The 70,191-nt window shown below is 35.1% G+C and overlaps 1 protein-coding gene and 1 pseudogene across 3 annotated transcripts; both read left to right on the forward strand.

Moving 5' to 3' along the window:
• Positions 1 to 15,131: 15,131 nt before the first annotated feature.
• LOC122024842 (protein SCAI homolog) lies at positions 15,132 to 20,959 on the forward strand. Of its 3 annotated transcripts, none has more exons than XR_006123512.1 (9): positions 15,132 to 15,804; positions 17,095 to 17,301; positions 17,479 to 17,721; positions 18,588 to 18,654; positions 18,725 to 18,913; positions 19,048 to 19,139; positions 19,848 to 20,021; positions 20,107 to 20,232; positions 20,483 to 20,959. XR_006123512.1 is itself a non-coding variant. In XM_042583563.1 (9 exons), exons 1-9 carry the CDS (start codon positions 15,274 to 15,276, stop codon positions 20,676 to 20,678), a joined length of 1,776 nt encoding a protein of 591 aa, XP_042439497.1. In that variant the 5' UTR covers positions 15,133 to 15,273; the 3' UTR covers positions 20,679 to 20,959. The 3 variants fall into 3 exon arrangements, 2 of the variants coding, with proteins under 2 accessions (XP_042439497.1, XP_042439496.1); XM_042583563.1 differs by having other exon boundaries at positions 15,133 to 15,744; positions 20,096 to 20,232; XM_042583562.1 differs by having other exon boundaries at positions 15,134 to 15,804; positions 20,096 to 20,232.
• Positions 20,960 to 24,694: 3,735 nt separating this feature from the next.
• Positions 24,695 to 51,333, forward strand: LOC122023314 (annotated as a pseudogene).
• Positions 51,334 to 70,191: the final 18,858 nt, after the last annotated feature.

Consider the following 70,191-nt stretch of genomic DNA (forward strand, 5'->3'; position numbering starts at 1 on the left):
AGTACTCCAACTTATTGGTAACCTTTTATTAAGTGTTGCATTTCTAATTATTACTGTTTTAAAAGGGAAGTGTATGTTGTTACACTGTCCCTGTTTTTATATTAGATCACCTCTTCCTGTGGTTCCGGAAGAGGCATTTAGTGGATTACCCATCAATAGGTCCGCAGGATCTTGGTCTTGGAGTAGGAGTCGTCGTAGGTTCCGAACTAAGTAAACTGTCTGTGTTTTTCTAGTATTTTCAATTTTTGATTATTTTACTTATTCTCCGCTGTGTATACTTTGTTTTTAAAATAAAAAAGAACTAGTTTTCAAAAATCACATGATTCACCCCTCTCTCACGTGTGATATATATATATATAGGTACAGAGTGTTAAATTTTCACTTTTTAACCTAAACCCTAAACTCTAAAAAAATAAAATTTCAAAAATAACACTAGGTGCCCATGGAGTGCTCATAGATAAGTGAGTAGGATAACAAAACCTCTCTCTATATATAAGATTTTGTGCGTTTTGGGGATTTTTACGAAAACTATGTCAAAAAGGATGTTAGGTTATCCATCTTTGTTGTTAATTTCTTTCAGTGAGTCTCACCTGTCAAGGATCGACCAATTGAGCCATAGCCTTGACTATTTTTAGGTTTTAGGCCACTTACCTATCTTAGCCCGCACAAGTCTTATATGGTCAAGGTTGATCTTCCTTGTACAATTACCATTCACAGCATCATTACTTTGATAAGAACCGAGAAAGATTGTAAAACCTTAGAGAAGAAGAAAGTAGAGCCTTTTTGAGACCTAGAAAAGAGTTTATTCTTTATAATGAAATATTGCCTATTAAAATTTCATAAGAGCTACACAAATAAGTAATAAACACTTGAATTTACATATAAAGTTTCAAAAGGAAAGGAGCTTATCTTTATTCAACAATATAAAATGTTTGTTTGACTATACAATAAGAAGATAATTCCAATGTAATTTATCCTTGTGTTCACAATAGAAGTATTAAGATAATTCATCATATATTTGCATTACAGTAAGTGTATAACTCAACAAACATTCGACTCACTTGAGATGGCTCAGTTTCAATAATGCCTCTGCCACCACATCATCTTTATTCTTCTTAAAATATGACTTCGCTTGCTGAACAAATACATAGAGACAAGTTTTCTATGTGAGTAATTATATGTGATATAGGAATAAAAAATAAAACATTAAACCAACATAAACCGTACCTTAATGATTTTGGATTTTTGTTTGACGAGTGTATACAAGAGTTTAGTTGATAAAGATGTGGCAGCTACATCAGTAGATGAGACAGGGGCTTCTTGTACTTTAACAGGAGGCTCAATATTTTCCTCTCCTTTGCCCTTGACCATCTCTGTCTCATGCTTATCTTGGAAAGTGACTTTTTAAATCCTTTTGGCCAAAGGGCACTCCCTTAATCTCTTTTGTAGGTGGGGGTGTGATTCTCTTTCTACCACTTCTCTTTGACCTTGTTATTGGCCGATTGGCAGGTAATGCCACAATATCCTAGGCAAGCAACTGATTTAGAAGATCTTTGATTTTTCTATCTTGCTCTGCTATAATTTGATCTTTTCCATCTATAATTTTATCATTCTCATCAATTATTTTGTCCTTGGAAGCTATTGAAGTTTCTGAATCACTAGCACATATTTTATTCTCAACAATTAACTGACTAATTCTGTCCTCCATCTGAATAATGAGCCGGTCCTTGCCCTCAACCACATACTCTAAATGAACAATTTTAGCCTCTCTTGCTTCACAATTTGTACAAGTCTCTTTCTCCTGAATACATTTGGTAGTAGATTGCTCAGGAACTTGTTTAGGAATTTCCTGAGCTTTGGTTGTCTGTTTAGGAAACTGCTCAGGAACTTGTTGGGGATTTTCCTGACCTTCGGCTGCCTATTCAGGAAATTGATCGGGAACTTGTTCAGTATTTTCCTCATAAACTGATTGTATAAACCCCTGAGCGATTTGTTGATCTATATGCTCTACAACATCTTCTAGGGAATCGTTTGAGAGCAGATGTGTCTTTATATCCGATGGACTTAAATCAACAATTAGTTTGGCAGCAGGTAATTCTATGATCCTAGACTTTATTGTCTCCATATGGGAACTTGACCACTTCCATCTGTATATTCTTGGAAGAGTATGTTGTCAGTAAGGATTCATTATTCTGACATGTTCACACATCCACATCTGCAATACAATACAAATGGTTAAATATGAAATTTTCTGTATAAATCTTATGAGTCTATCATTAAATTGAAGTACTTACAACGAGGAGATGTGTGAACCCTTTGAGCATGGGAGCTTGATTTCCCTCAAGGCCCTCTGGTTTTGACCTTTGTGAAAGCATCACACCAATGGTCCCCAGCTATGGGCTCATATAGTCATATACAGCCTTACACCAATTATACCTACTTAAATTAGCAAAATCATCTACACAATCTATTAGTGATTGTACTGGTAATCTAGATATACTGCTAGTAGTAATAAATAAAACAGAAACAAAGAAATATAATATTAAAAATTAGCAAAAGAGAGTATCAGATTCAGCAAATGAAGGTTGTTTGCTGAGGTTGATCATCTTGTTCTCTAACTCCTTTTGTGTACACTTCATATTACTGAAGTGTTGAAGAAATAGTGGCGTGGTGGCAGCATGCTGCTGCAAATTTACTTCATCGCCTTGGTCCGGGAGCCCTAGAATCAATGAAACATTTTTCCTTGTGAAGTTGATCTCCTTATTGTGAAAGATGAAACATCAGGTTTCAACGTCCCAATTGTCAAACATATTTTGCATAAGGCTTCAGATATTTGCAATTTCAGGCATGACTGTTGGTACAGCGGGACCGGCAAGAGGGGGTGAATTGCCTGCAACTAAAAAGTATACCCTCCTTAAGAACTTTCAACTCAAAAATACAGCAACAATAATAAACAGTAAATAAAATAAAAGAAAAGCAGGAAGACTCAACGATTAACTTAGTTACAACCAAGAAGCTTGTTAATCCAAGGCGGTGGAAAAAGCACACTAAGAAAGTCTCCTTTACTGTAGGCGGAGAAGCCTTTTTACACTGAGAAAGCTCACAAGCTGCTAGGAATTGATTACAGAGTTGAATGCTTGAATGAATGATTAGAACTGGACCAAAGCTATATTTATAGCCTTGGTCGGGGGCGCCCCGAAGGGTTCTAGGTGCCCTGGGGGGATAAAATTTTATCCCTCGACGAATAGATCGCGATTTAACCGCGATCATAATAAGAAGGCATCTCGGGCGCCCGGACCTCCGGGCGCCCGGGATGGATCCGGGCGCCCAGATTGTGAAGTCAACCAGGTTGACTTTTTGTCCGGGCCTTCTACTCTGTTTCAGCTCGCCTCAGTCCGGGTCTCTTCTGCTCCGGTTCCGTTTGCTTGGGTGATATCCGCTATCCAGAATAGGGCTCACCCGAACCCAACTTCCGGTCTTATCCTCGAGCAGCCTTCCTTCCGGGTTTCTCGTCCCTCGAACGCCGCGTACGTTCTTCTCGTCCACCGGTGTACTCCTCCGCGGTCACCTCGTCCCTCGGACGCACCGAGCTCGTCAGCTCTCTCCCCGTGCCGTCCTTCTCGCTAGCCGCGTCTTTCGCTCGATTTCCTGCGCTCCTAAGCTCCTGCACACTTAGACACAGGGATCAAATAACAAGCAGGACATAACCTTAACTTGGTTGATCACATCAAAACAATCACGGGGTCCAACAATCTCCCCCTTTTTGATGTGCATCAACCAAAGTTCAAGTTAGGGTATAAAAATAAATAGTAATTTTAAAGAAATTACTAACTAACAGTTTAATCATAAAAATTGCAATAAAAAGTTGCAATACAAAAAAAAAATTAAAATTTAAAATCTAACTCCCCCGTAACTTGTACCTCTCTCCCCCTTTGATCACAGCAAAAAAAAAATGGGGTTAAAAAGATTTCGAAGTTAAATATTAAAATTTTGAATTTTTAAGAAAAGATTTTGCAAAAAATTCTAAGTTAATTAAAAAAAAAATCCTAACTTTAGAGGAATTTTTTTTTAACTTAAAAAAAAAATTAAGTTTGAAAAAAAATGGAAAATATTTTTCGCAAGAGAATTTCTCTAAGTATAGATTTTTAAAATAATTTCTAGTAAAATTTTTTTTAACTTAGACAAAAATATTTTCTGAAAATTTTTCTAAGTGAAAATTTTATGCAAGGAATATTTCTCTAAGTCAGAAAGAACTTTTACAAGCATTATTTAATTCTGTTTTTTCAAGAAGTTAATTAAACATTTCATTTCTATATTTGGCTTCCAGGCAGTGGCGAGACACTAGACCTTCTTGGTTATTGGAGCAACAACCACTTTCTAGTTAAAGCCTCATAAAAAAATTTACTGTTTAATTTTCTTCTCTGAAAGCCTTTAACTTTTAAATTTAATCTAGCAATGATTTTGGAATCCAGAAAAGATTCCTTCCTACTTGATTAATCAGAAACTTAGGGGTATATAGTTTATAGGAACTTTCGTAAGTTGTCCTTAATGTTTTCTAATATACCAGTTTAATTTTCCATAAATCCTTAGTTTTGATTTTGGAAATTTATTTAAACATGCATGATTATCTTTCAATTTCTTAATTTCAATTTTTTAATTTTTAATTTTTCAATTTTAAATTATCATACATTTCTAGTGGGCATGCTTTTTGCTAAGTTCAATTTCAATTCAACATTTTCTTTTTCTAATATTGCTAGATCCTTCGTAAGCATTTTGATAAAATAAAGGACTGAGTAGGGGTGAGATAACGTACCTTATTTACCTTACTTGGTGATGCTCCCCCTTCATCGCAACTTTCTTCTTCTTCTGAGGATCCTCCCCCTTCATCTATGCTTATCTCTGAGTCCGAGTCATCTTCAAAGAGATGGTTGGCCATCAGTGCTATTCCTGAGAAGGCTTCGACTTCTGACTCGGAGGATGAAGAATCGTCCTACGTAGCCTTCAGACTCTTGCATGTAGAGGATGTCGGTTTCTGAGGCTTCTCTTTGTGTTTTTTCTTCAACTTGGGGCAATCATCCTTGATGTGCCCTTCCTCATTGTAGTTGTAGCATCAGACTGTCCTTCTGTTGCGTTGATGCTTCCTTGACGGCAATTTAAATTTATTAGTATTAACAAATTTATTTAACTTTCTTACCAGTAGCACCGCTTCGGTTTCGTCGATCAATGCTTCAGAATCGGGATCGTCCTTTTCGGCTTGTAGGGCAATATTGAGATTTGTCTTCTCCGTTTGTTTAGGCTCTGCGATTCAAGACTCGTGAAGTTCAAATGTAGAAAATAAGCTTTCTAAACTACTTACCTCAAAGTCCTTAAAGATGTAATATGCATCTACTAAGGATGCCCATTCAGGAGTTATGGGAAAGGCGTTGAGCACGTATTGGATGGAATCTTGGTTCGTTACTGATTCGCTGAGATTTGTTAGTTGCGTTATCAACTCCTTGATTCTCGCTTGGAGTTGTGCTACCTTCTCGCCGTTGTTCATCCGGAAATTTGTTAGTTGTGTCCGGGCTTGGAGTTGCGTTATCAGCTCTTTGCTTCTAAGGTGCCTTCGTGGAGCTTCAGGAATTTTTCCCAGAGGTCTTTCGCGGAGTCGTAGCTTTGGATCCGGCTTACCTCTTGGGGCGGCAGAACGCTGAGCAGGTGGAATTCTGCCTTTCTGTTGGCCATGTAATCGGCCTACTCCTTCTTCGTCCAATTGTACTCTTCTTTATCTTTTGGTGCTGCATATCCATATTTCATTATTAAAAGTATATCAAATTCAGTTTTAAAAAATACCTCCATTTTTTGCTTCCATGTGGCGAAGTCTCCGTCAAACTTCAGGGGATGAATGTTCGCGCCGGCTATTGTCTCGATCTTTGTGCTTCAGTTGGCGGTTAGTCCTTCTGAGGCTATCGAGCTCTGATACCACTTGTTGGTGCAGCGGGGCCGGTAAGAAGGGGTGAATTGCCTGCAACTAAAAAGTATACTCTCCTCAAGAACTTTCAACTCAAAAATACAGCAACAATAATAAACAACAAATAAAATAAAATAAAAGCAGGAAGACTCAGCGATTAACTTGGTTACAACCAAGAAGGTTGTTAATTCAAGGCATTGGAAAAAGCGCACTAAGAAAGTCTCCTTTACTGTAGGTGGAGAAGCCTTTTTACACTGAGAAAACTCACAAGCTGCTAGGAATTGATTATAGAGTTGAATGCTTGAATGAATGATTAGAACTGGACTAAGGCTATATTTATAGCCATGGTCGGGGTGCCCTGGGGGGATAAAATTTTATCCCCCAACGAATAGATCGCGGTTTGACCACGATCATGATAAGAAGGCATCCCGGGCGCCCGGACTGTGAAGTCAACCAGGTTGACTTTTCGTCCAGGCCTTCTGCTCTGTTTTAGCTCGCCTCGGTCCGGGTCTCTTCTACTCCGGTTCCGTTTGCTTGGGTGATCTCCGCTATCCGGAATAGGGCTCACCCGAACCCAACTTCCGGTCTTCTCCTCGAGCAGCCTTTCTTCCCGGTTTCTCGTCCCTCGAACGTCGCGTAAGTTCTTCTCGTCCACCGGTGTACTCTTCTACGGTCACCTCGTCTCTCAGACGCACCGAGCTCGTCAGCTCTCTCCCCGTGCCGTCCTTCTCGCTAGCCGCGTCTTCCGCTCGACTTCCTGCGCTCCTAAGCTCCTGCACACTTAGACACATGGATCAAATAACAAGCATGACCTAACTTTAACTTGGTTGATCACATCAAAATAACCACGGGGTCCAACAATGGCTATTGCCTAAGCAAATGGGCTTTCATTGATTAACTCCATCTGCCGGTCATTTATGTGTAGTGATGATAAAAAACTCTTGAAGTGAGAGTAATTACTTTTCCAATGCACTTTTTTACGATATGCACGAGAATCAGAAGTTCTCTGGCTCGCCATTTAATTCTGCCAAACAAATACATAAGACCTTAGTGATACTCAGTTGCCTTCATTGCAATGCAGTTAGTTTTCACCCATACTATGATACATTACACTCTTATTTTGTAACGGTAATATGATACATTGCAATGTCAATAATTTCTCCTAGGTAGTACAATGTGATTAGTAGCTGTTACAACATGAGTATTGATCACATTGTAGCAGTTAGGGTCAAGTAGCTGCTACAATAATGAGAAGCCAATAAGGACTGTAGGGTTTAACCATGTTGTATCAATCATTAGGATTTAACTACGTTGTAACAGCTACGCGATGGTAGCTGCTACAACAAAGATAAACTTTTTTTAAAACACTCTATTCTCTTAAACAAAATCTTTAATCCTCAGCCCTAAAATCATTAAACCCCATTGTAGCAGCTAGGGGACGAATCAAAACCCTAAAAATTCAAACCCCTAAACAAAATGAGAAGAATCAAAACTTTAAACCTAACACCATACTTACGATGGAGGTAAAGATTTGGATGAGAAATAAGTCGTCATGGTGAGATTGATTGACGAAGACACCGTGTGGGCACCGATTTACTATGATTGAAATTCTTTCGAAATATTTGTCAAATGACCAGTTTCGGAGTAAAACTTTGGCCGATGAGGGTAAAAAGGTAATTGCATAGTATATTTGTGCACAATAATTGTAAAATTATAATTGGTAAGAAAATGTTATTTGGAGATCAGCAGTAGCTACTAGGCATTGTAGTAGCTATTCTGGAGTAGCTGCTACAATGTGTAGCAGCTAATCTATAGCAACTGCTACACATTGTAGCAGCTACTCTTGAGAAGCTGCTACAACGTGTAGCAGCTTCTGATGATGAGCTACTTCAACGTGTTGCAGTAGCTGCTACAACGTGTAACAGCTTCTAACTATTTATACATTAACTGATACAACATGTAGAACCTCATTTAATTGATCTAAATAAAAAACTGAGATTGCTATAAAATATTAATCGTTGAAAATGCATAGTAACATCTTGTTGAGCGTAAACGAAGAAAGATCTAGTACAACATTGTAGCAGCTAACATTCCAAGTTAGCTGCTACAAGTTGTAGCAGCTACATGGACAGTTAGCTGCTACAAGGTGTAACAATTATTTGTCGAAGTAACTGCTAAACGTGTAGAGCAAAGCAAAGGCGCTGCAGCAACAAAAATAATTTTAAACAATTTTTTACCAAGTTGATATACAACTACAAAAATATTTTTAGGAGTAATATTTGCTAGAAACTGTAGCTACTAAAAAAACGACTTACTAAGTGGCTGCTACACGTTGTAGCAGCTACATGGATAGTTAACTGCTAAAAGGTGTAGCAGTTAATTGTCGAAATAACTGCTACAACTTATAGTAGCATTCGATGTCCAAGTAGACCTAACCACGGTTTGGAACTGATGGTTCGACAGTTCGGAAGCGCTGATTTGATGGTTCCAGGTAGGTCGACCCTTAACCTTAACCACCCAAGATGGTTACGGTTCACGATTCGGAACCGCCAGTTCATGGTTCGTCATGATTCACCACGGTTCAAGATTATTATGTTAAAAAAATTAAAATTTATAAATTAAAAATTACAAATTAAAATTTATTGGAAAAAAGGGCTTGCACTTATTTAAGTTTCCTACATATCCCCTTAGGGGAATCAAAGCCCACGTAGTTCTTTTACATTTTTATTTTTTTACATTGTCACTCACTTTCATTTCCTGTTCTTGTCGTATTTGTTCCTTCAATATCAAAATCTTCAACTTCGTCATTTGAAAGTTGCATTCCTTGGATTCTTTTCTCCACTCTGGTCCAATCTGTTGATTGCTACTCGGAATATCGTACTGGTTTCCCTGTACAAAAATTTTGTACAAGTCCCGAATAATTCCCTAACAACCTATTATGTTCTTTAGAAATTAAATTTGGAATCGCAAATAGAACTTAACATTATTGATTCCAAATTCAACTTATCTGTTCTTAGAGGTTTAGACTTGGATCGCAAATGATGCTTAACATTATTAATCCAAATCCACCTGTGTTACAAATTTGATTAAATCTTTATTTCAGAGATTGGCTTCCAGGTTAAACATGGCGAGGAACTAGACCTTCTTGGTTATGGGAGCATCCACCACTTCCTAGACAAAGGCTTTCAAAGAAATTCAATATTTAATCTCCTTATAGTAACCCTAGGTTTAACCATTAAGAATAATCGAATCACAAGATCGAAAAAAAAAAGAAACACAAAATCGAATCATAAATTCGAAACCTAGAATCGTTAGCCTCTTGTGTTTGGTATTTCAAAATTCATACAAAGAAAATTAGTATGATGCAGAATAAGACAATTAGTTATACCTTTCTTTGTAGCTTATAGACCTCACGATCTTCTATTGTATTCCTCTTCTTATCTCGGACGTCGTGTGGGCGACGATCTACCAAGACGAGAATCCACCCAAGCCTTCTTCTTCCTTTCAAGTTTCGGCCACCAACTTTCTCCAAGAGATGATAAAGTTCGGCCACCAAGTTTCCTCCAAGGGATGGTAGACAAGAGAACCTCCTTCTCTTCTTCTTCTCCTTCAAACAACCGGCCATCAATGGATCTCTACACCAATATGCCGCCGGCCACCAAGAGGGAAAACAAAGGAGAAGAGAGAAAGAGTAAGGGCCGGCCGCCACTAAGGAAGAGAGGAGAGGAATAGAAGATGTATATCCCTTGGGTGAGACACCCTCTCCTTCTCTTTTATATTCCTTGGTCTTGGCAAAAAAGGAAAGTTTTGTAACAAAAAATAAAACTTCCTTTCTTATCTATGACATGGCCGGCCACATGCTTATTCTCCAAGCAAGGAAAGATTTTAAACAAAATTAAAATCTCTCTTTCAAAATCCCTTTTGTGGATAGTTATAAAAGGAATGTTTTATAAATTAAAATATCTCTCTTTTAAATCCTTTTATGGATATCTATAAAAGATAATATTTAAAATACAACCATGATTTCATAAAAGAAAGTTTTATAACAAAAATTAAAATCTTTCTTTCACATTATAGATAACTACAAATAAGGAAAGATTTCAAATCTCTCTTTTATTCCTTTGTAGAAATTTATAAAAGGAAATATTTTAAAATTTAAAACTCTCTTTTAAAACCAACATAAAAGGAAAGTTTTTAACAAAATAAAAACTCCCTTTTATGACAGATCTAAATAAGAAAAGTTTTATATTAAAATCATCCCTTTAAATCCTTTTTATGAATCTCTATAAAAGGAAAGATTTTACAAAAAATAAAACTTCCTTCTTAATCATGGTATAGCCGACCCCTTGCTTGGGCACCAAGCAAGGCTTGGCCGGCCCTAGCTTGGGCTCCAAGCTTAGCTTGGCCTGCCCCTTGCTTGGTCACCAAGCAAGGCTAGGCCGACCTTAACTTGGGCCTTAAGAAGCTAGGTTTTGGGTGAATATAAGACTTTATATAAGAGGCTACAATAGGGACCGAGAGGAGGAATTGATTTTGGTTTCCCGATGAGCTTGAGCTTCCCGTGTTCGCCCCGAACACCCAACTCGAGTTTATCAATAATATCTCATTCCACTAAAGAGTTATTATTGTACTATCGCACCAATCCCATATTACTATATGGGCTCCTTCTTATCATGAGTGTGTTAGTCTCCCTGTGTTTAAGATATTGAATGCCCACTAATTAAATGAGTTACTGACAACTCACTTTAATTAATATCTAGCTCCAAGAGTAGTACCATTCAACCTTATTGTCATGCCGGACTAGGTCCACCTGCAGGGTTTACATGACAATCCTTATGAGCTCCTCAAGGGGACATCATCAACCTAGATTACTAGGACACAGTTTTTATTCTATAATCAACAACACACCATATAAATAATATCATTTCCCAACTTATCGGGCCTATTGATTTAACGAGCTAAATCACACCCTTTGATAAATTAAAGAAATAAATATTAAATATACGTGCTTGTTATTATATCATGATTAAGAGTACACACTTCCATAATAACAGAGATTTTCTTCTTTTATATAGTCAGTATAAAAAGAAACTATCTCAAATGGTCCTGCTCAATACACTCATAGTGTACTAGTGTAATTTATTAGTCAAGATAAACTAATACCTAATTACACTACAACCACTCCAATGGTTTGTTCTATTCCATCTTGGTTGTGAGCAACTGTTTATAATTTATAAGGAACTGATAACATGATCTTCTGTGTGTGACACCACACACCATGTTATCTACAATATAAATTAATTGAACAACTACATATAAATGTAGATATTTGATCAATGTGATTCTACAAAAAGCTAGACTTTTAGTATACATTCCAACAATAAGGAATCAAAGCCCACATAGTTCTTTTACATTGTCACTCACTTTCATTTCCCGTTCTTATCGTATTTGTTCCTTCAGTATCAAAATCTTCAACTTCGTCATTTGAAAGTTGCATTCCTTGGATTATTTTCTCTTCTCTGGTCCAATCGTCCAGTAATGCTTGGGCTTCTAATGAGTCGGGAGACAAAGTTGATCGTCGTTCATCTAATATGTTGTTGCGACACTGAACGTCTGCTCCATAGCAATAGTTAACACTAGACAAGCTAAAATTTCTTTGGCGATCATGGAGAGGATAGGAAAGCTTTGAGCCTTTTGTGACCACCACTTTAAGATATCGAAATTTTCGCTATCTGCTTCATTAAAATCAAAAGAAGTCGTAAAATAATTCTCAAGTTCCTGTGTGGAACTTGAGGATCCTCGTGGATGTTTTGTCCATTCTTTTAATAAAAGTTGTGCTTTTGTAAGTTTTAAATTACTACTAATAGTTTGTTGTATTTCAGAAATATTAATTTGTGTTCTATATTTTGCATAATATTAATTATAAATATCATATAAATAAATTCTAACATTATATATAATATTAACTGGATCAGGAGAAGAAGAATCTTTAATTGGAATTAAAGCGTCATAATATAAAGTTAACATTTCTTGTAAAACTTCTAATTTAAATCTAGGATCTAAAGCAAATGCAATTAAATTAATTTCAAGAATAAAATAAAAATATTTTTCCCATTTAGTTTCATAACTAAGATGCAAGGAGATAAAGATTCATTATTAATATGTTCATTTAAAACTAATACTATATTAGAAAAATTTTCTAAAACTAATTGAGCAGTGGGATAATAAACACCGAAAAGTTGTTCGGTTGCATCATTAAATACTTTTAAAATTTCACAAATACTACTACAAATATTTCATTGTTGTGGAAATAAATAAATATTATTATTAGTATTTTGTGCCAAAAATGAACATAATAATTTTTTATATTCAAATGAATCTTGTAATAATTGGTATGTTGAATTCCAACATGTTGGTACATCAAGTGAAAATTTTTTAGGTCTCATTCCATTAGTTTTACAAAACCTACCCCGTTATTTCATTATAAATGGATGAGACCATAAATAAGAAATTACAATTCTAATTGGTTTAATATATCTTTTTAAAATTTTTAATTCATCTTGAACACATAAATTTAAAACATAGCATACACAACGAATATGAAAAAATAAACCGCCAATAATAGACTGACAAATAAATTTTAGATCATCTATACAAGCGGTATTGGAACTAGCATTATCTAATGATATTGAAAATATTTTATGAGTTAAGCCATATTCTTCTAAAATTAAGCATAATAATTGTGCGATGTTATGAGCATTATGTGATTCATCAAAAACTCTATAAGCTAACAATCTTTTTTGGAGGTTCCAAGAGTTATCGATCCAATGACAAGTCACACCCATATACGAATGTGTTTGCTAATGACCACTTCAAATATCGGAACATAAAGAAACTTTATTATCTAATTTACTAAATTCATCAATTAAATTCTATTTTTCTTGTTTTAATAATTTTTTAATTGTACGAGTAAGTGTAGTTCTAGGAACATGTTTAGTACATGGATTAAGAGATTCTTTAAAAAAATCTTCAAATGTACATTTAGATCCAAAACTAAAAGAAAGATGTTCTACGGAAACAAATTTAGCTAATGATTCTCTTAATTTATTATCTGAATATAAAAATAAACCGGAATCGGTACTACTGTTAGTTGAAGAAAATCTTGATAATTGTGTTTGAGAACGGTCGAGTCCATATTCCGTCGGGTGCTTCATTTTCTACATGTCGTTTCAATGACCCATAGCCGCTGCCGACTTGGAATTTGTAGGAAACATTGCAGTGCTTACATTTTGCACGCATTTCTCTCGACGGAAGAGTGACATTTTCAAAATGTTTAGTGAAAATAGAAGACTTTAGAGGAGGAAGTTCCTGAACCTTAGAAGTAATTACATCGATACTTGTGTTTCGGGTGTCTGATTCGGAAGATACTCGATCTCATCATCGGTGGATTAAATGTTGGGGTCCTCCTGCAGATTCATTATTTTTTTTCCCTTTTGAGCTCGAGATGATGCATCTCCGCGATCTCTTTCCATTATAATTGAAAATTGGAAACGAAAGCGTGTACAAAATACGAAATTGAGATTAAGAGTAGAGAAGATGTGTGTGAAAATGATGAAAATAGCTCTCTATTTATAGAGTTTTGATAGTAACAGACACTAAATCATAGTCATGGATCAAAAAACGGTCAAATGATCCTAACCGTTGAAAAAATATACAACCCCCCCATAGCTAGGAACCGCCGGTTCAAGCCGTTTAAAAAAAAACAAAATGGTTGAACCGGCGGGCCGAACTAGAGGTTAACAGGTGGTCCGCCGGTTTTGCACCAAAAGAACCGGAATCGGCCCGACAACTTGCAGGGCCGGTTCCTGTTCGACCTGGCGAACCGGGTCAACGGGTAATCAGCCCGTTGACCTAGTTACGGGCTTGGGCCAGGTCCAGGCCAGACCCCGCCTGGGGTCGGGTCTATGTCCAAGTGGCTGCAGGCATTTGTAGCAGGCATCAGCCTTGCACGTCGTAGCATAAATCCTTCCTTTCTTCTACGACCACCATTCCAAGTTAGTTGCTACAAGTTGTAGCAGCTATATGGACAGTTAGCTGCGAAGTAGCTGCTGCAACGTTTAGAAACAAAGCAAAGGCACTGCATCAGTAAAAATAATTTCAAATAATTTTTTACCAAGTTGATATACATCAACTTAAATATTTTTAGGGGTAATATCTGCTAGAAAATGTAGCTGCTACAAAAATGACTTACCATGTGGCTGCTACACATTGTAGCAATTACATGGACAGTTAGCTGCTACAAGGTGTAACAATTAATTGTCGAAGTAGCTGCTGCAACGTGTAGCAGCTACCTTTCCAAGTGGCTACAGCCTGCAGGCGTTTGTAGCAGGCATCGTCCTTGCACGTTATAACATTAATCCTTCTAATATATGTTCGGATCACGGTGGGGAATAACAAATTAAAATGAAATGAATTACCATTGTGTATGAAATGGAAGGAATTAAAGGCGTCATCCTTACGATCGAGAATGGAGAGAGGTGGTAGCACAATAACAACTGTCAGACGTGGCGTTGTCGGTGAAGGAAGAGACGAGAGAGAGAGAGAGAGAGAGAGCGGCGAGCCAAGTAGCTTGCAGCGACGCCTTTACTTTACTTTCCCGGCAGGAGCGCGAGGTCCGACGGACGACGAAGAAGGAAAGGCGCGAGAGAGAGAGAGCGACGAGAGAAATTTCGCTCGATGATGTTTTGAAAAGAAGGTCAAAGGGGAGAGAGAATAAATGAAATATTTTTTTATAAAGAAATCGAGCTGACAACGCCACGTCTGCGAGTCACTCACGAGTCGCGCACAAAGCGTCGCTTAGTGTATATATATATCAAAATTAATTTAATAATATTTATTAAATTATATTATATTAATTTTACTTAAAGTTATTATAATAATATTAAAATAAAAAAAGTTTTTGAAATTTAAAAAATAAAAGAGAGCACTTTAAAATAATTTCTAATAAAAATGTTTTTTTTTAATAAAAGAAGGGAGTAGGTAAGTGAATCAGGAGAAAAATAAAATAAAATAAAGTATTGAAATTAATTAAAAATCATATTTATATTATGGGATTGTCCCCTGGGGCCTGGGCCCACCGTCCATTTATATTATGGATGGACTCCGGGGCATATGAAGGAGGAGTGGGCCACCACCTATTCGTTGCCTTTTTCGTGTCTTTTTTGACGACGCGCCGGCGCCGGTAAAAAGGTATCTTTTTTGATCCTCCTCCTTCTCTCCTATTTCGACCACCACTTCACCTCCTTCGCTCCGGCGCCGCTGCCATGGCTGACGACGACGGGATAGACGGGGCCTCCTCATCTGAAGCCCTTGCCGAGTTCCGGTCGCTGGTGGAGGCCGCCGACCGCAAGTTCGCCCGCGTCCGCGACCTGCCGCCTTCCGCCCGCGGCCCCCTCCACCTCCTCCACTGCCGCAAGTCCTTCAAGGCCTATACCCTCCTCTGGCACTTCCAGCAGCAGCGCCGCAGCGAGCTCGTCGCGGGCGGGCTGCAGCGCTGGGAGATCGGCGACGTCGCCTCCCGGATCGGGCAGCTCTACTACGGGCAGTACCAGAGGACCAGCGAGGTTCGCTTCCTCTTCGAGGCCTACGTGTTCTACGAGGCGATTGTGAGCAGGGGATATTTCGAGACGGCGAGGGCGCCAGCGACGGCGCCTGATCTTAGGTTGAGGTACAAGGAACTGAGGTTCCTGGTGCGGTTTCTCATCGTGGCACTGCTGTTGAACCGGAATGATGAGGTGAGGCAGCTCGCCGATCGGTTTAGGGCTCTGGTAGAAGAGTCAAAGGCTGCCTTCCCGGTACTTAAGTTGGGCTATTATGCTGTTTATTCTCCTTTCCATTGTATTCTTGTTTAAAATTTCATCCCAACTCCCAATTTTTAGTTGAGCGAGACAACTCCTGCTTATACATTCTTTTTTTAGACTAACTGGATTAGTGTTCATGGACAATTACTAATGTTTTCCTATCGAAATAGTCATCTAATATGATGGTTCAATGTCCTTTAATTCTCAGTCTCTGAAATCGAGTCTTCATATTGCTTCGCAAAAAGCTTGATTTGAATTCACAAATGGGAAATTTTCACATTCACATAACTCGTGATTGTTGGTATCTGTTATCCTCAATTAGTTTTTCTTTTTAGAAATAAAACTAATAGGCCAATTTAGAATCATTTTGACCAAAAATTGTCTTTTTCTGCACGCCTGACTTCTTTGTTCATGAGTTTATTCATGATCATTCAGGGAGAATGCTGTGGAAACATAACTCACTAAGGGTCTTGTTAGGGTGATGCAAATAACACATTATTGGTGCCTTTTAAGTTTCATGTGAAAGATTGTTTGGGTGAGGTTCTTGATAAAAACTAGCACTTACTCACATAGTTGCCTATTTCAGCTGGCTATTATTTTGATTCCTTAATCGCTTTGCTTGTTAGTTTCTTTTCCTGCCAGTTGATGGATGATCTTTGTTTGGTTCTTCTTGCTCTTTTAGGAATGTATTCATGGTCATGTTATGTAATTTCTAAAGTTGATCACCCCCTAGTGTTCAAGAAGTGAGAAACAAGAATTGATAAGGAAGAAGGCATAAATCGAGAACAGACAAGACTGAAGAAAGAAAGCACAGGTTTTACATTGTTCATCAAGGATTTGCTTATGTTCTTATTAGAGTTGTTGGAATAGCGAACCACATAGGATTACACACACTCGTTTTATAACAGGAGTCTAGGGCAGAAAAACAGGTCAGGCTAAATAAATGGAACTGGATTGTTGCCCTCACTCCCCTAGTGTGTGTGTCGCTCCACATTTTTCCTTTCAACCCTTGATGAGTCATAGAAAGAAGAAATAGAAATGGTATAATTTATGTACAACTAATCTTACAAGGTTGAATTTGTCTTCTTGTACATTTTAATTTTACTGGTTTTATTTGGAACATTATATTGGTTGTGAATCAAATATATAAATTAGGTTAATCAGGTGCAAGGTACATGGTGGAGATCTTGTCCTATGACAATACGACAATTTTTTTCTTAATGTTATTTTACCAGATACTTCTGTATATTCTCTCTTTTTTGAATGAATTTTTTTTACTCCCAGGCAATGAACTTCAAAGAATGGAAGCAAGTGACACAAGAAATTTCCAGATTTTCTAAAGCTGATGCATCTTCTAAAACTTCAAGGCCTTTGAGATACAACGTTTTATTTGATGCTCACCCAACGTCTTTCCCATATGTTGCAAGGTTTCACTCTACTAGGGTGTTGAGGTTGCAAGATGCTATATTGACATGCTACCACCGGAATGAGGTCGGTAGATTTTTATGCTTTCTTTGAATGACCATGGATTTTCTCTGTGAGAACTCACCTTCTTGTGTATTTGATTCTTGGATTGAATTGTTAGCATTATCATGACACTTGCAATGTGGTTATCAAGCTGTCCCAAAGTCTCTTAACTTATACGTGTAATTTGATTTATCCTTGCAGGTTAAGGTCGCAGAACTTACTCTGGACACTTTCAGGATTCTGCAATGCTTGGAATGGGAACCCAGTGGATCCTCCTACCAGCCTCCTATAAAGGAACCGTGTCAAAATGGTGCTTCCAGTGACCAGAGTGGAGCCTCAGGACTGATTGATATAAACCTAGCTGCTGATATGATGGATCCAGATCTACCTCCAAATCCCCGTAAAGCAGTTATTTATCGTCCTTCTGTCTCACATTTGATAGCGGTGAGTGTTTGATGGTATAGTGGCTTTGTGTGCTTTTTATACTCTCTTCACGCTTTATTGCATTAATTGTTTATCCAATAGGAATTAGTCCAGCATTGGAGTTCTTTTATTTTTGGTGTTCAGAGTTTTATAACCGTTACCATCTTCTCTTCTTGTATTACTATTTGTACAGATAATAAACAATTGAGTTGTTCTATGTTCAAAAAGAGAGGACATATACGTTACATATTTTTCCTATTGCATGTTTGTAGGAACTAGGAAGAATAGCCAGAGTTATTGCTCTTGCATTCATCATTGTTGTCAATATGTGTTACTTCCAACAGTTTAGTTTTGGCTGCATTGATATTGTCATCCATTGAACTCTATGCGACGATATATTGTTAGTAACATTTGGATTGTCATTTACAGATGATAACCTAGCCTCATAGTAAATATGGTTCAGGTCCATGCTAATAGGGTTCAGTTTATTGCGCAGTCGTCAAGGCCTAAGGCAACCCCTTAATACTGGTTAATTTAAATTCTTTTTCCTACATTTTAATTTTGTAATTATGCATAATATTATAGTAATATCATAAGAAATCTTGAATATAAAGAAACAATCGATAATGGGGTTTCAACACAATTGATTAATATTTAATGCCAAATCTGTGCTTATGGTTGAGAATTCTTGTGGTATGAAGAGATTACAGGAACTGGTTGATTGGAAATTTACTAGAGTGTTTTCAGTGCAATAGTGATCTTTGCAGCTTTTCAGAGTAATCCTTTCTGTATATATGGCAAATTTACATGTGTGCCATATATGTAACTACGTATGATTTCTCGCATTAGTCTGCCATTTTTTAGTCCATGAACCTTCTTATGTGCAGGTAATAGCTACAATATCTGAAGATATGAATCCAGACAGCATTTTGCTAATCTATCTTTCTGCTTCAGGTTTCTCTCTTGCGCTGCTGGTATTACGTTAATTAAACTTTTCATGTGATCACAAACAAACTATCTGCAGGAAAGCCAGATTTCAATGCTCCTATTCAAAAAGATATCTATGGAAAGTCAAGATCCTCAAAAGGCAACTATGCTCCACATTCTTCATGGGAAAGGGACAGCTCATTGTCTCAACCTGCTTCTGCCAATAAGACAAACTCAACCGACAATTTAAGGCACTATATATGTTTAGGTTCTCAGGGAGCAGGAGGTATGTTTCATCAAATCTCGCATTCGATTAATTCGGGGTTGCTATTTATTGCAATGCCGGAACTGTATCTTCCTTTAATGGAGGGCAAGACATAAGCTTGTAGGATAATCTAACTATTCCTCCTTATATACCAGGTTCAAACAACCTTTATCCTGAAGATTTGGTGCCATTTACACGAAAGCCACTTTTCCTAATTATTGACAGTGACAATAGCCAAGCATTTAAGGTAGACTCTTATGTGTTTTGACACATATTTTCGTATTCATATTTGATAATTTTGGCAATCATCTATTAGTGACTAGTAGTGGAAATAATTTAATTATCAACAAACAATCTGTTAAAATAAATCAGGTGTATTATATGACAAGATATGGACACAAAACTGACATTGAACTGGCACAATTATTCAAATTTGAGCAATTCAAGATAAACAAGGAGCCATGATATCTGACTATCTAGGGTAAGCTTAGTGGACATTTAGTTTACTGGATTGTGATAATTGAACTGAGAGCATTCGTAAGCATCTATCATTTCTCATGAAGTTTTCTCAAGTTTCCCTGTGCGTATGGTGACAGTATTAGCTATGATCAACTCAAGATTCAAAATTATAAACAGACACTTTTTTGTGCTTCTTCTTATGTGATACATCCTCTACTGATCTTCAAATTTGCTTAATTATGATGATGAGCCTTGGTTACGTAGCAACTTCTTTGCTAAAGGGCTGTCAATAATCATGAAATTCCCTCCTTTTCATGTCTAAGACTATTTGTACTTACCCTTCCGGATCTATGATTGGTGGAAGTCTTGCATTTGCCTCCCAACTTCTGATTCAATCACTCTAATAATTTGGAAGATGATTGCTAATAGGCTTTGTTTCATGTATTTGATTCCTGATCCAATCTCTTGCTCAATGCTTGTTGGCGAATCTGTGTAGATTGTTCATGGCGCAGAAAGAGGAGAAGCATCCATCTTGCTTCTTTCGCATGACAAACCAATGTCAGTATCTGATATTAATCCAACCTCGAGTGGAAGCCAGTTTACCCATTTCCTAACTGCTCCATTGCAGGCATTTTGCCACTTAGTTGGCCTTTCTCCAGATATTGAAGCTGTAAGTTATCTTGACGTTCATTCTTCATATCCACCACAAATCCTTTCTCTTGATAGACTTATATTCACTTTCAGGATTTATACAGCGGTGCCGAGAACCTGCTTTCCTCTGCTCTAGCTGAATGGGAAGTGTCACTCTGTACATCTAATTCCCTCGATCAGGTTTGGGCCCAAGTATTAACTGATCCATTTCTACGACGACTGATTATCAGGTATCTGCAATTTCTATTTTTCTGCCAATTTCCGACAACATTTCTTAATTACTATATTTAAACTCCTTTCTTTGCAACGAAAAAGAAACATGAGCTCTTTCAGTCTGGGAGATTCATTGTCTAAATGCGATGCTCAATATATAACGACTACAAGGGAATCTAAGATCATAAATTTCACCATATTTTTGCTGCTACAAACATGAGTATTAGCAAACTCCCTTTATATAATTTCTTGTCATTTTATCAACAGGTTCGTCTTTTGCCGCGCGGCTCTTTCTCTCTTTCATTCTTCAAGGGACAATGTCGTGCATCTACCCGAATGCCTTCCTAATCTTCCTGAGTCGGTCTCTCCAGAGTCTGCCATAGCTCAGATTCATATCCATCACCTCGCAGAAAGATTAGGCGTCTTAAACTATTTTCACTTCATTGATTCCATCAACAGATAACTAGAAGAACTAATCATCTGTAGATAGAACCATAGCGAATAGCACCAAATCATTTGTTGATTGTTTCGTGTCTATACCCGGCTTTACCAACTCTCTCGCAGAACTCTCGCAGAGCGAATCATCCACATGATTCTGTATAAGATTGCAAGCTATTTAGATAAGTTTTAAGGCAAGTTACGAACATTCTTGGCAGTGAATAAACTGTGGACTCATTTGTTGTATCAGAATAGTGGATAAGTTTGAAACTTTCTCAAACACAGAGCTTATTCCACTTGGTTTCATTGTTTGTGCCTGTTCTAATGAGTTAACGCTGAGAATTTCCTTTGGAAGGCTTGTTTTTCCTTTTGTCGCCAGAGACACATGTTGAACTTCCCTTCCTTGGATGTCGATATCTATAGAAAGAAAGAAAGTAGACTTAGATTATTTTAGGCAACAAATAATAATCATGCAAATCTCGGATTATTTCAAGAAAAGGAGAACAATCACATAAATTTCGGATTATTTTAAGAAAAAGATAACATGACAGTGTTGTTATTTGTTGGCCGAAAAGTCATAGTTGTTAACATATATAAAAGATTCAAATAGATTGCGCTAAACTTACCTTTTTTTCATGTGTCTATGAATTTAGGGCATTGTTAAAGAAGAAAGGTTGACACCTTCTATTTACTTCTTTTGAGAAAGTGGAGTATTTGAACCATTAATTGTGCATCAGTTTCCAGGCACTTGCTCAAAGAGAAGGTCAATCACACCATTTTAATCTTCACCTTGAAAAAGAAAACTTAAAAGTGGTGAAGAAAAATTAAGGAAAGTGATATTTTTCAATTGCAATATTTAGAATTTATATGCATAAATATAAATATATGTACATCAGCATTCTAGACAAGTAATTAGTAAATTATAATGACTTTTTTTATTATTGTAAATGGAAATTAAGCTTAGGAATTAATTTTCAATTGATTTTTAAAAATAAATGTGATGTTAAAGGTGACAATCGAACAAGACTACTTGGACAAGAGAAATTAAGGACAATGACATTTTTAGGCAACGGTGACAGAGAGGACTGCAGATTTAGCACGGCGTTGGAGGCACAGATAGAGGGGAGATAGAGCTTGATGCGGCCGTGGGAGAGGGCGATGGGGGAGATAGGGTGACAGAGGATGGAGAGTGGGGCCGAGGGGGAAGGAAGTGAATCAAAGTGGAGGGTGACTGAGCGGGCAGAGGAGGTGATGGGGTGGGCGATCGTGAGGATAGACTCGACTACGTTTTGAATTCACGGGTTAAACGATTGTTGGAAGATCCACACTTAACTTTAATCATTTAAGACGATTAAAATTTACGGTTCGTGTGTGGGCTCAAGATTATTATTATTATCTTTTAAAAATATTTAAAATTATAAAAATATTTAAAATATATATAAAAAAAGAAATGCACTTATTTAAACTGTTTAAGCATCCTTTAGGGTGTGTTTGGTTGAGGGTTATCCTTGATAACTTTAGTTATCCATCCAAGGTTATCAACAAAAATTCTATTTGGTTTAGGTAATCGATGATTCCCGAATAATGTTCCATGTCCGACACGTCAGCAAAAGGGGCATGCAACCAAGAATCGGAAAACCTCGAAAAACTGAGGTTTTTCTTGATTCCGGGGTTATCAAATTTTTTTTACCCAAAATACCCTCAGATAAAAGAAAAATGTTAAAAAAAAGGTAAAATGTAAAGAAAAAATGAAAAATATAAAAAAAATAAATAAAAAATAAAAAAAACATAATTTTTTTTTTAAAATAAAAAATTATTAAAAAACAATTAAAAAAATTTAAAAATGGTAAAAAAACTTTTAAAAAATTAAAAAAAATAGAAAAACATTAAAAAATAAAAAAATAGAAAGAACATTTAAAAATTTAAAAAATACAAAAAACATAAAAAATAAAAAAATAGAAAAAACATAAAAAATTTAAAAAAGTACAAAATAATAAAAAATGTTAAAAAACATTAATTTTTTTTTAAAAAAATAGAAAAATGTAAAAACCCCTAAAAAATTTAAAAATAAAAAATAAAAAAGTAAAAAATAAAAAAACTTTAAAATAAAAAAATTAAAAAATATATAAAAATAAAAAAAAGTGAAAATATAGTAAAATATAATAAAGTTTAAATAATAATAATAATAATAATAATAATAATAATAATAATAATATTATTATTATTATTATTATTATTATGTATAGTTGGTTTTGTAACTAAAGGTAATCTAGTAAAATACTGAATTAGGTTATTCATTAAAACCTTCCAACAAACATGTTTTTGTTGCATTACCTATATTGAACCAAACAATATTTGGTTATGTTTTATTCCCCATAACCTTAGTTAGTAATCACATAACCAAGATTATACATGACAACTTAACAAAACGCACCCTTAGAGTATAGAGAAATCAAAGCTCACATAATTAATTTTGTTTTTGTTTTTTATCTTTTTTATCTTAGGAAGCGATATTATTGTTCACTTTCATTTTTTGTTCTCGTAGTATTTGTTCCTTCGATATCAATATTTTCTACTTCGTCATCTGAAAATTACATTTCTTGTATTCTTTTTTTTTAGTTCTTATCCAATCATCAAGTTATCTTTGCGCTTCCAAAGAATCAACCGACAAAGTAGATAGCCATTCATCCAATATATTACATCTGGAACTAAACGTCTATTCTACGATAATAGTTGACACTAGACAAATTAAAATTTCTTTTACAATGATGAGAGGATGAGAAAACTTTGAGTCTTCTATTATCACTATGAAGAATTTTGAAATTTGACTCGCTATCTATTTCACTAAAATAAAAAAGTCAATAATTTTTAAGTTTTTTCTATAACTAGGATTTTCATAAATATTTCGTCAGTTTTTTTAATAAAAATTATATTTTTGTGAGTTTTAAATTACTATTAGTACTGATTTTTGTGTTTTAGATATATTAGTTAATAATCCATATTTTATACTATAATCTTTATAAATTTCATATAAATGGTTTTAGTATTTTGTATAATATTAGTAGGATTATTAGAAGAAAAATCATTGAATTAAAACATTATAATACAAAACTAATCTTTCCTATAAAACCACTAATTTAAGTTTAAGATCTAAAACAAATATAACTAAATTTTTGCTTTGATGGCTGATATGCAAAGAGATAAAAATTTACTTTGTTCATTTAAACTAAAACTATACTACAAAAAAAAATCATCATAACCAGGATGGATCCAGAAATAATTTTTAACAAGGGATAACATAATTTTTTAACAATAAATATATTTAATGACAACTCTCTTATTCCAAGACTTCCATGAGTCATTATTACTTTCAATCTCTTAGGTCCAAACTCCAAAAGAGTCTATAGTTGTTGCACTCTTTCCGATACATGAGACCTTTTATCTTCCATCACTTTTTTCTTGACCAACAATTTTCCTACTCCTTAACTTACTTTGTCTGTAGCACCCAATGATCATGCTCATCCATGAACTCGTACTAAACTGATTCAAGGTTGCTCTCTTGAACACTGACACGACACTTTCTAAGTGTTGAAACTTGTTGAGAATTAGAGAAGTGCATCCTCGAAATCATCAAAGCCAGCACCCTCATAGTTTTTGAGCACCTTGATGACCAACACATGGAGGTACAGCCAGACATCCAGCACTCCAACGTGAGCGCATGACCTGAAAACAATGCCAATAGTAGCCAACCAGCCAACTTTGGGCTTAAGTACTGGTGAACAACGACCACCAAATCTCTTGCGCATTTCAACAAACACATGTAGAGACTGACAGTGGGAGCCGTTAGAGGAGAGGAAAGAGATGACAACCGCAAAAGAGGTGGCATCTCTCAGTGGCATTTGGTCGAATAGGTGAAGGATGGCGGAAGAGTAGCCACAGGTAGAAAACAATTACAGGAAGCCGTTGGCGAGGAGCAAACCAGCAGGGCGGCGAAGGAGGCTAGGGTAGGTTTGAGTGAACGTGGGCGTAGAGAAAGGCGCTATGGTCTACGTCCTTGGACTCGGCACACTCCTTGATGTGGGCCAACTAAAAATCATCCTTCACCGGGAGCCACAGGCCATCGTACGTCTAATCTAGTTATGAATAGCGGTGGATCTAGGTGAGGGCTGGAGTGGGCTGATCGAAGCCGTCGTCAAGATCTGCCGGAGAAGGAGCCAAGGAGGTGTTCATCTAGTCACCAGCGACATTATTACTGCGCAGTCTTTTGAGCACATTGTCTCGATCGCTCTGGCGCTCTCAAGAAATCCCTTCTTAGTCCTCGTCAACTGCTCAAGAATTGTCCAAGCTGTTGCCACTGTGTCAGCTTCAGTCCACTCCAGCCCTCGCTCATTTCCGCCCTGATCAGAATTAGATGAGAAGTAGGATATAAGGATCGGGAAATTGTTCGATTGTATAATTAAATATTTATAAAATTTTATAAATACTATATATATTTTATTGTCGTAAAAATAAATATATTAGCATTATTAATATTTTATGTAAAAAATTAACATAATAATTCTTGTATTAAAAAAAATCTTGTAATTATAATTAATATGTTGAATTTCAACGTGTTGATACATTAAATGATTTTTTAAAAATCTTATTTAATTAATTTTATAAAATCTATCTCATTATTTTATTATTGTAGTAAGTGACTATAAATAAAAAATAGTAATTTTAATTGGTTTAATTTTATTTTCTAAATTTTTTAATTCATCTAGAACACATAAGTTTGAAATATGATATATGCAATGAATATGAAAAAATAAACACCAATAATAATGTTTGACATAAATTTAAAATTTTCAATACTTGCAGTATTAAAATTAACATTATCAAATGATATATATATATATATATATATATATATATATATATATATATATATATATATATATATATATATATATATATATATATATACTAGTGATCGTGCACACGCGTCGCGTGTATAATATAATACATTGAAATCACATTGATCCTTTATAATAAAATTATATTAATTAAAGTATTTTAGTATTAAAATACTAAAGTAGAGTCATTAGAGTAAAGTACCTGACTTTTGAAAATTTGAATTATTTGGGTCTTTGAAAATCCGAATTGTTTAGATCCGCCAGAAATTAGATCCCACGGACCTATTTGGACTTGGCACCAGCTATTAGGTCCCGCAGACCTAGCTGAATTTCAGCTTGGTGTCAAGTCCTTTAAACCAGTATATTCATGCACACTTGGTAGAAAAGTTAGACAAACAACACATCTAACTTTAACCTATTTGTCATACATCAAAACTATATTAGTAGTGCAACCTGCACCAATAATTTCTCCCTTTTTGATGTAATGACAACCTGATTTAAAGTTAGAAAAAAATATAATAAAGCAATAAAGCAAGCATTAAGCATAAAATGTTTAAAGTGAGTTAATTTTTCTAACCTAACCCACTATCCTCACCCTTTAGCATACATCAAAAAATAAATGTATAAAGTGTAAATAATTAAGTAAAGGTTTTAGCAAAAAGGATTTTGCATCTTCGTTCTTCAAGCAAGTTTCAAACAATTATGTCAAGTATTTGAAGGAATTTTGAAAAAAAACAAGGTTTTGAAAACCAACTACTTAAAAAATTGCAAGTGATGTTTTTAAATAAAAACTTGATAAGGGAAAACTCAGGTTCATTTGAGGGAGGAGTAAATTTTTTCAAGAAAAATTTTGCAAGTGTTTTTGTAGAACTTTTCTTGCAAGTTTTCAAATATTTTAAAAGTAATAACTTTTCAATATATTTAGAGCTATTTTGAAAATAATTTTCAAAGTATTTTTACAGAACATTTTCAAGGAAATTTCTAAAGAAGTTTTTAAAGTAATTTTCAAAATAGATTTTGAAATACGATTTTGAATACAAACTTTTCAGATGATGTAAGTATTTTAAAATATTTTTAAGATAATTTTTCAAAAGCTGTTCTGAGTAATTTGTTTCTAAAATTTTTTAAAAAATTTCTAAGAAATCTTTTGAGAAAAGTAAATATTTGCAAAGTAACTTCAAAGAAAAATTTTCTAAGAAAATTTCAAAGTACTTTTAAAGAAATAACATTTTAAGACTAATTTTTAAAGTATTTTTAAAAAATAAAGAAAAATTTTCAATGTAAGAAAGATTTTTAAAATGAAAGAAAAAAATGAAATCATTTTAAAATTGTCTAAACAAATCCTCCCTTAATCTGATAACATAATTTGAAAAATAATCATTCAATTACTAATATCTTTAGTACATATCTAACTGTTAGTTACTAACTAACTATACAAAAGAGCAGTATTCACTTAGTTAGTCAAGTTAAACAAGATTTGATCCAACTTAGTGTTTACTAAGAAGGATTGCTTAGCTTGATCATTGTATTTTGGTATTTTACACCCAGACTTATGTTGATGCACAAATATCAGTATCTGAAGTCCAGGCAAGAGACCTATATATCTCATACCATTCTATGTTTTTGAATACACAATCAAGGTAGACCTAATGTATTTATAAGTTGCTCATTTCCTAGATTTATAGGATCATGCTTTCTATGGATTTAATCTAGACTAAGGCTAAAATAATTTTGCAACACTAGAGAAATGAAAATTTTTAGAAAACATAAGTAAATAATTTTCCTAGAATTTGTAAATCTTTGAAAATTTGTTTGATATTAAAAGTCCTAGTCTATTGTGCACATTCCCAGTCGTTTTCGTAAATTACTGAATTCAAATTCTGGTAGTGGTTTGGTGAAAATGTCAGCCAAATTTGGCTTAGACTCAACATAGTTTAGTTCAATGTCTCCTTTGACGACGTGATCTTCAATGAAGTGATGTTTTATTTCAATATGTTTGGTTTTTAAATGATGCACTGGATTTTTAGTTAAGTTAATTGAATTGATATTATCAATATGGATTTTTATATTTTTGTATTCTAAGTTAAAGTCTTTTAATGTGTGTATCATCCATAACAGTTGTGCTACACACTCACCCATTGCTATGTACTTGGCTTCAGTAGTAGATAAAGCAACACCGTGTTGTTTTCTACTAAACAAGCTGACAAGTGATGATCCAAGTAATTGTATTCCACCACTTGTACTTTTATGATCTAGTTTACAACCGGCATAATCGAGTCTAAGTAGCCTATTAGTTTAAAATTAGGTATTCTAGGATACCAAATTCCTACATTTGGTGTTCCTTTTAAATATTTAAAAGTTCTTTTTACATTAGTTAAGTGAGATTCCTTAGTACAGATTTAGTATCTAGCACACATACTAATTGTAAACAAGATATTAAGTCGACTTGCAGACAAGAATAAAAGACTGTTTATGACACTATAGTATTTTAGGTCTATGGCTTTTCCATTTGGGTCACTATCTAAGGTTGTATTAGTTGCTATTGATGTTTTTATTTCTTTGGTATTTTTCATTCCAAATTTTTTAAGTAATTATTTGATGTATTTTTGTTGGTAGACATAATTTCCTTCATTAGTTTGTTTAATTTGTAATTATAAAAATAAAGTTAGTTTACCTACTGAGCTCATTTCAAATTCTTGTCCCATTAAGGTTATAAATTCTTGTAAAAAATTTTGAGTTGGTTGAACCAAAGATTATGTTATCTACATATACTTGGGCTATAAAGATATCTTATTGGACCGACTTTACAAATAGAGTTGGATTAATTTGACCTTGGTTGAACCTTTTGGAGATTAGTAGGAGGTCAGCCATTCATACCATACCCTAGGTTTTGTTTAAGACCATATAAGGTTTTCTTAAGTTTAAAGACATGGTTAGGATGATTTATACTTTCAAACTCCGGTGGTTGATCTACATAAACCTCTTCTTTTATTAGCTCATTTAAGAAGCCAGATTTAACATCCATTTGATAAAGCTTGAATCTTTTATGGGATGCATAACTCAGTAGCATTCTAATATACTCAAGTCTAGCTACTGGAGCATATGTTTCATCATAGTCAAGTCCCTTTACTTGACTAAACTCTTTAGCTACTAGTCTAGCCTTGTTTCTAACAATTTCCCCATTTTCACTTAGTTTATTTCTGAATATCCATTTTGTTTCTATTACTTTTTTATTATCAGATAGTGGTACTAAGTCTCAAACTTTATTTCTCTCAAATTGGGCTACTTCTTCCTGCATGACTATAATCCAGTCTAGGTCAAGTAGGGATTCTTCCATAGTTTTGAGTTCAATTTTAGAGATTAAGGATATTTGACTTAGGTTTCTGAATGATGATCTAGTCTGAACTCTTAGGGTTGGGTCACCTATTATTTGTTCAATTGGGTGGTCTGAGTTGACTCTTATTGTTCTAGGCTGTGTTTATTCTTGTGGTTGATTTTGTTCAACTTCATATTCGTCTATTGGATTTTCACTTGCTCCCCTAGATTAGTGCTCGCTCTAGCAAAATCAATTGGTTGGTATAGTCCTACTTGAGTTGAGTTAAGTTCTTTGGAGTTAGTAATTTCGTCGAATTTTACATTGGTTGTTTCCTCAATTCTTAGAGTAGTTTTATTGTAAACTCTATATCCTCTGCTATTTAGGGAGCACCCTACAAAGATTTCATTTTTTACTTTTGAGGTAAAAATTTTCAAATATTCTCTTGTGTTTAATATGTAAATAGGACGCCCAAATATCTTAAAGTATTTTATATTAGGTAATTTATTATAGTAAATTTCAAATAGGGGTTTATTATATATTTTTATTTATTTATATTCTATTTTGTACATAGCAGACTGTATTAACAGCTTCTGCCTAGAGATATTTTAGTAATTGACATTCATTAAGTATTGTTTGACTTGCTTCTTAGAGAGTTCTATTTTTTTTTTCTACTATTCCATTTTATTGAGGGGTATTTGGACATGAGAATTCTTGATGGTACCCATTTTCTAAGTAGAATTTAGTAAACCTATGATTTTTAAATTTTCCACCATTATCACTCCTATTTTTTTGTTGAGTCTTTTCCATTTTTTAGTTTGTTTACAAAAATTACTAAATATTTCATCTTTATTTTTTTTAAAAATTTTACCCAAGTAAATTTTGAGTAATCATCAATTATTACTAGACAATATAAATTTTCATTAATAGATTTTATCCCATGTGAGTCAAATAAGTCTAGGTGTAACAATTCGAGTGTTGAATTTATTTAAATCTGATAAGTTGGATTGTGGGGTTGATTTGGTCTATTTTTCTTATTGCCAGGCATTACAAATTGTTGATTCTAAGTTATGTAGTTTTGGTAGTCCTCTAACTAAGCCATTTAATTTAGTAAGATTTCTAAAGTTAGTGTGGGACATTCTCCTATGCCATAGCTAGATTTCCTCTTTTTGTGTCATGTGCCACTTAAGGGAGGAACTGGCTAGGTTAATTGTGTAAATTTTATTATTCCTAAGTTCTTTCAATTTTATTGTAGGGTCTTTGATATGTTTAATTAAACATTTAGTGGATGTAAATGTTAAAGTATATATATACTAAAAGTTTAGCTTTTGTATAACCATTTATTTAGAAATAAGAATCACATTGGTCAAGTATCTACATTTATATATACTGAGCGTAGTCGTTCAATTAATTTATATTATAGATAACACGGTATGTGGTGTCACATACAGGAGATCGTGTCATCGGTTCTTTATAAATTATAAACAGTAACTCACGACTAAGATGGAAAGGAACAAGCCATTGGAATAGTCGTAGTGTAATTAGGTATTAGTTTATCTTGACTAATAAATTACACTAGTATACTCTAAGTGTATTGAGCAGGACCATTTAAGGAAAGTTCTTTTTATACTGACTTAATAAAAGAACAAGTCCTTAGTTATTATGGAAGTGTGTGCTCTTAATCCTAATATAATAACAAGCACATATATTTAGTATTCATTTCTTTAACTTATCAAAGGGTGAGATTTAGTTCGATAAATCAAAAGACCCGATAAGTTGGGAAATGATATTACTTATAGTGTGTGTTGTTGATTATAGAAGAAAACTGTGTCCTAGTAATCTAGGTTGATAATGTCCCCAAGAGGAACTTATAAGGATTGTCATATTAAACCTGCAGGTGGACTTAGTCCAACATGACGATAAGGTTGAGTGGTACTACTCTTGGACTAAGATATTAATTAAAGAGAGTTGTCGGTAACTCATTTAATTAGTGGACATTCGACATCTTAAACACAGGGAGACTAACACACTCATAATAAGAAGGAGCCCAAAATATAATTTGGGATTGGTGCGGTAGTTCAATAATAATTCTTTAGTGGTATGAATTATTATTGATGAAATTAAGTTGGGTGTTCAGGGTGAACACGGGAAGCTTAATTTCATCGGGAGACCAAAACCAATTCCTCCTCTCGGTCCCTATCATAGCCTCTTGGATATAGAGAATTATACCCACTATACCCACCTTCTTACCCACTCTTTGATGGTCGGCCAAGCTAGCTTGGAGCCCAAGCTAGGGCCGGCCAAAACCGAAAGATTGAGCCAAGATTAGTGGCCGGCCCTAGCTTGGAGTCCAAGCTAGGTGTGGCCGGCCACATATAAAATAAAAGGGATTTTATTTAAAATTTTTTCTTATGTGGATTCTATGGTTTTAAAAGAGAGTTTAAAATTTAAATCTTTCCTTGTATAACTTTCTACAAAAGATTAAGAAAAGATTTGATATCTTTCCTTATTTGTAGATTGAAAGGAAGATTTTAATTTTGATAAAATTTTCCTTTTTTGTAACCATGTTCATGAATGAAAAGAGAGTTTTAAAAATTATAAAATTTTCCTTTTATAGCTTTCTACAAAAGATTAAGAAAAGATTTGATATCTTTCCTTATTTGTAGATTGAAAGGAAGATTTTAATTTTGATAAAACTTTCCTTTTTTGTAAATCATGTTCATGATTTAAAAAGAGAGTTTTAAAATTAAATATTTCCTTTTATAAGTTTCTACAAAGGATTAAGAAAAGATTTGATATCTTTCCTTATTTGTAGATTGTAAGGAGATTTTAATTTTAAAGATAACTTTTCTTTTTGGAAATCATCCACATGTTTTAAGAGAGAAATTTTAATTTATATATTTCCTTTTATAACCAACCATGAAGGGATAAATTATTAGAGAAATTTTTATTTTAAAATTTTCGGAAATAAATAAGGAAGTTTTAATTTTGTTTAAAACTTACCTAGTTTTGGAAGCTCTTAAGGTGGCCGGCCATATGGTTTTAAGAAAAGGAATTTGATTTTAATTAATTAAATTTTCCTTTTCATGGAAAAGTAATAAGGAAGTTTTTATTTAAATTTTCCTTATTTTCCAAGACCAAGGATTATAAAAGAGGGGGTATGGGTGCCTTCATGGCTAACAACTCTATTCTATTTCTCCTCCCTCTCTTCCTTAGTGGTGGCCGACCCTAGAGTTTCTTCCTCTCCTCTTCTCTTCTTCCTTAGTGGCCGGTTTTCATCTCTCTTGGAGCACTTGTTGGTGGTCGGTTCTAGCTAGGAGAAGAAGGAGAGAAAGAAGGCTTTGTTTCTTGCATCCCTTGGAACTTGGTGGTGGTGGACGAACCTCTACATCTCTTGGAGACTTGGTGGTGGTCGAAACTTTCTTGGAGAAGAAGGGCTTGGGTGGTTCTCATCTCGGTAGATCGTTGCCCACACAATGTCCGAGATAAGAAGAAGAATATGGCAGAAGATCAAGAGGTCGTTGTATACAAAGAAAGATATAACTAGTAATTATTTTTCGCATCATGCTAGTTTTTTTAAATTTTCTTTGTATGAATTCCAAACACAAGAGACATATGATTCTAGAGTTTCAAATTTGTGATTCGAGTTTGTGTTTTTTTTGTTTTTCGAATTTATGATTCGATTGTTCCTTTTGGTTAAACCTAGAGTTATATAAGGAAATTAAATATTAGCTTTCCTTAAAAGGCTTTGTCTAGGAAGTGGTGATTGCTCCCATATCCAAGAAGGCCTAGTGCCTCGCCATGCTTAACCTAGAAGCCAATTTTGGAAATTAATATTTAATTGAATTTATAACATAGGTGGATTTGGATCAATAGTGTTAAGTTCCGCTTGCGATCCAAGTCTAAACCATTAAGAACAGATAAGTTAAATTTGGAATCAATAATGTTAAGTTCCGTTTGTGATTCCTAATTTAATTTCTAAAGAACACAATAGGTTGTTTAGGAAAATGTTCGACACTTATATAAATTTTTGTACAGTGGAGCCGGTACGATCTTCCTAGGACCAACCAACAGTAAACCTAACCTTAAATTCAGAGTCACACAATTGACTAACATTTAGTAGGTTAAATTTGAAATTTTCAACAAGGAGTACTTTATTAATAATAAAATTAGATTCTAATTCAACATTACCTATTCCAATTATCTTCAGTTTGCCGTTATTTCCAAAGGTAACTGTTCATAGTCTTTTGAAGAACAACTTTATAAACATTGTTTGATCCCCAGTCATGTGTCGGGAGCAATCACTGTCTAATATCCATTTAAATTCCTAAGAATCAGAAGAAACAAGCTTTAGCTCAAATGTGAATTTTAAATTTAATTTGTTTTAATTTAAATTTTATCCTTATTCATCTCACCCAATCTAAGTGTTCAGACAAGGGGATCCTATGGTTCTGTGAGATAAGTTAAGTTAAATTTTTAGGGTTTGGTTTAACTTGCGTTAGATTCAAGTTTAGCTTTGAGTTCAATAAATAGAGATTCTTTGAATAAACTTCTAAACTGTAGTGAGTCACCTAGACATCATTAGAGTAACCACGCCTTCGATGTTTTTTCCAAATAGTCCTATCCCCTGAACTTAATAACAAAACTATGGCCTAACAAGCTAGGATTAGTAAGGGGTAACTTCAGTTAGTTCCACTAAGACAAATGCACCAGGTTGAAGTCATATCTTCCTAAACATGTATAGATAGAGTTCCCTTAACCTACTATCGTCCAAAACTTCTCCAGTGTTATTTTTCAAGTTAAACTTTTATCCTTTTTTAACCTAATCCTAATTACTCAACCGGGTAAACTATTATTTTAGAGGTGCCAGCTAATTTGGAGCCTCCCCCTGAATTATTGAACTTTTAGGTTTAGGTTTTAGGTTTTAGGTTTTAGGTTTATGTCAGTTCTTTTTGTAGTTATAATAAACTTGATGGTAATTTAAATTAGCCTTGTAATTATTTAATTTAAATTTATTTGTGTTTGAATTATTTGACTTCATTTTATGATTTGATTTATTTGATTTTATTTCATTCTTTAATTTGGAATTTAGCTTTGAAGGTTTATTTTGGTTTGATTTTGAATTAATAGGTTTAGTTGGATTTTGTTTTAGATAATACATTTTACTTTTAGGTACACAAAATTGATTAAGTCCTACTTGCGTGGTTAGACATGTTTTCGGAACTCAGGCTTTAGTTTATTTCTTATTTTGACTAATATGTGATATAAAAGTTTTGTTAGTCTAGTTGGACTTATATCTGAGTTCGAACTTATTATACACAACTCTTTATGATCCAATTATCATGTTTAGGTATTTGGATCTAGTTATGAATTTTTCTAACAAATCTTTTAAATTAGTTACTTCAGTTTTCAATTTAAAGTTTTCTTTTCAAGTCTTTCGACTTGAGTTAAGTTAGTGTTTTCTATTTGGGGGTTTAATTGTTCCTTAAGATGTTGATTTTCTTTAAGGAGTGAGTTGCTTTATGTTTCAGATTTTATTAATTTTTTTATTTAGGCATGCAATTATTTTAAAAAATTTGAAGGTAAAGATAGAAGATACCTCATTCGAACCTTTGGAAATGAGTGTGGGCTCACGGCTTGATTCATCTTTGGACTCATCGTCTTGTTCCATCTCGCTTTCTGATTCCAGTTCCGTTGCCATTAGTGCGAGGTAGTTGTGATGCTTCCGATCTTCATCATCCTAGGTCATCTTTTCTTCTTCCTTCATTTCAGTGTTAACTAATTTATTCATAGGTGAGTTTAGTTCGATTACCTTGGCATCGTTTGTTTCTTTGTGTAGTTCTATGAGTTTGTCCCATAGCTCTTTTGCATTTTCGTGTGGGCTGATACGGTTCAGTTCTTCCTTCGTTAGCTCGCACTAAATTGTGTTAAGTGCCTTGAAGTCAATCTGGGTCTTTTTCTTCATCTTCGGATTCTAATTTTCTGGGTCTATTGGAATTCTAGTGTTGTGGTCGACTGGAACCTTGTATCCTTTGATGACGCTGAACCATTGGTCAAAGTCAGTCTTCAAGTACACCTCCATCTATTTCTTCCAGTATGAAAAATCATCACCATTAAAGAGGGGAGGGCGTACAGTACTGTATCCCTTGTTTTGGGCCATGAACCTTGCACACAAAAGAGAAAAAGGAAAAGAAGTCCCAAGACTAGGTCTTGAATTAGCAGTGTGGGAGAAAAATAAGGGTACTAATCTCGATTGATGTTGCACCAAATTAGAATAGTTTACAATGAAAAATTTATCTAAAGAGGTAATTATACCAGTTTAGATTTTATAGAGAAAGATAAAAAAAATGAAAGATAAGTATTAAAAGCAAGAAAAAATCACCCCCTTGACTGATTAGTGGTTGCACCAATTCAGAGTGGTACCTGATCTAACACCACTTGTAGGATTGGAAAGACGCTACAGTGGGGAGGGGGGGTTGGGGTGAATAGCGTTCGTCGAAAAAAATCAAGAGCGAATTAATCACAAGTACGTAGCGAAATAAAAAGAACAATGCTAACAAACTAAGTTTTACTTGGTTCGGAGCCTTTGAAAACTCCTACTCCAAGGCTCATACTTGTCGAGTGCTTTCGTTGGACAATCACTATCAGTTCACAAAAAGTGTTACAAGAGTTGAGTACAAAAATTGGAAATAAAAGTTACTGACAAACAGAAAGGAAAGAAAATGTAGTATCTTATTCAGTGAACTTTGGAGTGGTCTTTCAGTGTTGTCGGAGCCTTTTCAGAGCAATACACAAGAGAGAAACTTGTATTAGTTGTTGTTCTCAAGATCTTGGTTGAAGGCCTTTAAATAGGCTCATTCCGGGAGCCTGGAACCCCTCCGGGCGCATCACACTCCATATCAGCTTGTGGATGAATTTGACTCCGGACGCCCAGATGGTCAGGGCACCCCAGGCACTCGGCAGGGCGAGATTGGTCCGGGGGCTCGGACTCCGGGCGCTCGGACCCCTTTTTTTAGCTCATTCTTTTTCTATAAAAAAGGGTTAGTTCTGGTAAATAAAAATATATTCATCCTGTAAAATAGAGTTAGTACAACTCAACAGATAGGAGTAGTAATTAGATCCTGTCTCCTTGAGCCTAAGATCTAGTCAAGATCTCAACTTAGGTTTTCTAGATGGACCTAAGATGGATCGACACCTATCGTTCCCTCAACAGGGAACACGTCCTCACTGGATCTCTTCTCCAGTTGCTTACCTTCACTTACCAACGACAGTCACTTGACTTGCCTTTAACCCACCAAGTCTTCCCGCCAGTTGTCATGTCTACAGACCCAACTAGACTTCGGCCGGTTGTTAGGTCCCAAGGACCCAACCAGATTTTCTGCCAGATATCGGGTCTTGTAGACCTATCTAGACTTCACACCAGCTATCAGGTCTCGCAAACCTAGCTGGATTTCAGCCTGATGTCAGGTCTTTCAGACCAGTCAACTCCTGCACACTTGGTAGAAAGGTTAGACAAATAACACATTTAACTTTAACCTATTTGTCGTACATCAAAACTAGATTATTAGTGCAACCTTCACCAACACAATCAACTCTCACTTAATTGATTTTTCAAATAAACTTTCTCTAAGCCTAATAGATTCATCTTCTTAAATATGTCATATGAACTCTATTTAAATCTCGAAGAATTTATAAAAATTATCAAAAAAATTCTATATGGTTATTGCTCAATTAATACTTATTATTTTATTATTATTTAAGTGTTATATCTAATAGGTTGGGGACTTTTTCACTAAAGACCTAAAAAAAATCATCATCGATCAAATCTTGTGAGAAAGCACTAACCTGTACTTTTTGGTAACCAAGGGAGCGTCCATGGCCACCCAATTAAACCATTGCAAATATTCTTTTAAGGGTTCCTTAAATTTCTACCTAAAGGCGAACAAATCATGTAGTGTTTTTTGGTATCTTCAGCTAGTTGGAAAGTGCTTCATGAAAACAGCTTTAAAATCCTCAAAAATTTGAATAGAAGAGGTAGGGAGTCTACTAAACTATTTCCACGTCAAGCCTGAGAGCATGGTTAAGAAAACTCGACACTTGACACAATCCGTGTCTTGGTGTAATAAAGACGTGTTCTCAAATTTACATATGTGATATTTGGGATTTGTAGTATTATTATATTCTTCGATCTGCAACACTTGAAAGTATCTTGGAAATTCATCTTGGAAGATGTCTCTTGAAAATGGGGCCTCGAGAAGCTTTTGTTCCACTAAATTCGGGGCCCTTTTCCCTTGGAAAATCCCAATGAGGGGGTTCATCGAAAGATTCCATAGAATATTCTCTCACGACGACTTTTTGATTGGTATGGGAGAAATAGTCTGCGACATTCCCAAAGGCCAAGGTACGTTCTAGTGTGTAAGTGTCACTTCAACTGGCTAGGGTGGCTGTTCGGTTGTGGGATTGATTATTGGTGGAGGATGCTATTATTGCTCTTTTAATATCGCTTGCACCGTCGATGCTACCAATTTGTCAAAATCCTCTATTGCCATGGCGATGACATTAGGTCTTTTAGGATCATCCATGTTAGCATTCTAGTTCAAGTCTTTAACTCAGTGTTCACATATACGGTGCCAATTTGATCTTGCCTGCAAATGCCAACGATTGAACCATCGGTGAGTTGGCTCTGTTGCCAACTTATTCGCCAATCACTTGATGACAACAAGAGTGATGTGGTTTTACGAGCCTGTATGATAACAAACAAGAGAAAAGAGGTTAGATTGATGTTCAGGGGGTTCCCCCGCACAGCTACTCCGATGCATAAGTTAAAGAATGAGGATGGAGGTAGGGGTGTAGTTGAGCCGAGCCAAGCCGAACTCTTGAATGTTTGAGTTTGGTTCATTTATAATTAAGTCGAGCTCGAGCTTTATTTAATGAATATATTTATGCCTCACGAGCTTATTCGAACTTTTATCGAACCTAAACGAGCTTAATAAATATAAATTATAAATTTAAATATTCATTAAAAATTAAATTATACATTTAGAAAAAATTATAATATTTTTATTAAAATTTATAATTTTATTCTAATAAATAAATTTAATATATTTGTATATATTTTTCATAAGTAGAGTGTAAAATTTATAAATTAAATATCAAAACTATTATTTTTTTCATTTAAAAGTTGATTCATGAGCTTACTAACAAACATGTTCACGAGCTAACGAGCCAAGTATTGTGAAGCTTGAGCTTGGTTTATTTATCTTAACGAGTCTCATTAATCGAGCTCAAATGAGCTTTTTTTTTCAAATCAATCTTCCAATAGCTCATGAGCGGCTTGGTTCATTTACACCCCTAGATGGAGAAAACAAGCAATATTAGGTTTAGATGTGTGTGTGTATATACCTTGGATGTCGAAAAAGGGTTACCTTTAATAGGAAGATGACATAATTTTTCCTTCCATTTTGATCTTCATGTTTTCATTATTTAATTCCTTAAAAAAAAAATCCAAGACTTATTTACATCGCTATCTTTTTTCTCAAAATAATTCAAGATTTGTATGATGATTATCCTTTTTCTGAAATAATCTAAGATTTACGCAGTGGTTATCCTTTTCTTGAAATGGTCTTGCAATCCGAGCCGAGTCACTAAAGAGATGGGAGACAAAGGAATCAATATGCCAAGGAGTTGGAGTGCGCCCTAGAAGTCTAGTGCGCCCCAGAAGTTTGGTGCACCCCAGAAGTTAGGGGTCAACTCAGTTTTCTCTTTGTTGGAACCACCACCTCAACTAGGTCACCATCTTCTCTTATCCATGTGGTGTAGGTCTCGTAAGGCTGGCAAGACGGAAGTGAATTACTATGTACAATAAAAACAACAAGTATACCTTTCTCAAATTGTTGGGCTTAAATAATTACACACTTAATTAAAATGATAATAGAAATTAATAAGAAGAGTACGAGACAAATAAGTTACTTAGTTTGTAATCAAAAGATTGCTACTCCAAGGAAAATGAGCTCACTATGAAGATTTCCTTCTCAAACAAAATGTCGGAGGTGGAGAAGTCTCATACACGAAAATAAAGCTCGAAAATGAAAAGTAGAATGAAATTTGAAGTGCAAAGTGTGTTATCTGAAATGGAGAAGACCAGAGCTTTATTTATAGTTCACTGGTTGAATCTGACTGTTTGCTGAAGTGGCACAATTTGGGCGCCCGGACCCTCTCTGGGTGCCCCCAGTGTGGCAAAACTCTATCTTCATACAACGAATACGCAACGGTCAAGTGATAATGTTTTATCCATCTCTAGGCGCCCGAATTGTCGCTGATGTGAACCCAAAAGTTAATCCGTAGCATCAAGGCACCCTTTGGACACCCAGGTGGTCCGATCATTGTGCTGACTGGTCTGATGCCTTCTTCGGTCGCTTGGGTGATTTCGGCCATCCAAAATTGGGCTCGCTCGAACCTATCTTCCGGCCTTCTCCTCAAGTAAATTTTCACTTTGGCTTCTCATCCATCGAAAATGTCGGGTGCTTCCTACTCATCTGTCAGCGTACTCTTCCACAGTATCTCATCCCTCGAACACATCAAGCTCGTCGACTCTATCCCATGTCATTCTTCTCGCTAGTTGCATCTTTCGCTCGACTTCTTATACTCCTAAGTTCTTGCATACTTGGATACAAGGATTAAATAAAACATGACTTAACTTGACTTGAATGATCATATCAAAACCAACATAGGATACCAACATGTGACTCCCACTAATTATCCTCCGGATCAGCCACACTGATCTTGACCTAAGATGTCTTGAGGTCTAGGCCACATCGATCCAGAGCCGGAGCTTTTGAGGTCTAAGCCGTATTGGTCTTGACCTAAGAGGTTGTTTTCTCAGTCTAAAGGACTCAGATCAAAGGTTGTGATCTGTGCTGGGGCAAGATAGGCCTGACTGGTGGCATAAGCCCAATTAGATGACTTAGTCAATGATCATGTCAAGCCCTACCTAAAGCTTGGGATTTGATTCCCTAACCATATCTAGTTCCATCAGAAAGTGAGATAAAATTTCCTTAAAAAAATAATTAATTAGACTGGATAATGTTGAGTTTAGGGTGACTAGTTTAGCTCCATGGAAGTTTTCCACTAGCCACCAAGGTAAATCAGGAAGCATATGCAGCGGGTGGCTCAAAACCAGCATCCCTTAGTTACAATTCCCACTTAGAGGAAAAATCTCTGTAAATACGCCATAGCTAGGAATTGAACCGTGGATACCTAGGAGATAATTGAGGGCCCTTACTGCTGCACCATAGCCCCGGGGCGATAAAACTCCCCCATAAGATAGGACATGATCGAGAGATATGGACACATATCACTTTTTGTCGTTCTCATCACCTTCACTTATCATTGCAAATCTCACCTAACACATATAACATTTCAATAAAGATATTGTTTGTTGAAAATCAATGAGGTGACCCAAGATTTGATATCTCGCTTGTCCTTGTTATATCCAAAATCGTGTAATTTGAATGGATTGCCTTCACATTGCCTAATTCACCTAATAATTGAATACTTAAATGATATTAGTCTAGATGGCACAACTTTATTACGCTTTAAATTTATTTACCATAAATTTATTATAATAAAAAGTCTTTGTCTCTTTGTCTACATGCCTTCATGTAGTACCAGAAGCGTATATTCTTTCTTTAAATTTTCTTGTGATATAGGTGGCTACTTGGTGGTCATCAAGAGCAAACGTGTATGAAAAAAATATTAAGGTTTGAGAAATATATTATAAATAAAGTCATATATAAACTTGAATTACTAGTAACAAAAAATACTTACGAGTTTCCAACAACTCTAAGCACCTTGTAGCCACGAAGTGCTATTGCCTACTACTCTGCCATAATAATGTCTACAAAATAATATTACAACACATCATAATAAAGTTTACTAACATAATAATAAAAATATAAAATAATATGAAGCATAACTTACTTGATGAACAATAATGTTAATATTAATCATCATTAATATCTGACTAATCAACATTAACAATTTCTAAGTTTTTATCGCTAGACTCTGTTAGTTCAACAAGATCCTCACTGCTAGACATCTCTCCATCATCTATCTCTTAGTAAGTGACATTAATATCTACAAGTAATTGAGATATGGATTGAAGTTATTAATCAACTGAATGTTTCTCCACTTCATCATTCTAAAATGCATCATGATTTTGAGCAGTGATAGTATTCGACATTTCTCTGGTCAAGCGAGGCTTCATTCGACAAACAGATCACTAAATCTTCTTCTTTTTGTAGGGTATTCAAGATAGAAAACTTGATTTGCTTGTATTCCGAAAATGCAAAGGTTCAAACTTGTTGAACCTTTTGTTTACAATAACCTCAATTAAATTATAGCTTGGATGTGTTCTAGTATCTATTCTTGGGGTCAGATTATACCATAAACATTTGAACAACACACTTTTTTATAGGTAATACAGGATATTCAACCTCTATAATTTTTTCAAGTCTATCATAGTAATCAAACTCAGTGTTACTGTTGTCCATAGATCCTTTGACACAAATAATAGAATTATAGGTTAATCTACGTGAATCTAGTTGTATCACGTGAAATTTAAGGTCATTAACATAGTACCTAGAGTACACCATTATTTTATGGAGGGGTCTTAATGCAAGATTTATTATCCTATCATTTTATACATTTGATATTCTACGATCTTTAACCTATAAAAATAATTATGATATGAATTAGGACACTTCTTAATACACATGAACTAAATTTTTTTATAAATTCTCTAACTTACATATATTTGAAACTATAATGCAAATTTGACATCTAACTTTATAGCTACCTCACTTGCACCCATTGATGAATTTTATAGATATAGTTGTTGTTCGTGAAAGCTGGGAAAGAAGATAATTTTAAGATAATTGGGATATCAAGTAAACAAATTAAACGGAGGATAAATGTTTGATTAGAGAAGTTAAATTACTTTATATATAGTTTGACCTCATCACAGTTTAAGAGTATGTATGTTATTGCAGCAGAGTATTCTTCTTGAATTAACCATCTAGAAACAGATGCACCTATTGACTTATTAGGAAACTTGAAAATAGAAAGTATTGATAGGTTTATCGGTTGAGCGCCATCAGAATTTCTAGAACACTTGCAATGTTTGATTTCTAATTATTAATAACATAATAGGAAATCATATTCCATCGGTAATTCCATCACTATTCTGGGGTTTTTTGTAGCATGACATTTTAATACCACTTGCACCATTGTTGCTACCAATTTTTCAAAATTCTCTGTTGTCATAGCAATAACGTCAGGTCTTCTGGGATCATCCATCTTAATGTTCTGGTTCAGGTCTTTAACTCAGTGTTTCCACATGTGGCCCCAATTTGATCCTTCCCACGAACATCGATGACGGAATCACCGGTGAGTTGACTTTGTTGCTAACTTACAATCGCTCGACAATAATGAGGGTGATGTGGTTATGTGAGCCTGGACAACAGCAAACAAGAAGAAAAGAGGTGAGAATGATAGTTAGGGGTTCCCCGGCGCAGCTACTCCAACGCTAAAGTTAGAGGATCAGGATGGAGGAAACAAGCAATATTAGGGTTTAGACGTGTGTGTGAATGTACCTTAGATGCAAGAAAAGGGCTACCTTTTATAGGGAAATGATAAACTTTTTCCTTCCATTCTGATCTTAACGTGATTATTATTTAATTCCTTAAATAATTCAAGACTTATTCACGCCGCTATCTTTTTTCCTAAATAATTCACGATTTGCACAATGATTATCCTTTTTCTGAAATAATTCAAGATTTATACGGTGGTTATCCTTTTTGAAATGATCCTACATTCCAGATTGAGTCGTTAGCTAAGACATCGAGGAGTCGGGGTGCACCCCAGAAGTTTGGAACAACCACTTCAGCTAAGTCATCATCTTCTCTTATCCACATAGCACCCACTACTTACCCTCCGAATCAACCACACTGATCTTGACCCAAGAGGTCTTGACGTCTAGGCCACATTGGTCCGGACCCGAGAGCTTTTGAGCTCCAAATTGCATTGTTCCTGACTCGAAAGGTTGTTATCTCAATCTAAAAGACTCGGATCAAAGATTGTGTTCTTTGCTAGGGTAAGATAAGCTTGACGGGTGGCATAAGCTCAATTAGATGGCCTAGCTAATGATATTGTGTCAAGCCCTGCCTAAAGCTTTGGATTGGAGATAAACTCCCCCCCCCCCCCGAGTGAATCACCGGTGAGTTGGCTTTGTTGCTAACTTACAATCGCTTGACAACAATGAGGGTGATGTGGTTATGTGAGCCTGGACGACAACAAACAAGAAGAAAAGAGGTGAGAATGATAGTTAGGGGTTCCCCGGCGCAGCTGCTCCGACGCTAAAGTTAGAGGATCAAGATGGAGGAAACAAGCAATATTAGGGTTTAGATGTGTATGTGCATGTACCTTAGATGCAAGAAAAGGGCTACCTTTTATAAGGAGATGATAGACTTTTTCCTTCCATTCCGATCTTAACGTGATCATTATTTAATTCCTTAAATAATCTAAGACTTATTCACGATGTTATCTTTTTTCCTAAATAATTCATGATTTGCACAATGATTATCCTTTTTCTGAAATAATTCGAGATTTATATAGTGGTTATCCTTTTTGAAATGATCCTGCATTCCAGATTGAGTCACTAGCTAAGGAGATGGGAGACCAAAAAATAAAGACATCGAGGAGTCGGGGTGCGCCCCAGAAGTTTGGAACAACCACTTCAGCTAGGTCATCATCTTCTCTTATCCATATAGCACCCACTAATTACCCTCCAAATCAACCACACTGATCTTGACCCAAGAGGTCTTGAGGTCTAGGCCACATCGGTCCGAACCCGAGAGCTTTTGAGGTCCAAACTGCATTGGTCCTGACTCGAAATGTTGTTATCTCAATCTAAAAGACTCGGATCAAAGATTATATTCTTTGCTAGGGTAAGATAAGCTTGATAGGTGGCATAAGCTCAATTAGATGGCCTAGCTAATGATATTGTTTCAAGCCCTGCCTAAAGCTTTGGATTGGAGATAAACTCCCTCCCCCCTCTTCTCGAGTGAATCACGGGTAAGTTGACTTTGTTGCTAACTTACAATCGCTCGACAACAATGAGGGTGATATGGTTCTGTGAGCCTGGACGACAACAAACAAGAAGAAAAGAGGTGAGAATGATAGTTAGGGGTTCCTCGGCGCAGCTACTCCGACGCTAAAGTTAGAGGATCAAGATGGAGGAAACAAGCAATATTAGGGTTTAGACGTGTGTGTGCATGTACCTTGGATGCAAGAAAAGGGCTACCTTTTATAGGGAGATGATAGACTTTTTCTTTCCATTCCGATCTTAACGTGATCATTATTTAATTCCTTAAATAATCTAAGACTTATTCACACTGCTATCTTTTTTCCTAAATAATTCGAGATTTGCACAATGATTATCCTTTTTCTGAAATAATTCAAGATTTATATGATGGTTATCCTTTTTGAAATGACCCTGCATTCCAGATTGATTAGCTAGCTAAGGAGATGGGAGACCAAGAAATGAAGATATCGTGGAGTCGGGGTGCACCCTAGGAGTTGGAGGAGCCCCAGAAGTTTGGAACCACCACTTCAGTTAGGTCATCATCTTCTCTTATCCACATAGCATCCACTAATTACCCTCCGAATCAACCACACTGATCTTAACCCAAGAGGTCTTGAGGTCTAGGCCACATCGGTCCAGACATGCGAGCTTTTGAGGTCCAAGCTACATTGGTCCTGACCCGAAAGGTTGTTATCTCAATCTAAAAGACCTGGATCAAAGATTGTGTTCTCTGTTGGGGTAAGATAGGCTTGACGGGTGGCATAAGGCCAATTAGATGGCCTAACTACTGATATCATGTCAAGCCCTGGCTAAAACTTTGGATTGGATCCCCAACCATACCTAGTTCCATCAAAATGGGAGATCCCCCCCCCCCCCCCCAAGGATCGGGAGATCTGAACACGGTCTGGAGATCCACTTCCCATAACAAGGAACTGGCTCTTCTCTTAAGATAAAATCTATGATATCTTTAAACAGGAGAGGGAGACTCGTGACCCCCTGAACTTGACACCTTAGTTCCTCTAATTGAAGTTGCTAAGTTTTTCGGCAACATCATTGATTCATTGTCATTCGCTGTCGTTCTCATCACTTTCTCTTATTATTGCAAATCTCATCTCTTGTGTAGCTACAACTACTAAGATATTGGTACCCTCAATCACCTAACACAACCTTAAGTGGAGTAATTGTTTAAAAATGTATATATATATATATATATATATATATATATATATATATATATATATATATATATATATATAATTTGATTAATATTTCTTTTTTAGCTAGCCAAATAAAGATATATGTTATAACTAAGTATCTAACACGTATGACATTTCAACGAAGATATCGTTTGTTGAAACTCAATGAGGCAACCCAAGATTTGATATCTCGATCGACCTTATCGTATCCAAAATGGTGTAATTTGAATGGATCCTCTTCAAATTACCTAATTCATCTAATGAATGAATACCTAAATGATATGAGTCTTGATGGCATGACTTTCTTGCCCTTTATTAATTGAGGCCAAACCTAAAAGCCCTCTATAACCACCCTCTTGCATGCTTCTTAACTCCTCAAAATCATCACACACACCTAGAACTTTCAATTTAAGTTGAGCCTGTCATATTAGTCTGTCTTACCAAATAATTTAAGTAGATATGGTCGAAATTTCATCAACTCAAGTCTACTATGGACCGACTCACCTAGGCTTGTGACTCAATGGGTCAGCCTGCTATAGATTTGGATTTACCTGTGGCTTGAGAAATACATATAAACCAAGTTTTATATTAATTTATTATTTTTCTTTTCTATAATTTTGAAATAAAAATAATAATTTTCATCAAACATGAATACTCGTTTGTGTCCATTTATATTTAAGATACATGTTTCTAGATATATTTGATTGATAAAATCTCTCCAAAATAAACGTTGAAGATATGAAACTTTTTTTATTTTTTTTTTAATTTTTGATGAGCCTGTAGGTTGGCCCCCTAACCTGCAACTCATTTTAGATTGGGTTGGATTGGAAATTTTTCAATCCTCCAAAATGACGGGTCGGGCCACCCTATCTCGTTAAATGATTGGTCTGTCATGTATCACCCCGTCCTACCCTGCCACAGATTGACCCGCCTAAAAGTTCTAATCCCACCCCACAACCAAGGTAGGAGAAATGAGGTTTAAGGTAGAGCAAGCTCTTGTACATAATATGAAGGTAGAGAAACTAGCTACGCCGCCAATTCGAGACTCCAAGTTGATCAACACAACCCCCTGACCTTGTGTATAGATTTTGAGTGTCCTGTATTATTGCTCACGAAAAGATGATTCATCGAACAAAGTTTGGGTTGGCTATTGCTATTGAAGAAACATAAAAAACTTTGCACCCTGATTAAATGGTTGGTGTCGACCTTGGTTGCTCTTCTGGTCCAGACACATTACTCATGCTCTCTCATGTCCTTAGCGTGGCAACCAAACTCCCTAACTACTATGATGGAGTTACAATTCTTCCTAAATGAAGAGGTGAAGTTGGTGATCCACAGGGAATATTTGATTTGGATCAAGTGGAGATCTTTGACTCTAGTTGGGATCCATTTGATAACATCGAAGATGATCTCTACGTCATATCAAACTACACGAGAAGTGCCAAAAATGTGGCGAATTACATTCGCACAGTAGTTAAAAAATTAATTGTGCACCGGTTTGGGATTACCATACTTGACGATCTATTTGCGTGATACACACATCGTATTCAAAGCACTTGCTCAAAGAGAAGATCAATCATACCATTTTAGTCTTTGCCTCAAAGAAGAAAGCTTAAAAGTGGGCAAGAGAAATCAAAGGGAATAATATGTAATGAAAATTTATGTGCAATAAATATAAATATAAATGATGGTTGAAACAAGTATCTAACACATATAACGTTTCAACGAAGATATCATTTGTTGAAAATCAATGAGGCAAGCCAAGATGAGTGATGCGACGAATAAGATAGGGCCCCAAAGTTGGGGGTCAAAGTTAAGATGATATGATAGTCCAAGTCAAGGTGAGATGGCGGTCCAAGTCATGGTGCACGTGGCCGAACAAACCATTTCTCATAGACAGAGTTTTCAGAATAAGCCCGGTTAGCCTGATATATGGTCGGACATAATATGTACACTCGGACCTAGAGTCGATCAGACTTACAAACTCATCTCCTCATTTCTCCTGGGTGTAGCTCCCAACATATATCCACTTGAACCCAGCGTCAATCAGATCTCCATAGCTTAGTTCCTACTCCAAAGAGGTAAAGCCTCCATCATATGGCCAGTCGATACAAAGAGCCGGTCAGACCTTCTGGGACTTAGCTCCCCTATCTCCCCAATGTTGAATAGATGTGAATGAAGAAGAGGTGGAAGAGGAAAGAGACTCCATTGTGAATGAGACTTTAGTCTTACATTGGTAGCTTTATGGCATGATGGTTGGTTTATATTGATTCACATGCATTGAGGATGTGAACAAATGCATGGGGAGAGACTCTCTGTCATGCGTGGGTGCGCAGGGAGGGGGGTACAAATCCAGGGCCCAGATTTGCACTAAACCATGTTGACTCATGTGCAGGCACGACCTGCGCGCGCCGAATGCTGGACCGGTCGGGGCAAAATTTGTCCAACGGGAACAACCAACATTTTTCCACGTAAATATTTTTGCTGTTGTGTAACGGATGCATTAAATTCGAGATTAATGCAGAATCAAAACGGCTGAGTGATAATGAGTGAAATGGTCGGCGTTTCATTGCTCGGCGAGTAATGGTCATTAATGGACCATTAACGTTGTTGTTGATTTGAGCTTCTATGTTAGGAGGCTGTGATCACAGGCAGAGTACAGATAGAGAAAGTAGTAGAAGCTCTCCACCACTGTTCCCTCCTCCTCTGTCGTGCAACTCCTGCTCGGTGGAGTGCTCGTGATAGCGATTGGGTGCCACTCAGTTCGTCGTGTCCGCTAGTGCTTAGTGGAACCACGGTCAACCGTTATATCCTGAGAAACAGACGACCCGAGTGAGCCTCAAAGCATAGCCGGAAGTGGGGCAAATCTGTTTCAAGGAAACTGCGTAAGTCGCAGGCCTCGGTCGATCTCTTCATTCATCCGTTCGACCTCTTCGTCTGCCCAGTCGGCCTCTCCGCTCGCCCTGCCAGTTTTTGTCCGCCCGGTCTATCTCTCTCCAGACATGTCTGCTTGCCCTATCTACCTCTCGCCAGACCTGTCAGCTTGCCCGGTCTGCCTCTTGCCAGACCTGTCTATCCGCCTGATTTGCCTCTCGCTCGGCCGGGCAGCTCCGCCCGACCTGTTGCTAGGCCTGTCTACTTGCACGGTCGGCTCTATGATCGGATGACTACATTGCCCGGTCAGCCTTATTGCCCGATCGGCCTCTCCACTCGCTCGGCCAGTCTGCTTCGCCTGACTAGCTAGTCTGCTTTGCCCGACTGGCTAGTCTGCTTCGCCCGACCAGCCTGTCTGCGCTTGGATTTTGCTGCTTGGACTCGAAGTTTGTCTGCACTCAGCTATTAGCAGAAACTAGTCACTGCTGATAGCCTGAGATTATCCGCTCAGGTCATCTCTACTGTAAGTTGAATTTAAATTCTATGTAATTTTAAATTCAGCTAAATCCTCAAAAATCTCCGACAACAAATTATTTTGTCCAACACCCAGTGTCAAGATACACATAGTAAATCTAGTCTGCTCTAGGGCCGATCGGGCATCTAGGTTCCAGCTCCCCGCTTCTACAATGTAACTCTCAATTTATGGCCGGTTGACCCAAAGTGTTAGTTAGATTTATGAGGCTAAGCTCTCCACTTCTTATATGTCAATCTTCCATCATACAGTTAATTGGACAACTTCTAAGAGATTCTTTGAAGGATTCTTCTGCTTTTCTCTTCCAATTCCTAGGAATGTTTGTCATGTTCGATTTATTTCTTTTCTCAATCCACACCTATGAATAAACATATCATACTTATCCTGTTTGACTAAACTGATAATAAGAAGGACCCATTTAATTTTTACTCAAATAATTTATTTAATTCGTTTCTTTTTTTCATATAGAGCCATTATTTAAATCACATGGGCCAGTGACCTATTTTATTTAAAAACAAATAAATCTTTGTCTATCCATTCTAATGATTAGTTGCTACATTTAACGCGTGGGCCACTTGCCATTTATTAAAAAAAACAAATGCATTTAGGATAATTAAATTAAAGTATTTAAATTTTGATTAATAGTTTTTTATAATTAAATAAAAAAATAAATTATTATAATCAAATGAGTGCACTTTCATAATACACTTACTACAACTAAATGAAATCGCATGCTATACAACTAAATGAAATCTTAAAACATGAGATATGCTTTAAGATTGATGTTGTCTAGATTCGTATGGCCATTGGTGTATTCTCTACTTGATCGTGTATAAAGAATGTGATAGCCTCTTAGCTTCCCATTGATTTGTTTTCCTTTACACAGTATGAAACTTGTTTATACATTACATACCGATAATACTATTGATGATTTCAACTACTAAGTGAGATACGTGATCAAGCGACTGCCACGCATATATAAAGTCTCGATGAACACATCATGTGATGAAACTCAATGAGGTGGGGGCAAGATTACAAAGCCCACTTGCTCTTATCATGTCCAAAAATGTGTAATTTGAATGGGCCTACATGAATTATTTCATCAACATTCTTATCCAAATTAAGATATGAGTGGAGATGACATTGTTAGATTATATAATTTCATTAGAATTATTTATTTATAGTCCTTAGGACGTCTACAAGTACGACTATAATCTTGCCCTTTATTCGTTAAGGCCAAACCTAAAAGCTTTTATATAACCACCCTCTTCATGCTCCCTAAACCATCAAAATCATCCCATCCCACAACCATGGAGGGAGAGATGTGTTCGAAGGTAGAGCAAGCTCTTCACATGGTTGGAGGCACTGGAGAAACTAGCTACGCAGCCAATTCGAGACTCCAAGTTGATCGATCAACACAACTCTCTGACCTTGTGTATTTTCTTCTAATGTCCTTGTATATAGATTTAGAGTGTTATGTATTATTTGTTGCTCAGGAAAAGGCGATCCATCGAACGAAGTCTATGTTAGCTATTGCAGTGGAAGAAACGTACAAGGAATTGCACCCTAATCAAATGGTTGTTGTCGACCTCGGTTGCTCTTCTGGCCCAAACACGTTACTCCTGCTCTCTCATGTTCTTAGTGTGGCAACCAAACTCCCTACCACGATGGAGTTGCAATTCTTCTTAAATGACCTCCCGGGGAATGACTTTAACAGTCTCTTCCTATCCGTCCATATCCTTGGACGGATTCAAGAAGAGGTTGGAGAGGGAGATTAAAGGGGATTTACTAGTACCCTATTACGTAGCTGGAATGGCAGGATCATTCTATGGGAGGCTTTTTCCTCGTGTGAGTGTTCATTTGTTTCACTCTTCCTTCTGTCTAATGTGACTCTCCCAGGTATTTAATTAGTGCATGTAGCTCTTATTTCTTAATTTTTTAAATATTACTTATTGTATATGAAATTATCGATTAGGTTCCCGAAGGACTAAAGACCCAACACGGTGTTCCACTTAATAAAGGAAATATCTATTGGACAGAGACGAGTCTGGTAGAAGTAGATAAAGCATATCAGGAGCAATTTCAAAAAGATTTTTCAATATTTCTTAGGTCACGTCACATAGAATTGAATGTTGGCGGAAGGATGGTGTTGGTGTTTGTCGGTCGAAAAAAGAAAACCCCAGGGAATGATGACTTTATTCATCTTTATGCACTATTAGGAGAAGCTCTTAACTCGATGGTCCTAGAGGTAGTACATATATACTTATTAACATATATAAAAGATTCAAGTAGCTAGATTGTGCTAAACAACTTATATATATTGTTTGTTTCATGCGTGTGTCTATGAATTTAGGGGATTTTTCCGGAAGAAAAGGTTGACACCTTCAATTTGCCGACTTACGAGGCTTCTTTTGAAGAGGTGGAGTCGATGATCCAAAACGAAGGATTATTTGATTTGGATCGAGCAGAGATCTTTGAGTCTAGTTGGGACCCATTTAATTACTCTAAAGATGATTTCTATACTATATCAAAGCACACCAAAAGTGGAAAAAATGTGGCTAATTATATTCGTGCAGTAGTTGAACCGTTAATTGTGCATCAATTCGGGGCTGCCATACTTGACGATCTATTTGAGCGATACGCACATCGTGTTTCAAAGCACTTGCTCAAAGAGAAGGCCAATCATACCATTCTAGTCTTCGCCTTGAAGAAGAAAGCTTATAAGTGAACCAAGAAATTGAGGGAAACAATATTTTTAGATCGTAATGAGAATTTATATGCATAAATATAAATATAAATGGAGGTTATTAGTATGTATTTTTACATATAAACAAATTAATTATGTGCATGAGCATTATAAACAAGTAATTCGTAAGTTATAATGACTTTTTTTTTTATTATTGTCAATGGAAATCAAGCTTAGGAATTAATTTTTAATTGTTTTTAAAATAAATGTGACAATCAAATGGGCTGTTGACACGTCAGCCTAGGAAGGAGTGGTGAAGGCCACGTTGGAGAGTGTTGTTTGGGAAAATGGACGGCTGATATGAGACATACATAATTACGTGGGGGAGTTTGAGTTGTGCACGACGCCCACTCATTTATCAATCATGTCTAACCACCAACGACTCGATCTAATCCCATTTGAATCGGGTCATATTCAAGATAGCTTGAGTCATGTCAATCAAGTCTATTCTAACCTTGGGGATTAGGCTATCATGTCATATCAAGTCTATTCTACGCTATGGGGATTAGGCGGTCAGATCTCGAAGTTTATCAATCGCATCGGTCCGATCGGTCTAAATCAAAGGCTGTGATCTTTGTCCCGATAAAATAGGGACCTGATTGATGGCATAGAGTATGCATCTCAAGCGATCCAATATCATTCATAATAAAATATAAATAAATAAATCATAAAAATGAAAGCCGGTAGGCTATAGCTGCTGAAGAAGCATACAAGGTTTAATTTGTACCTTGAGCAAACGGTTGTTGCCGACCTTGGTTACACTTGTGGCCCAAACACATTACTCGTGCTCTATCATGTGCTTAGTGTGGCAGCAAAACTCCCCTCCACAGTGGAGTTATAATTCTTTTTAAAAGATTTACCAGGGAATTATTTTGACAGTCTCTTCCAATCTTGGGAGGGTTCAAGAAGAGGTTGGTAGGGGAAATTGATCGTGATGCACTAGTATCGTATCATGAAGTTGGAGTGGTAGAATCATTCTATGGGAGGTTTTTTTCCTTGTGCAATTATTCATTTATTTTCAGGGTTGGTCTGAACGGATGTTGAATGGTTAGAATGAGTGGTTCAACATAGGAATATCTTTGTTGGTATAATCGTCCTCAGATCAAGGTTAATCAGTTTGACTAAATTCGAGTTGGCTCGAGTTTAAGTTTTGATCTTTGACAATATATGAATAAGAAGTCAAGTCAAGGAATGACCAAATACTTATTCAATGAAGTCCTAACTGGAGGTTAGACAATGGGAAATTCTAACTGAAGGTTAAGCAATGGAACGTCTAAGAGAGAGGTTAGGCAACAGAATATCCAAGGTCAAAGAGGATCACACATTGATTATGGGAAATCCTACCTACAATTAGGTAAGGGAAAATCCCAACTGAAGTTAGGCAGTATGTAAATCTGCAAAGTGACTAGTCTTAACTGAGGTTTGATAAAGGAAAAACCAAGTTGAACAAGGGAGATCGCATGTTAGCAAAGGAAAGCTCTAATTGCGGTTAGGAAAGGGAAAGCACTGACTGAGGTTAAGCGGGGTAGAAGTCTACCAAGTGAATAGTTTTAACTGGAGGTTAGGCAAGAGAAAAACTCAAGTGGGTCAAGGAGGACCGTACTTGGTAATCGGAAATCTAATGGGAAGTTGGCTAAGAGAAATTCCAAATGGGTCAAAGGTTCACTGAACACTTAGTGACTGAAAGTCGAACGAGAGTTGTCAAGGGAAAGTCCAAGTGGATTATAGAGGACTGAACACTTAGTGAAGAAGTCCTAACATGCCACGGTTGTTGGTACAGGGAACATCAGACGATTAAAATTGTGTTTTGATAATGGCAAATGGTTCAAATTTAAGTCGTCTTGTTGTTTAACAAGTGCGACCGAGCTTGTAGGAAAGTCCTAAGTTGTCTTTAGCCAAAAGTCCTAGTGAATTTTAAACAAGTGAAAAATCCTAATTGCGATTAAGTAACGAAGTCCTAGTCCGGGAGACTGGCAAAGTCTTGGCGGGTCTAGTACGTTGGGCAAAATCGTAGAGTCGAGGACTCTAGATGAAAATCTTGGGGTCGCTGACGGCAGGTGGAAGACTGGATGGGTCATGGATTGGACCTTCAACATGAAGTTTTGAAGTTTCAAACGCTAAGCAAAAGTTTAGATGGTCTAGAGGACTAGTCTGGTAAAAGGTAATTTCTTCTGAGAGGAGTAGATCAGGATGCGTTCCCCGTTGAGGGAACAGTAGGCGTCGGTTCCACCTAGGGTTTTCGTAAAATTTGAAAGTCAGAATCGGACAGTCCAGAGACTGTCAAACATTTCATTAATCATATTTTATTGTGCTAACTTTGTTTTATAGGGTATATTTTGTATTTGGGCTAATATGTCTTGCAAGAAGTGGAAAGCACAAAAGAGTCACTGATGAATAGTGGTTAAAGGCACCTTCGAAGGGATAAAATTCGTAGAAAGCCGAAGTTATCGTCTCTGACGCTGAGGGGATAAGTGTCCCATCTGGAGGCGCCTTCAAGGGGGTTGAAGGTGTTGGTGCAGTTAGCACTAACGGTCTAACTCAGATTTTGATGATTGACAAAGTAGGTTAAGTTAGTTTCGTTGTGATATAACACTTTGACTAAGTGTGCAGGAGAAGCCCAACTAGGTCGACGGGCAGACCGGATTGCTAGCACGAAGCTCAGCTAGGTCAACGGGTCGACCGGATAGCTGGCACGAAGCCCAGCTAGGTCTACGGGACTGGATAGCAGGCACAAAGTTTAAATAGGTCGACAGGCTAATCGGATGTCTAGCACGAAGTCCAGCTAGGTCGACAGGCTAACCGGGTAGCTGGCACGAAGTCCAGACGGGTCGACAAGCTGACCGGACATCTGGCAAGTAAGTTAGGTAGTCACTGGAGGGGAGTGACTTGGTGAGGGCGCGTTCCCAGTTAGGGAACTTAGGCGTCGATCCAACTTAGAACCATTTCGGGAATCTAAGTTGAAATCGTAACTAGATTTCGATCTCGGTGAGACAGAATCTAATTATTACTTTGTTTTACTATATTTGTGCTAACTTTTGTTTTGCATGGTAGTTTAATCTTTATTTTACCGCGGACTAACATTTTCTTGCAGGAAAAGGAATTTCTGGAAAATATTGGTCTGGGTGCTCGGAAGGGATCCAGGCACCCGGAGTTGATCTGGGCGCCCGGAACTGGTCTGAGCGCCTGGAAGGCAAAAACTTATCTCGTCGTAATATGGAGCGCGCTGACTGGCCGAGCCTACATCACGGTCCGGGCGCCCAGAAGGGATCCGGGTGCCCAGAGCTCTCCTATAAAAGGAGGCTACCTTCAGAGCTGAGTATAACAAGTACTTTCTACAACTGCTATGTTACGCTCTGCTCCTACGATGTTGCGAAGCCTCTCTGACAACCTGCAGCTCAGGTTCTTTTTATTGTTGTCGGTATTTTCTTTTTAATAGTTCCTGTACTTACTATTGTAATCCTATTTGTGAACTATTAGTAATTGCCGAACGAAAGCATTCAACGAGTGCGAGTCTTGGAGTAGGAGTCGATGAACACTCCAAACCAAGTAAAATTGGTTCGTGTTAGCGTTGTGATTTTTATTTTTCCGCTACATACTCGCTTCGAATTTTCGATCGCTATTCACCCCCCCTCCCCCATTTCTAGCGACTTCTACGATCGAACAAGTGGTATCAGAGCGGGTACCGCTCTGAATTGGTGCAACCACCAATTGAGAAAGGGGGGGTTCTTTTTAAAAGAAAAATAGATATTGTTTGTGTTTAAAAAATATCCTTACATCTTTCATTCTTTTTCCTCCAAAATTATTTTTCAAAAATTCATTATCATTCTTTCACCGCTGGTTAATATTAGTAAAATATCGCATTTATCAAAATTTGAAATAATACTTTTTATTAATATTTTATTATCATTTTATTATTTCTTTTGAAATTAGTGAAATACTATATTTCTTTTCTCCAGCACTGCTAATCCAAGACCAAGTCTTGACACCTCTTTTTAGTTTTCTATCTTCAGTGCTTAATGGCTCAAGTCGAAGGATGAGACATTCACGAACCACCTCCATATGAGATGTACAAAAAACATGAATTCAATCTGTGGAGGATGCAGATGGAAACTTTTATCCTCATGAACAACTTCGATGGTGACATGGCACTGAGAAGATCAACACAAAACTCGGAAGCAAACCAAAAGGTAATAAAGTTAGTTTCAGATTTATTACCTAACAAAGTTACTTGCAGGATAGGAAAGGTCAATGATGCCCACGAGTTTTGGACTTGCATGACCAAGCTTCACGAGGAGCCATTGGAGTTAGACAATCAAGTCAAAATCGAATCTGGACTCGAGTCAGATCCAACGGAGAAGCCTACTGAATTAGGGGTTGCGCTCAAGGTTAGTAATATTTACCAAAATACCCCTGCTAGTAGTAGTTTAAAAAATATACATGTTAATTTGGATATTTCTGAAAATAATATATTTGACAATACATGCAAAAATATTCCTAGGATATTATCTGATAAAACGAATCTAATTAATTTAGAAAATTCAAAAAATATGAAAATAATTAATAACCCTAAAATTTCAAATGATAACCAAATCAATTTGAATGACTATCTAGATTTTGATCAAGTCAAATAAGACTTTGATCAAATTGACATCAACCGTGACTTGGTCAAATAAAACATTGACCAAATCAATTTAGGCACATTAATTAATTTAGAAATAATTAATTCAAACATTAAAATAAAGTTCAATTCAAAAAATAATAAAATAGATTTAGATGGAATCAATAAATACTTTAATAAATTATTTAATAATCTTGACAATATCAATCTAAAAAATTCTATCCAAAGCCAAGAAAATTTTAAAGATAAGACTAATCTAATAAATTTAACTAATAATATGAACTTAAATGATAAAAAAAAATATAAGGATAAATTTAAACACACTGTTAAAATCAAAACCAAATTTAACAAATTCAAAATCAAATATTAAAGAAAAAATAAAATTAATAATTAATAAAAGGTTAAAAGATAAACCTTTTGTTGGTGCAATATTCCTTAGGTCAAGGTTGACTTGGTTGACTAAACTTGAGTTGGCTCAAGCTTGAGTCTTGATAATTGGGTTTCGATATTTGACAATATATGGAGACTGATAGTAAATGGAGATTGTAGGTGCAATCGTTCATTTGGGGAGATTGTTGGTACAATTCCCCTTTGGTCAAGGTTGACCAGTTAGATGTGAAGAAGAGTCAAGTAGGTCAAGATTGGCTGGATACTTGACTGGGAAGTCCTGGTGAGTGAAGCCAGGCAGTTGAGAAGTCCTAATGAATGAAGTTAGGCAAAAGAAAATCCTGGTGAGTGAAATCAAGTGAAAGACCTAGTGAGTGAAGATAGGCAGAAAGGGAAACCCTAGTGAGTGAAGCTAGGTGAAAGTCCTGGTGAGTGAAGCCAGGCAGATGGGAAGTCCTAGTGAGTGAAGCTAGGTAGAAGGAAAGTCTTGGTGAATGAAGCTAGGTAGATGGGAAGTCCTAGTGAGTGAAGCTAGGCAGAAGGGAAGTCCTAGTGAGTGAAGCCAAGTACGTGGAAATCCAGGTGGGTCAAGGTTGACCGGACACCTAGTATTGAGAAGTCCAAATAGGTCAAAGGATTGACCGGATACTTGGCACGAGGTGAAAAGTCCAAGTGGGTCAAAGGGATTAACCGTACACTTGATGGGGAAGTCCTAGCACGTCAAGTGTGACCGGATGCTAGGCATGATGTCCCAACATGTCATGGTTGACCAGATGTTGGTTTTTAGGGGGCTTGGGACTTGATTAGGGCAAATCAAGTTAAGCCCATCGATCAACTGATCGATTGGCTCATGCCTAATCGATCAGTTGATCGATTGGATGAGTCCCGTGAAGAATCCCCTTCCCAATCGATCGAGTAGTCGATTGGGAACTCGACGCAGTAACACAGAGCGTCTCCTAATCGATCAACCAATCGATTGGGAGCCTCCAATCGATCGGTTGATCTATTGGGAGGCCGAAATCGCGTAGGAACACTTGAATCGATCGGGCAATCGATTCAAGCAAGTTCTTTAGAGCACAGAGGCGCTCTGGATCGATCGACCGATCGATCCAAAGCCTCCCCAATCGATTGGGAGCAATCCAACAGATTGGGATCCGACCGTTGGCGTAGGTTTTAGCCGTTGGCGAGCGATTCCTTCGGCACGGCTTCCATTCTTCTCCACGCACGATTCCACAGCGATCTTCTCCACTGAGCTCAGTGACACACGCCGTTCTTGAAGGGTCTTAGAGTGAAGTGCAGCTGCATTCCCAAGCATCAAGAGGCGATCCAAACAAGAAGGAGAAGCTAGGGTTAGGGTTTCCTGTTGTAAACCTTGTAAGTTTTACTTGTAGTTGATTTCCTTTCTTTCTTCTTGTATTGAGAGCTTGTATAAGGCTTCTCCGACTTCAGTAGTTACCGTAAAGGAGGGTTTTCATTAGTGGAGAGTGCTTATGTGTGTGAATCCTTGGATTAGTCACCTCATCTTGAGGTGGATACCAAGTAAATCCTTTGTGTGTTAGCATTGGAGCTTGCTTTGAGAGTATTTCGCTGCACATCATCATTAACGAAGCAAGCAACGACAAGCGCGACGAGCTATTCACCCCCCTCCCTCTAGCTACATTTCGATCCTAACACCTTTAAAGAAATATAATTCAAACAATTTAATCAATTCGAATCTAAAAACTAATAAAAACTTAAACAATAATTTATTAAAGAAAGGCAATTCAACTAACTTAAAATTGAAAGAAAATTTAAATATTAAATATATTTTTTAAAGAAGGACAATTTGACCAATTTAATTCAAAATTAAAAACTTAAATTTAAATTACAAAATTAAAAATCAAAAATTTAGGAGGAGACTTCAAGTTAGTTGGCACCTCTAAAAATAACCTACCTAGCAGGGTAATTAGGATTAGCTTAAAAAGGGGCTAAGTTTAACTTGACCTATGGTACTGGTGAAGTTTTGGATGATAGTAGGTTAGGGAAGCTCAGTCTATGCATGTCTAGGAAGATATGGCTTCGACCTAATGCATTTGGCTGAATGGAACTAACTGAAGCTACCTCTTATGGATCATAACTAGTTAGACCAAGGTTTTCTACTAAATTCAGTAGATAGGACTATTTAGAAAATCTCGAATGCATGGTTACTCTAATGATGTTTAGGTGACTCACCATAGCCCAGAAGTTTATCTAGAGAATGTCAGTTTGTTGAGCCCAAAGCTAAACCTAAATCTAATACAAAGTTCAACCAAACCCTAAAAATTTAACTTAACTTCATTTCATAAAAATTATATATTTCCCTGATTGAAAACATAGATCAGGTGACATGACTAAAGATTTCAAATCAAATCAAATTGAATTAAATCAAATCAAATCGAATCGAATTAAATCAAATCGAATCGAATCAAATCAAATCAAATCAAATCCAATCCAATCGAATCAAAAAATTAAAATAAAATAAAATTAAAACTAAAATTAAAATTAAAATTAAAATTAAAATTAAAATTAAAATTAAAATTAAAATTAAATTAACCTAAAATAAATTTAATTTATTTTAAAACCAAATTAAAAATTAAATTTCAAATTATGTTTTATTAGCAAAATTATTTTCACCTAAAAAATTATTTTTAAAAATACATATATATATATATATATATATATATATTTTAACTTAAAAAATAATTTATTCAATAAAATATTTTAACTTAAATTATTACAAAAACTATTTTAACTTTAAAAATTATTTTAAAAATATTTTTAACTTTAAAAAATTATTCTAACTTTAAAAATTATTTTAGAAATCTTTTTAATTTTAACTTTAAAATTTTATTTAAAAAAATCTTTTTAACTTAAATTATTACAAAAATGATTTTAAATTTAAAAATTATTTTAAAAATCTTTTGAACATTAACTTTAAAAATTTATTTAAAAAAAAAAAAATCATTTTAACTTAAATTATTACAAAAAATATTTTAACTTAAAAAATTATTTTAAAAATCTTTTTCACTTTAAAAAACCATTTTAAATTTAAAAATTTATTTTAAAAAAAATCTTTTTAACTTAAATTATTACAAAAATTATATTAACTATAAAAATTTTATTTTAACATTAAAAAAATTATTTTAACTTAAAAAATTTTTGTGTTATTTTATAAAAATTATTTTAATTTAAAAAATTATTTTAAAAAAAATATTCCTTAATTTAACTTAAAAATTATTTTCCCTTTCAAAAAATAATTTTAACTTAAACAATTATATTAACTTTAAAAATTATTTTATTTTAAAAAATTATTTTAACTTAAAAATTATTGTACAAAATATTTTAACATAAAAAAATAATTTTAAAGATGAATTTAATTAAAAATTAATTTTAAAAAATTATTTTATCTTTAAAATTATTTTAAATATTGTTTTAACTTAAAAAAATATTTAAAAAATTAATTTAACTTAAAATTATTTTAAAAATTAATTTAAATTAAAAATTATTTTAAAAATTATTTTGACTTTCAAAAAATTGTTTTAACTTAAAATTATGTTAAATTTAAAAATTATTTTAAAAAATTAATTTAAATTAAAAATTATTTAAAAATTAATTTAACTCAAAAATTATTTTAAAAATTAACTTAACTCAAAAATTATTTTAAAAATTTTACTTAAAAATTATTTTAAAAATTAATTTAACTTACAAATTAGTTTAAAAATTATTTTAACATAAAAAAATAATTTAACTTAAAAATTATTTTAACTTATAAAAATATATTTTAAAAACTTAATTTAACTTAAATATTAGTGTAAAAACAATTATTTTATTTTTTAAAAAATTATTTTAACTTTAAAATTATTTTAAAAATAATTTTAACTTAAAAAATAATTTAACTTAGAAAATTATTTTGACCAAAAAAAATATTTTAAAAATTATATAACTTAAATTTTTTTTTTTAACTTGAGAACTACCTTAAAAAAAAATTTAAACTAACTTAATCAAAACTAAAACAAAAATTAAAAATAAAATTTAAGATTAACTTAACATAAAATTAAATTAAATTAAATTTAATTAATTAAATTATGTTAAATTTAAAACTTAAAAATAACTTAAAACGTAATTATAACTAAATTTAAAAAACATAAATTAAAACTAAAATAAAAAAATAAACCTAAATATAATATTAAATTAAAATTAAACTTAACCTTAAAATTAAATTTAAACTTAACAAAAATTAAAATAAAAAATTAACAAAAACTTAAACTAAATTAAGATTTAAATTTAAATTAAAAATCAACTTAACTATAAATTAAAATTATCTAAAATAAATTTAAATTAAATTAACTAAAAATCAACTTAACTAAAAATTAAAATTAACTAAAATAAATCTAAATTTAATTAACTAAAACTTAAAATTATCTAAAATAAATTAAAATTAAATTAACTAAAAATTAAATTAACTAAAGCTAAATTAAATTAAAATTAAAATTAAATTAACTAAAAATTAAATTAACTAAAGCTAAATTAAATTAGACTTGACCTTACATTAAAAGGTTAATTAAACCTTAACGTGAATTTAACTTATAAGTCTTAATTACAACGTTAATCAAAATCTTAATTTTACTGTAATTAAATCATAATTTATCTTAATTAAAGATTGACTTAAATTGAACCTTAAAATTACTTAACCTAGTTCAATAACTTTAATAAATTTAAACCTCAAATTAATACTAACCTTAAGAATCCTACTAAAATTAAATCTAACAAAAGAATGAAGTGAAATAAATAAAAAATCATATTATAACTAAGACTTTCATTAAATCAATTAACTCAATCATTTAATACAAAATTTAAATTGTTTTAATTAAATAAGTATTGAATTGAGCTACTTATTATTGAGTTAATAACAAACAATTCTTAACTTATTATCGAATAATTTAAATAACCTTATTTTAATCAAACTTATATAAGCAAGTATATAGAAATTCTTATGTAAATAATAAATTTTATAAACATAAGTGTTACTAAATCTCCTAAAACACTTAGGTAAAAAAATGTGTTAAGGTTTTGAAATTTAACATACTCAAATTTTAGTGTTAACTTAAGGAGGAAAGAATACTTAAGGGGGAGAGATAAATTAAGTGAACATAATAAATTAAGAGGGAATATCAAATTCAGGGCGAGTATCAAATTTAGGGGAGTATCAAATTCAGGAAGAGATCATTTTTTTAAAAAATATTTACTTAAAAAGTATTTCCTTAATTTTTTTTTTAAATTCCTTAGATTTTTTTTTAATTATTCCTTATCAAATTTCTCTTTAAAATCTCTTTTGAAAATCCTACCTCAATTTTTAAAAAAACTTTGAAAGTCTACGTTAAATGTTTTTGTCAGGTTCAAGAAAGGATAAATTATTTTCATACTTATTATTTTCTCTTCTTTGAAAATATTTTTGAAAAATTACTTTTGAAAAGTATTTTTCATTCCCTAAAAAATACTTTAGCAAAATTATTTTGAAAATTGCTTTACTTTTGCAAACTCATTTTTTTTAAATTGTTTTGAAACTTGCTTTAATTTTGCAAACTTAATTTTACAAACTTATTTTTGAAAATTAGATTTTATAAACTTGTTTTTGATAAATGTTTTCAAAAATTGCTTTATTTTACAAACTTATTTTTAAAAATTGACTTTTATAAACTTATTTTTAAAAATTGCATTAATTTTGCAAAGCTTGTTTTTGAAAATTACTCTGAAAATTAATTTAATTTTGCAAACTTGCAAAGTTAGTCGATTTTTACTTTAATATTTTAGAAAATTATTTTAGAAAATATTTTTTTTAGTTATTTTAGATGTTGAAAATTGTTTCTGATATCGAAAGTTTAAAGTTTACATTTTTTCCTTAAACGACTTTTTCAAAAAATTTCCACTAACTTATTTTTCTAAGTTAATTCCCCCAAGTCAAATTGAAAATTTTATTTTATCAAAGTTTTCTGTTGTCAAATTTGTTTTCTTTTACTCTGTCATTCTTCTTTACTTATCTATACTTGCTATTTTTGATAAATGCCAAAGGGAAGGGTTAAATGGTTTAAGTTAGTTGGCAACAAAATACTAAACATAAAACAAGGCTAACTTAAAAACCATGTCATTTCTTATAATTGCTTATGTTTTGCATATATTTTTCACTAACTTAACTCAGGTTGTCATTGCATCAAAAAGGGGGAGATTGTTGGTGTGATTAGCACTAACGGTCTAACTCAGGTTTTGATGAATGACAAAGTAGGTTAAGTTAGTTTTATTATGATCTAACACTTTGACTAAGTATGCAGGAGAAGCTGAGCTAGATCGACGGGCCGACCAGATAGCTAGCACAAAGCCCAGCTAGGTTGACAGGCCGACCGGATAGCTGGCACGAAGTCTAGACAAGTCGATGGGCTGATCGGATGTGTGACACGAAGTCCAGCTAGGTCGACGGGCTAACCGAGTAGCTGGCACGAAGTCTAGATGGGTCGACGGGCTGACCAGACGTCTGGCAGGTAAGTTAAGGTAAGTCACTAAAGGGGAATGACTTGGTGAGGACGCGTTCCCAGTTAGGGAACTTAGGCGTCAATCCAACTTAGAACCATTTCGGGAATCTAAGTTGAGATCGTGACTAGATTTCGTTCTCGGTGAGACAAAATCTAATCATTACTCTATTTTACTATATTTGTACTAACTTTTATTTTGCATAGTAGTTTAATCTTTATTTTGCTTCGGACTAACATTTTCTCGCAGGAAAAGGAATTTCTGGAAAATGGTGGTCTGAGCGCTCGGAACTAGTCTGGGCGTCCGGAAGACAAAAATTTATCTCGTCGCAATAAGGAGCGCGCTGATTGGCCAGGCCTACGTCACGGTCCGGGTGCCCGGAGTTCTCCTATAAAAGGAGGCTACCTCCAGAGCTAAGTATAACAACTACTTTCTACAACTACTCTGTTACGCTCTGTTCCTGTGACGTTGCAAAGCCTCTCCGACAACTTACGGCTCAAGTTCTGTTTATTGTTGTCAGTATTTTCTTTTTATTAGTTATTGTACTTACTATTGTAATCCTGTTTGTGAACTATTAGTAATTGCTCAACGAAAGCACTCGATGAGTGCGAGCCTTGGAGTAGGAGTCGACGAAGGCTCCGAACCAAGTAAAATTTGTTCGTGCTAGCGTTGTGATTTTTATTTTTCCACATACTCACTTCAAATTTTCGATTGCTATTCAACCCCCCCTCCCCCCTCCCCCCTCTAGCGACTTCTACGATCTAATAGAAGGTGTCTTCAACAGCCCAGAAAAGGCTAGTTCGAGCAAAGGGCTAAACATAACTCATCTTCGCAATCTTTCTCTTGCAAGTTGCTCAAAAAATGATCCGATGAAGCTGTAACATTGCTCCAACGACCAAAAGTTCTACTTTCATTATTCCATGTTGTCGGTATAATTTTAAATTACTATAATTAAGTTCTGCACTTGTAATTCTGTAATTTATAAAGTTTTTCTGAAATTATAGTGATTACCCAATGAAAACGATCAACAATCACGGATCTTGGAGTAGGAGTCGTCATAAGCTCCAAACCAAGTAAAACTTGATCTTGTTAGTGTTGTTTTTCTTTTCTTTCTTTCCGCTGCATTTTACTTGATTGTTTTGAAAAGTGTGAAAAAGTCACTAGCGTTATTCATCCCCCCCTTTAATGCATCTCGATCCTTCAACGATTGACTGGATGTTGAATAAAGCACACCAGAAGTGGAAAAAATATGACTAATTACATTCGTGCAGGAGTTGAACCGTTAATTGTGCTTCAATTTAGGGCTGCTATACTTGACGATCTATTTGTGCAATATGCACATCTTGTTTCCAAGCAGTTGCTCAAAGAGAAGGCCAATCACATCATTTTAATCTTCCCTTGAAGAAGTAAGCTTAAAAGTGAACCAAAGAAATTGAGGGAAACAATATTTTTAGATCTTAATGAGAATTTATATAAATATAAATATAAATGGGGGTTACTAGTATGTATTTTTACATATAAAAAAGTTAATTATGTACATGAGCATTATAAACAAGTAATTAGTACGTTATAATGAATTTTTTTTATTATTGTCAACGCAAATCAAGTTTAGGAATTAATTTTCAATTGTTTTTTTTTTTGAAAATAAATGTGATGTGACAATGAAACTAGTTGGCTCCCAGGCGGATATGGTAAGAAATGAGCTTTTGACAAGTCAGCCTAGGAAGGAGGGGTGAAGGCCACGTTGCTATATTGAAATTGAACAGGTTTATCAGTTGTCCGGATAGAATGCATTGGGATGCATTAGAAGAGTACTCAGATACCTAAAAAGCACTATATCATTGGGCTTGTGGTATGGGAGATTCCCTGCAGTCCTGGAGGGATATAGTGATGCTAGTTGGATAGCTGACACTGCTGAGTGTAAAGGCATTACTGGTTATGTCTTTACACTTGGAGGCGGTGCAGTTGCTTGGAGGTCTGTTAAACAGACGATTATAACCCATTCTACATCTTAGGCAGAATTGTGTGCTTTGGATATCACAATAACTGAAGCTAATTGGCTTAAGGGTCTTCTTTCTGAAATTCCCTTGATGGTGAAGCCAATACCTTCTATTTCAATACACTATGATAATCAAACAACAATAGCTCAGATTAGAAGCTCCAAGTATAACCAGAAACAGAAGAGACATGTACGAATAAGATTAAAGTCTATTCGTGAGCTAGTGTCTCTTGGAGTGGTGTCATTGGACTTTGTAAGTTCAAAAGACAATATTGTTGATCCACTCACTAAAGCACTTGATTCTGAGAAAATCAAAAGATCCAGTAAGGGAATGAGACTGAGGCCTGTCCTGGTTTCATCTATAACGGCAACCCAACAAATCTAATTGGAGATCCCAAGAAGAAGGTTCAATGTGGTATAAACAAGTTATAACGGTGAAACGTAAGCATCAAATTAATTGAGATGTAATCTCATAGTCTCTTCCCTGGATAGATGCTTGACTGCTAGTAAGGATAAGCTTAGGAGATCTTAATGAGTTCAAGGTCTTAATGACAAGATGCTTGCAGTACATCCTTGGAGAACTCACCTATGCAAGTGTAACTGTGGGGCCGCAGTGTGGGGGGTCTAGGCAAATCTCCTTAGCACTTATGAAACAAGATTCGGTGGCATGGCCGTAATGCACCAACCCAGAAGGATTCAACCGTCGCCAGTGATGAGTTGTTACCAATTGATCTTCACATATAAAAGGTTTAAGATCAAGACTCAATTCTCTTCAAACCTATGTGAATAAGATTGATGTACTTAGGTGAAAATTCAAACCGGAAGGTATTTTCATTAAAAGCTCATTGCAACCAAGCCTCAGAACTTATCTTTGTTTTCGACTAAAATAATTTGAATTAGTGGGGGATTGTTGAGTTTTAATTCATATTATCCCTTATGATTTTAGTCCCACATTGCTAAGCCAAGAAGGTTGGGAGGCCTTATATATGGAGTCCTTCCATCCATGCTTAGCAATGTTAAGGGGGCTTACACGCATGCGCGGGCTGAGCCCAAATCAGGTGGTTTCGTGGGGTTCGAGCCAGAAATCCATAAACCGGGCGCGACGCACGCGATCATCGCGCGCAGGGGGGGGTGCAAATCTCCAGCTCGTGGGCCTCGCGCTTGCGGGCGGCCTGGTCTGTTTTTGCTAGTTTGGTGACCTGGTTTATTTTTGTTGGTCCGGTTTGGTTCTGTCCCTCGCACCTGGTGGTTCGGTTCTGTCCGCGCGAGGAAGCGAAGCAGCGCGACAGCATCTGTTCGGTTCTGTCCGCGTCGCGTGAGGATGCGAAGCAGCGCACCCGCGAAGCAGAAGCAAAGTGTGCGTCGCTTCCTCTGCACTACTTCAAGTGTATAAATACACTTCCTCTGCTCCTTCTCAAATCACTCCGAAAGCAAAGCATTCCTCTGCTCTCTGCTTTCTCCTTCTTCTTCTTCTTTCCAAGTTCTGAGGCTTGGTTCTGCGATCTGAGGTTGAGTCCGAGTGCGGCGTTCGTCTTGGAGTGCACCTACGAACGACGCGTGTGGTTGTCGGATCTTGGGAGGATTTTGCCGGAGAGCCTCTGCACCGTGGGCGGCAACAAATTCTCTAAAGACAGTCGGCTAGCCCGACGCTTCAACCAGAGATACACAAATTATTAACCTTACTCTTATTACTGTTTATTGCATGTTTGTCATTTATTGGTGCAATTATAGATTACTGTGTTAGTGTAATCATATCACTACAGGTTCAGTTATAAAACCAATTATACATCCATATAAAGATGCACTAACAAGATTAGGAAGTGAAAATCGGTTTAAACAACATCCATATTAAGATGCACTAACAAGATGGCCCTTCATCCTTTTTATAGCTTCCTAAACACATTGGACCACCTAAATCAACAGGACTCCTCAGATTTTTGGCCCTTAGACCTAGTTTTCTTGGGCTTCACTCTAAACAATCTTATAGAACTTGAAATTATCTACATTTTGATAGGTTGTACGACCCGTGGCTCAAACCGAGTCGAAAGTTATTGTCGTTCGAAGTTTGATCTGCAATTTGAACTTGAGGCTGATATGGTCATGCCTAGGAAGCACGGACATCCCGTGTTTTGGAAAACCTACATAAAAACACCGTTGTGCCTAAAAGGCACAGTTGAGGCGTGCTAGAGGTTGTAAACTCCATTTTAGTTCCATTTTGCCCTAAAGTTCATCTGGAGACCCATGTTATGAAACAAAGCTAGAGCATATTCCTTAATTAAATTAAACTTCAGTTTAATGATCTTTTGAATGTCTTTTTCTTCTCATATGATCCCTGTCTGGCTCGATGATGAAGCTCGATGATAAGGTATGGAAAGCCCGTATTAAGTCTCTTTTCACTCCATTCTTCATTTTTCTTTGACAGTAGTCATATGCCCGTGTCATGAGACACGGCTAGAGCGTGCTCCTTACTCCAACTCCATGTTTCAAAAAGTTTATGCTTCATTTTAGCTTTGAAATGTGTCATATCAATGAAAACAAGAAAAGAGGAGCTCTTCAAACTAAAAGAATAAAAGTAACACAAATATATAGAAAGAGGATATGGGAATACAAAATATGTTTGTGAAATGCAAGAAAATGTATACCAAATAATATTTTAAAAATATGTATAATTTACACTCATCGATTAGTGACTTGATCATCCATGGTATTTGACCAGTTCATACTTTTTCACATGTATAATTCATCTTGATCAAATAAATCCATTAACATCACAATTGTCTAAATCATTTTTAATGTAATAAAAATATTTACATAGATGTGTTTCAGACAACATTAAAAGATTGTGCTAAATTTATATTATTTGTTCACGTGTCTATGAATTTAGGGAATAAGAAACGGTCGACACCTTCAATTTGCCGATCTACTCGCCTTCTATGGAAGAGGTGAAGTCAGTGATCCACAACAAAGGGTTTGTTTGAATTAGATCAAGTGGAGACTCCAAAGATGATTATCTCGGTGTAGTGGCAAACCTTACAGGTGTAAATGAACTAAGTCGCTCGTGAGTTATTCGAAGCTCGATTTGATAAAAACTCGTTTAATGAGGCTCGTTAAGATAAACAAACCAAGCTCAAATTTCACAATACTCGGCTCGTTAACTCGTGAACATATTCGTTAAGCTCATGAATCAATTTTTAAATAAAAAATAATAGTTTTGATATTGAATTTATAGATTTTACAAACATATATATAAATATATTAAACTTCTTTATTAAAATAAAATTATAAATTTTAATAAGAATATTATAATTTTCTCTAAATGTATAATTTAGTTTTTAATAAATATTTATGTTGGATATAATTATCCTTATTAGGTGAGCTTATTTGTAAATTGCACACGTGAATACAATCCGAACCCTTTAAAGTGATCTAACTTATGTCTAATGGGCTTAGGTTTTACGAGAACCATCAATTTATATTTATTAAGTTCGTTTAGGCTCGATAAAAGCTCGAATAAGCTGAGCCATGAATATATTTGTTAAATAAAGTTCGAGCTTGACTCGATTATAAATGAGTCAAGCTCAAACATTTAAGAGTTTGGTTCGACTCGGCTCGATTATATCCCTAGCGAATCTAGATAAAATTTTAGAGGGGTGTTTAAAGAAGGGACTAAAAAAATATTTTTTACTATCAAATAAATATATCAAGAGATAAAAGTACTGAATTGATATTGATAATGATATAGATATAAAACTATGTACATACCAATAAAGTAATTATTTTTTGATACTTAGTAACAGGTCTGGACATACAAACAAGAGGAGACAATTGTATCCTACGATTGTTCATCTATTGAAAATGTTATCAAATTTGTTCATTTTCAATTATGGTAAAAATATCATTCTCGATGTATACTACAAAACTGTCATTCATCCCTCATCCTATTACGTAAATCATTCTTGATAATTTTCTTTACAAAAAAAGCTCTTTCAAAAAAAGTCGTTACAACTAGTAAAACCAACACTAACTCAATCAAACAATATATCAATGAAAAATTATATTCTTACCCGTTTCAACTATCTTTTTAACCAGACTTTCCAAATCTTCGAACATAGAAAATTCACCTAGTATATTTTAAGTATAAGTCTCAAGTTAATTAAAAATTCTCCTAATAAATTCAAAAAGACAAAGTAGTTTACCAATGTCAAATTGAAAAAAAAAATAAAAGTTCTTTAAATCTAAGCAAACCATACAAGTATCTCTGTACACTCGGTGCTATATATCAAGCTACACTAGAATATTATATTTATGAGATATTTTATTATGAATTCTTAAATTATAATAACTTTTATTATTAATGTATGAAAACCAAGCGGAAGATTTTATTCAAAATTATTATAACGTATAATAATTTTATTCAAAACTACTACATATGTTACATAAGTAATGAGTTATTTAAAATTATTATAAATAATTTTGATGAAATTATTTCTTCTATGAATTTGTAACGGTTATTAAAAAAAGTTGTAGGATCGAGTTAGAGGAGATGAATAACTCCAATCAATTTATCTTGATCGTATACTTGTCGTTTGAATATGTAGTAAAAATTTGAATTTAAAATCGACGATGTCACATGCATAACTTTTGGATTTACTTATTATCCATCTTTGTGATGACTAATGTCTACTTCTAGTGATCTCCATCCACTATAAACTCTCTCTTTTTTAAAACCTTTCAAAGACAAAGAAGCTTCTTATACCTTTATTCTTACAAGAACATGAATACAATAACAAAATAAGATATAAAAGCAAATACCAAAATGTAATCAACTATACATTAATCTTGCTTTTGATAGTTATTAATTGTTGTTGGGCCCTTTATTACTGATACAAATTGAGCGCAGGTAGAATGATAGTATACCACTATTTTCGGTTAAGTCGAGGTTAGAGTTAGACTCTATCTCTTTAAGATGAATTTGCCCCGCACACGGTGCTCACGGAATACGACAATCGTCTCCCAAAATACAACGAATTTTATCTTGCGATAATAGCACTGCAAATCACAAGACCTCCGAACCGAGGAAGCTTCTTGAACTCTCCAATGCAAGAATGCAATTTTTGCTTTGCTTGGAAGGAAGTGAGTGAATGAATGAATAAGTGAGAGACTTGATTTATACATATGAAAGGGTTAGGAACCTCTTGGTTCAATTAAATCTCATCCATCCATTTTAAAATGGGTGATGTAGATCGCATCCTTTCCTAAGAGGCATACTACCTCTTCATTAGATGCACCCTTTAAT

Source organism: Zingiber officinale, chromosome 9B (genome assembly GCF_018446385.1).
Source record: "Zingiber officinale cultivar Zhangliang chromosome 9B, Zo_v1.1, whole genome shotgun sequence".
Taxonomy (NCBI): Eukaryota; Viridiplantae; Streptophyta; class Magnoliopsida; order Zingiberales; family Zingiberaceae; genus Zingiber; species Zingiber officinale.

Excerpts from the sequence above, each read along its gene's own strand:
- LOC122024842 (XM_042583562.1), top strand. The coding sequence starts at position 15,274 with ATGGCTGACGACGACGGGATAGACGGGGCCTCCTCATCTGAAGCCCTT. Across the intron at positions 17,302-17,478 it reads CATGCTACCACCGGAATGAG|GTTAAGGTCGCAGAACTTAC; the intron begins GTCGGTAGATTT and ends TTATCCTTGCAG. Across the intron at positions 20,233-20,482 it reads CTACGACGACTGATTATCAG|GTTCGTCTTTTGCCGCGCGG; the intron begins GTATCTGCAATT and ends TTTTATCAACAG.